At 38.7% G+C, this 60,948-nt stretch overlaps 3 protein-coding genes across 3 annotated transcripts in view; 1 reads left to right on the top strand and 2 right to left on the bottom strand.

Annotated features, from left to right (window-relative positions):
* Pgk1 (phosphoglycerate kinase 1) overlaps positions 1–3,768 on the top strand; it is a 19,359-nt gene extending 15,591 nt beyond the window's left edge. The window contains exons 7-11 of the mRNA XM_057760515.1: positions 583–697; positions 908–1,087; positions 2,563–2,740; positions 2,967–3,065; positions 3,325–3,768. Coding sequence (XP_057616498.1) covers positions 583–697; positions 908–1,087; positions 2,563–2,740; positions 2,967–3,065; positions 3,325–3,365 — 613 coding nt within the window. The 3' untranslated portion in view covers positions 3,366–3,768. The remainder of the gene's footprint in view (positions 1–582; positions 698–907; positions 1,088–2,562; positions 2,741–2,966; positions 3,066–3,324) is intronic.
* Positions 3,769–7,311: 3,543 nt separating this feature from the next.
* Positions 7,312–14,899, bottom strand: Taf9b (TATA-box binding protein associated factor 9b). Its single transcript, XM_057759560.1, has 7 exons — positions 14,801–14,899; positions 14,111–14,192; positions 13,637–13,773; positions 13,424–13,558; positions 12,365–12,434; positions 10,284–10,394; positions 7,312–9,264 (listed from the first exon to the last, which is right to left on the bottom strand). Exons 1-7 carry the CDS (start codon positions 14,849–14,851, stop codon positions 9,101–9,103), a joined length of 750 nt encoding a protein of 249 aa, XP_057615543.1. The 5' UTR covers positions 14,852–14,899; the 3' UTR covers positions 7,312–9,100.
* Positions 14,900–25,959: 11,060 nt separating this feature from the next.
* Positions 25,960–56,272, bottom strand: LOC130868490 (fibronectin type III domain containing protein 3C1-like). Its single transcript, XM_057760689.1, is given in 21 exon segments — positions 25,960–26,217; positions 26,991–27,112; positions 29,412–29,578; positions 30,038–30,250; positions 30,563–30,837; positions 36,039–36,188; positions 37,191–37,304; positions 37,516–37,619; positions 38,034–38,139; positions 38,262–38,380; positions 38,961–39,032; positions 39,651–39,789; positions 39,995–40,081; positions 41,111–41,285; positions 41,372–41,493; positions 42,222–42,275; positions 42,799–42,937; positions 43,366–43,425; positions 53,535–53,677; positions 53,995–54,050; positions 56,242–56,272. Coding segments are annotated over 21 exon segments (2,706 nt in total).
* Positions 56,273–60,948: the final 4,676 nt, after the last annotated feature.

Here is a 60,948-nt window from a genome sequence, read left to right on the forward strand (position 1 = left end):
GACACGTCTCCTCATACTGTCTAGTTAACTGGAGACTAAGTATGCAAATGTGAGTCTATGGAGACCATTTCCAAGCAGGCCATCAGTTACTAATCTGGTAATCTGGACTTTGAATTTTGGATGAGGGTGCGGTGATAAGGAAGGTCTTGTTTTTTTGTTTATGGTGCTGAGGATCAAATGCAGGGTTTTACTCATGGAAGACAGGTGTTTTTATATATTAGCTATACCCTTAACCCCAGAAAAATCTTTTTTTTTCAAGACAGGGTTTCTCTGTAACTTTAGATCCTGTCCTGGAACTAGCTCTTGTAGACCAGGCTGGTCTCGAACTCAGATCTGCCTGCCTTTGCCTCCCGAGTACTGGGATTAAAGGCGTGCACAACCACTGCCCAGCGAGAATATTATTTTCTAAGCCCTTGTTTTGGAGCTACCTTCAAAGGATTTATTCAAAGTATGGAATGTGGAGAAACGTGGCCAAGCTTTTGCTGTTTGCTGGTATTTTCTTGTCTCCTGCTGTGTCTCTGAGTTTAGCACTATACTCACCAATTGTGTGTTTATGATGATGAGTCTTGCTTTCCCTTCTAGAGCTAAAGTTGCAGACAAGATCCAGCTGATCAATAATATGTTGGACAAAGTCAATGAGATGATCATTGGTGGTGGAATGGCTTTTACCTTCCTTAAGGTGCTCAACAACATGGAGGTAGGAAACCAGTGACAAGTGGCTGGGAAATGGCTCTGTAGTGATAGCAGTTTATGGGAATTTAATGTGAGTCCTAAAACCGTTTTCATCTCATCTGAAGTTGCTTGTCTTTGGTTCCTGTATTACTATATAGTTAGGCTCCAGTCTGTTTTGGGTCAGTATGTTCTTAGTTCAGAGGCTGAACTTCATCTCCTTGACTCTCTTGTGTAGATCGGAACTTCTCTGTATGATGAAGAAGGAGCCAAGATTGTCAAAGATCTCATGGCTAAAGCTGAGAAAAACGGTGTGAAGATTACCTTGCCCGTTGACTTTGTCACTGCTGACAAATTTGATGAGAATGCCAAGACTGGCCAAGCTACTGTGGCCTCTGGTATACCTGCTGGCTGGATGGTGAGTCAGTCGTGTTTGGTTATGTAAGTGCTCAGAAACTTGGGAGCAGTCATTCATTTAGCAGATACTTTTTGTGGCACTGGAGATCCAGCTGAGTGTTTCACAGGTGTTAAGAAGTGTTCTGATACTGAGCTGTGCCCCTTCCTCTCAACAAATTATATTAATAATCTCCATGGAACTCAGTATGGGAAATGTTGCAATGGGCACTTGAGGGCAATTCCATCAGTATAAATGGTGCTATCAGATTGCTGCTGTTTTATCAATAATAGAGCAAACATACTTTTTGCATATTTTTCAGTATTTATTTAGCAGCACTATAATGCTGGAGGTAATATTCTACCCCTTCCTGATTTGAACTGTTCTGGATTACATGGCTGTGAGCCATTTAAAGCAAACTATCATGTTGGCAAGGCGGCTCCGTGGGTAAAAGTGGTTTGCTACACAAGCCGAATGGACCTGAGCTATATTTCTGAATCCTAAACTGAAGAGGAGAACAGATTTCCAAAAGTTGCTTTCTGACTTCTACATGGCATGTGTGTGTGTGTTCCCCACAATCCAATGCCCTGTGTGACCTCTGGGCCCCATATACATGTAGATATACACATACATGAAGATAAGCATAAATCATGTAGATATACACATACATGAAGATAAGTATAAATCATACAGACTAGGCAAGATGGCACTCACTCACCTTTAATCCTTCTGTTCTGGAGGGAGTGAGTACTAGGCATCTGAGTTTGAGGTGGGCCTGGTCTACATAACAAATTCCAGGCCAGAGTTCGAGACCAGCCTGGTCTACAAGAGCTAGTTCCAGGACAGGCTCCAAAACCACAGAGAAACCCTGTCTTGAAAAACAAAAACAAAAACAAAAACAAAAAACAAATTCCAGGCCAGTCAAGTGTATATAGTGAGATCCTATCTAAAAACAAACAAACCCAGTACAAAAATAAAGTTTTGAGCCCTATTTTAGAACCTACTAACTAAATCAGAAACCCTAGGAGTGGGATTCAACACATTGTTTTTGAGCAAGGCTTCCTGGAGATTATGATACATTGAAGGATTGAACGTGATTTATCTGATTCATTGTTTCTCAGTCTCTATTGACATCTCAAATAGTCTTAGCTGTGGCAAGGCCGTTGTTACATTGTGACACATGTAAAGAATCACTAGCTACAAGGCATCAGTTGTGCTGGCTCCATGTTGTGACAACCAATAATGTCTCCAGACATTGGCACATACTTGTTTGACAGGCAGAATCGATATAGGTTGAGAACCACCTATCTTGGCTGCCATTGAGCAACATGAGGTTTCCCCTTCTTTGATCCTAAAGTAGAATGGTTCTGTCAAAGGGTACATTTTGATTCTAGTAGAAACTCTGGATGTTTGCTCAGCCTTACATTATGGTTTTGGTGGAGGTGATATGGTCCTAGTAAGTTTTCTTAATGGTTCATCCTCTTGATTCTACTATCCAGGGCCTGGACTGTGGTCCTGAGAGCAGCAAGAAATATGCTGAGGCTGTGGCTCGAGCTAAGCAGATTGTTTGGAATGGACCTGTTGGGGTCTTTGAATGGGAAGCTTTTGCCAGGGGAACCAAGTCCCTCATGGATGAGGTGGTAAAAGCCACTTCTAGGGGTTGCATCACTATCATAGGTAAGGGGTCCTGTGCTAATCTCACACTAATGCAACAGTGGGAGAGCTCTATGCAGGGGAGGCAGAGGGGGAATGTGCTTAATATTTTCTAAATCTCTGATAGTTGATAGTCATTCTTAGGGAGTCTTCTTGAGATGCAGTGGGGTGTTCATTAGCTAGCAACCTTTTGGGTTGAACCTTTACAGTTCCAATGCCAAAACACTTTTTTCTGGTCTTCATTCAACAGGCGGTGGAGACACTGCCACTTGCTGTGCCAAATGGAATACAGAGGATAAAGTCAGCCATGTGAGCACTGGGGGTGGTGCCAGTCTAGAGCTCCTGGAAGGTGAGGTTATTCTCTGTTTTGGTTTATTTGAAGGCAGGGTGGGGAACAGTAGCAATCATATTAGATAGCACAAGCAAAGCACCTGCAATCCACTTGGTGGGAGGCATAGGTAGGAACACATTTTAATTCACCTGGGACCAAGAAAGAATGCAGGAGTGCTTGAACTCCTCCCCTATTTTATCAGTAAGAAAAATAGGGCAGCTGTAGCTTAGTGGGTCTTAAAGTAATGCTGTCTGTGTATGTGCTCTCTCAAAAACAGGTAAAGTCCTTCCTGGGGTGGATGCTCTCAGCAATGTTTAGTATTTTCCTGCCTTTTGGTTCCTGTGCACAACCCCTAAGTCAACTTAGTGTGTTTTCCGCATCTCCATTTGGTGTTAGTGCAAGATTCAGCTAGTGACCGAGATGCAGCACCAGGAACCCTTAAACAGTTGCACAGCATCTCAGCTCGTCCTTCCTTCATCGGGATTTGTCTACATTCTTCAAGATCCCATTTAAATTCCATAGTGACTAAAGCCATTGTGCATTCTAGAGTGCATCTATTTATATTCTGCCTGTAAAAGAAAGTCAGCTATACAAGCTTAGTCCTCTTTGAGTAGCCTCTGGTTGGCTTTGTCACTGTTCATGACTCAGCATGGAAATAAGATGAAATTCCAGCTGTAGATCTGGAGAAGTTGATGATCTATTAATAAAGATGTCCACCGAAACTGGAGTTTTCCTGTCATATTTTGTTAGGAAGGGTGAGAATAGAATCTTCATATGGGATCAAGTATCTATCTACATTTTGAATGGAAGGATTGGCTGTAGTAGGGGGGAGGTGGGACTAGACAGATGCCTATTACTTAGTGAAAGCTATAGATGTTTCACAACTGGATATAAACAAAACCAACCAAAACAAGCCTCACCTCATTACTCCCATTCTTGATTCACATTGCCTAGTGTGACCATTGCTTTTCTTGATTCCCATTTCATGGTTCTAAGTACTGAGGTTTTCAAACATGCCTATTAATTTCATACTTTGAAGAATGAAATCAACAGCCTCTGTTCCACATATACTTCATTCGCAGTATTGTTTTGCCATTGCTATAAATTAGATCAGAAATTTACATTATGAAGGGTCTGAGCATGGTGTTTGCTTATTACTCCTTCACATGGGTAGTGAAGACAGGAGGACAGAAGTTCAAGATCATCCTTGGCTATGTAGTGAGTTAGAGACCAGTCTTGATCCTGTCTTAAGCCTGAAGGTTTACACTATGATTATAAGTGTTGTATATGTATGTACTATGCTATATTTTTGCCATTTTTAAAATAATATATCATGTATGTAATGTTATGCCTACGTGTATGCCTGCAGGCCTGAAGAGGGCATCAGCTCTCATGAGTGGTTGTGAGCCACCATGTGAATGCTGGGAATTGAACACAGGACCTTTGGAAGAGAGGAACCTGTGCTATCTCTTCAGCCATGTTTTTTTTTTCCCCTGCTGGGCATGATACACAAGTCTTTGATCCTAGCACATAGGGAGTGATACAAAGTGAGACCCTATCTCAAAACAAAAACAATTTTCTCATTTTTTCCACTACTTCATTCCAACATACACTAAAAGTATGAACATGAAGTATATGGAAACACATGAGATAGGTTTTTTAAGTTTTGAAATTTGGAATCCTTGGTGCCTCTGTTCCAGTTTTCCTGGCTACCCTAGGTTTATTGTAGCCATACAGGGCTTTCCCGTATCCCTCTAGGGGTTCTTTCTACCTTTGAAACCTTGTTTCCCCTTCTATTTCTCAGTTTCTTTTTGGATAGTTAATTGTGTTTCTTTTTGACAGCCCTCACTGACCTGAAATTCAGCTAACTCAGGCTGCCCTTGAACTTCCAGTGATCTCTGCCTTTACCCCCTCCACCCCAGTAGTACTAATGGCAGGAGTGCATCACCATGCCTGGCTGATTTACTTTTTATGCAAATCTGGATTTAGTAATTTCCTGAGAAAGACTGCCAAGGAGGAAGTTCTGAGACTTGGTTTGAAATTAGCTGTTCAGCTCTTAAACCTGATTACTAATTTGGCCATGCTTTTATAAACTCTTTGTATCTACGGGGAACTGTATCTCAGACACCAAAATCTGCTGATGCTCATTCTTTCTATAGAATGTATTTCCCTAAAATCTGTGAATAATCTCATGCTTTAAGTCATCTATATTATTTAAAGTTCCTAACATTAGATCTCTTAAATACCAAAAAATTTACAAAGTCTGTTTAATACAGATACTTGTGTTTATCTTGGTTATGTAGACATAGTTAAGAGTCTGAATATCAGTTTATCAGAGTTGAAGGCATTGTTTCATTGTCACTGTCAAATCTATTTTGGCAGTTGCTTAAGCAGAAATTGTGAAAACTCCAGTTATTTTCTTAATTCTTTTGCATTCTAGTTTATATGCTTCTCCATATTTGTAGTTAATTGTACATTGTACCATTTTTCGGTACAGTATCAGACCTTGGTTTGAGCAGCAGGAATTTTGCAGATGAAGCTCAGATGCTGTAAGTGAATGTTACTGTTGGGCTAGAGGTTTACCTGAGTGCTGATCCCCCTTGTCTCCCCCCCACCCACAATCTTTCAATACTTAGTTCAAGTGCTGAGAGAAGCTGAAAGAACTGTAAATAGGCCTGGCAGTGGTGGCGCACGCCTTTAATCCCAGCACCTGGGATGCAGAGGCAGGCGGAGTTCAAGGCCAGCCTGGTCTGTAAGAGCTAGTTCCAGGACAGGCTCCAAAGATACAGAAAAAACAACAACAAAAACAAAAAACAAAACAAAAAAACACCCTGTAAATAGATATCCATGCATTTAGTACTAATTGACAGCATCATCTATCAGTTTTTTATTGTGTCTTTTAAGTATTTTATGAGATTATATTTCTAGGGTTTTCTATTTACAAAATTCCTTCAATTTTTTGACTATTTTTAATGTGTATGGGTCTTTTGCATACACGTACATCTGTCCACATGTGTGCAGTGCCTGTGGAGGCCAGAAGAGATTGTTGGAGTTACTAATGGTAGTGAGCTGTCAGGAGCCATTTTCCCAAAGATTATAGCAGGGACCATTGTCCTGGGGATGTTTGCGGAGAGCCCCACACCCCAACTGTATTGAGAACTGTTTGTTGGCGGAGCCCACCCAACACCCAACTATCTTGAGAGCTATCTGTTAGGAGAACCTGCCCCACATTCCAACTATCTAGAGAATTGTTTGTGGTTGGAATCACAAAAGGAACTATTCCACTTGCATAGAGAACACTAGGTGTGTCGACTTGTGACCATTGCTGCCCCGGCAAGATCCCTTCCTGCCCTTGCCATGCCCCTGCCCCCATCCCAAGCCAAATTCCTCATTCAAGGGCTATATAAGCCACAACCATTTCCCTAATAAAGTGAGACCTTGACAAATTGAGAACAGAACCTTGTTTGGCTCCTGCTTGGTCCCCATTTCTCCCTCCCGCCCAGGTCTCTTTCAGATAGCGCCTCTTTCGAACCCTGGAATAACTGACCCGCTAGGTGGGTTACAGTGAGATGCTATGTAGGTCTTGGGAATCTAACCAGAGTACTAGAAAAGCAGCCCAGTGCCTCTTAACTCCTGAGCCATCTCTCCAGCCCCCTATTTAGATGTTTAATACAGAGACTAAGTAGAAAAAATAAGTTTAACAGAAAAGGTAGCATGGCAAATAATTCAGTACAACTATGTACTTAGGACACAGTGGAGGGAGTAGAAGATAGGATTTTTACCCTGAAGGAATTTAAAACCTGATCAAATAAGATACCCAGGATCGAACTGTTCCTGTACATGTAAATTAGAATAGTGTAACTTGATAAATGTTGAAAGGCATAGATTTTAAATAGTAAAATCACATTCAATCCCCTAATATGCCCACAGAATCCCCATACTATAAATGAGGAACTCAAATTTTCGGGATTTTTTTTTTTTGGGTACAGTGAAGTTTTTTCCAACCTGTCTACTGGCTTTCCTCCCCAGAAGCACCCATCAGTTATAGTTCAGTACAGGGATCTCTCTATATACACATTCCCATCATACAGAGCATCTTCAGTTTGTAAGATTTTAAACCCATATTTGATTTTCATTTTTTTTTACTATGAATCAAATGCCAATTCCCAGCAAAAGCAAGCTGTCCCCTGATAATCTGAATTGCTCTACTGTTGCCTTATTTACTTACCTCAAATCCCTTCAGTCAAAAATAAAAGGTCACTGGTAAAGTTAAATTTTTATTAATAATCTTGCAACAAATACATTAATAATTACTTATAGATTTTACAATCTTGAACTTTCTCTCACACACACCAGCTAAACCCTCACAACATCCCTGTGAGGTAGGCAGGGTAGGGTAGTATTTCCCATTACTAGTGAACAAGGCTCAGAGGTAAAGTAAGGTCACGTTGTTGGTAATGAAACTAGTACTGGAAGCCAGGCCGCCGAGTATTCTGCCTCCCTGAGAACATTCAAGTAGTGATGTGAGTGCTGTAGAATGCACATTTCTCTTGTGATACTGATCAGATCAACCTTCCGTAACATTCCTAAACATACAAACCGGGACGAGTGACTGTACTATTCTTGTGTCAAACACCATCCTGTGCCAATACTTAGTAAGTTTGATGACCCATGGCTATAAAATTTAATAATTTGGAGGTTTTGGGAACTTCGCTTACATTTTTCCAGTATTGGCTAAATAGAACTTAAATCCCACCAAATCAAACAATGGTTTTTTTTTTTTTTTTTGGTTTTTCGAGACAGGGTTTCTCTGTGGCTTTGGAGCCTGTCCTGGAACTAGCTCTTGTAGACCAGGCTGGTCTCGAACTCACAGAGATCCGCCTACCTCTGCCTCCCAAGTGCTGGGATTAAAGGCGTGCGCCACCACCGCCCGGCTAAACAATGGTTTTTTATACTCAAAAAAGCTTTGCAGTCTTCCCCAGTTTGTCTTGTAGGTATGTATAAAAACAAAATAGAAAGTGTTTAGAAACACATGGTTGGGAAATTTCTGTAGGTCATGTGACACTAATCTGTTTTCCCTGTTGGCCTTAGGAGGAAGGAGAATGATTAGACTCTTTACTTTCAGGCTTGATCTTACGTGTGACGTTCTCAGCAGCAAGATGATCTTAATGAAACCAATTAGACAGGTTCAATCAGTAGTGATCATAGCATATATGCAGGTGGAAGAATAAGGAAACAACAAAAATACTAGATTTCAGTGGTTTTTATCTAGGTCCAGTGTAAATTACTTACTAAGGCAGCTTTTACAATATGTCTGCTAAAAAAATTATAAACATGAAAGATGGTGGTGAGGCTGTCAACTTGGAATGCAACTGAATGTAACTGATATCAGAGAGTAAAGCCTAGCAGGCATGACAGGTAAGGGCCGAGACCTCCCTGTGCTGTTATGGAGTGAACAAGCAAATGCAGACACCCAGGTTCAAGTGAACTACAAAATGTAAGGTGCTTTACAAATTCCAGTTACAGTCTTAAATTTAAGTGCAATGGCAAGTGACATAAGGCGATGAGAGGTGGGAACAGAAACTAAATGGCATCTAGATAGGTAGCTGAGGTGGGGACTAGAAAAGACCAAACCCAAATACATTCAAAATGGATTTAGGACCCTTCTAAATCCACTGTTTCAAAAAAGTTTACTAGATTGAGAGATTTGGCCACAAAGGTGACAATGTGAATAGTTGACCTAACAAGAAAGTCATGCTTAAATGTAAATGAGACTAGGAACTGGAATCCAAGTGCTGCTGTCAGTCATGGCACAAAACTGCTTCTAAAAATAGAATTGCCATAGTGAGACTAAAGCTGTCTAGAAACAAGGACTTGTATATCTAAAGCATACTGAGAAAACATTTGAACGCAATGAAACTTATCATGTGTAGCTAATGTGAAAAATACTGCTACTACATTTCTAAGATAAAACTTGAGACCTAGGCTGTTCAGTCCACCATGTGGGCCTAAACGCACTAAAATTTTAATGTCTGTAGAACAGACTTTATTCTTTACATAGTGTCACTGTCATCGTCATCGTCATGCTTCCTCTTCAGTGGCTTTGAGTCACTGGCTGTGTTCTGTGAGGAAACCATGTTGGTAGTAATGAGAATATTTTTGGACCCAATCATTGAAGGATTAATCAGAACATTTTGGACTGTAGTCGTTGCAGGAGCTATAAATAGAAGAAAACCCCATAGATGTCAGTTACCCACGATACAAAAATAGACAGCAAACCAGAATGTAATTTTTATACAAGTTCATTAGCACAGCATACAACTACATCATAGAGATACCTGGAATTACTAAGAGTAGGATTCAATCTTTAAACATGTTTATCTTAAATTTGCTAATAGTGATTTTTATCAGGCATAAGTATACTTTGATCTATGTATAGATAATTCTCCCTAAAATTATTGCAAAGTTAACAAAATTTGTTTTATTTTTAATTGTAATTAGCATTTAGTGTACTGGATTCATGTATGAGGCCAGAAGACATACTTCTTTCATAGGGTAGTTTCCAAAAGAATTGCATTTAGTTACTTATGTGTAGGTGTGTGCACCACGTAACACGGGAAGATCAGTGAACAACTTTTGGGGGTGGTTCTCTCTTTACACCATGTAGGTCTTAAGGGATTGAACCCAGGTCATCAGACTTGGTGACAAGTGCCCTTACCTACAAGACCATCTTGCTAGCCCAACTTTTAGATAAAAGTTGTTTCTTGTATGGTGATAATGTTTCAAAAGATGCAATTAGAACACACACATAAGCAAACTGTTATGCTAGCAGTCTATTAACCTTTCACTCATAGCTGCCACCTAGAGAATGAGTGAGGCACACCTCCATTCTAATTTACACACTCCTCACTAAATGGTATCATTTTCTTGGGTTTTTACTTGAAGTGCTTTCCCCTGAAGACACCTTAGATCTGTGAACCCCAATTTCTTTTAGTTTATAGTATTTTAGAATTTGAGAACAACTCAATATACCACCCTCCTCCTGAAATGTTATATATATATATATATATATATATGTATAATTTAACCTAACAGTAGAGACTTTGTTCAAAGATCCCTGATTTGCAGTTCTGTCAACCTGTTGTGACACTAAAGCCAGTCTTCCTACAGTAAAACAAACTGTTGTATAATTGAAAGTTATTCATGAATTCTGTCCCCGCACCCATATCATGTTACCTGGTTTGGTAGGTGCGGACTGAGAAGGTGGAATCTGCACTGCAAATCTTTGGCTTGTCACTGACACTGGAGTTGGAACTTTATTTGGGACAGATCCTGCTTGTGGGGGTGCTGTAGTTAAAATGAACAGATCATAGCAGTTAGATGACTTCTTATATATTTATATTCTCTACTCCAAAGCGTACAGAAATACACCTTCAAAGTCTAGAGGGCTCATGGGAGGTGCAAAAATATAAATGAAGGCAGAGTAATTAAAAAAGATTTTACAATAGGTATTCTTCCTCTGTAATCCCTCTCGGGTTTCTTCCCCTTACTTTTCCTTAGGAAGTATGTGCTAAAGAAGAAAAGTTTCCTTAATTTTAATGATTACATCTTTAAAAGAAATTATAGATTAAGATTTCTAGGTGTTACACTCTAAAGAATGTCTAACAAATGACTTGAAATGTAAAAAAGCAACTGGTAACTGAAGTTGGCTTACTTGCCTGCCACATGTACTTGCTCATTACACCCTGCTGTTTCTTGGGCAGTGGCACACACCTGTAGCCAGCTAGTCAGGAAGCAGAGACAGGCAGAACACTTGAGCTTAAGAGTTTGACACAAGCCTGGGCAATATAGTGAGGTAATTTTCACAAAAACAAAAAAGCAAAAATTTGATATTCACTTAATTTGAATACAGGTAAGTAGTATATGACTGAAAAGTTACACAGATTTTATATGTAACATTTTGTTCACTGGAGGTTTTATGTAGGTTATTGGAGATATATACCTCACTAATAACAGCTTTAAAATGCTGGCATGCAAATTCATATCCTGACAATATAGAGAGATGGTTCACACCTCAAAGGTCAAATCACAGCTGGTCAGCATTCCTCAACTGTAATCTGAATACTCAGAAGGCTAGTAAATTTATGGCTATCCTGGGGGGGCTGGAGAGATGGCTTAGTGGTTAGGAGTACTGGCTGCTCTTCCAGATGTCCTGAGTTCAATTCCCAGCAACCACATGGTGGCTCACAACCATCTGTAATGAGATCTGGCGCCTTCCTCTGGCGTGCGGGCATACATGGAGGCAGAATGTTGTATACATACTAAATAAATAAATCTTTTTTTAAAAAAGGCTATCCTGGGTTACAGATTAAGACTCAGTTTTAAAAAAATTAATTTTAGGGGCTGGAGAGATGGCTCAGCGGTTAAGAGCATTGCCTGCTCTTCCAAAGGTCCTGAGTTCAATTCCCAGCAACCACATGGTGGCTCACAACCATCTGTAATGGGGTCTAGTGCCCACTTCTGGCCTGCAGGCATATACACAGACAGAATATTGTATACATAATAAAATAAATCAATAAATATTTAAAAAAATTAATTTTATACTAGACATATAATGACACTGGTAAGACTCAAGTTAAAAGCAGCAAGAACCATGAAATTAATACAAGGGAAAAAGGATTTTTTCTTTTTGCAAAACATGAAAAAAAAATCAAAAAATATGAAAAAAATCAGAAAACTTGTTTTATTTTTTTTAAATCATTACATATAAGAGTTCCTAAATACCATTCACTAAATGAACTAAGGCTTAGTTGGAGAAGTGGTTGAGTCTAAAGTTTGGCGAATATAAGATAGTCTTGGAACATCATGTGTCAGAAATGTACGTAGCATGATGGAGACCCATGTCACCCATGCTGGTTCTTGTGCTGGTTTTAAAAGGTAAGTATTAAAACCTATTTTTAACATCCTTGAGCTTTCTTTAGGTTTTAAACTTCCTTGAACTTGTAGCCAGTTTATAGAGATATTTCTTTACATTCTCAGTAAGTAGGTTGCTGGCATGGGTGTATTTGGTGACTTGAAGCACAGAAGGTGGAAACACAAGGTGTTTCTGGAATCACAATTTATACCAACAAGAACTTTGCCAATCTCGTTTGGGATCAGTCTTTGTGTTTTTTTTTTTTGTTGTTGTTGATGATTAAAATTATTAATAGCAACACATTGGAGTTTCTGACTCCCATTTTGACTTGGTTATTGTTCAAAGGCACATGCTGAGACATTGTTCTTACTGTCCGGAAAGGCCATTTCCCTCTTTAACTTACCTACATTAGGAGTAGCAGGTCTGCTACTAACACCACTTAATCTAGGCACTAGTCTTCCTTGGTTAGGTCCCTGGGGGATTTAAACACAAGTTTTAATGTTAACATTTGACACCTAAACTTGATGAAAAGCGAAATTATAACTGCTGATGTGAGTTATTAGTGAATGATCAAATGAAAAAAATGTTTTTTTATTGTGTTTTTCTTTTTGTCATGCTACTGAAGATTGAACTCTTCTGTTGTAAATCCAATATTTAGAGTTTTTGCATACATACATAATCGTGACCCTATCTAATTCTGCACAAATGGAGACAAATACTAAGTTCCTTGTATTATAATATTGGATTTTAACTAGTCAGTGTTTTAACTGTGCCTAAATTAAAACTGTCTTACAGCAGAATTCCAGAAAACAAAGGTAGCCTAATATGGGGTGTCCTTTTTCAGTGCTGAGACAACCTTAGGTGATATGTCTGAAAAGGTCTAATTACTGATGGCATATCATTTACTTCATTATTGGATCTCACACACCAAAGAAGCTACTAGATGTGGGCATCAGCCCTAGCTTTGCCACTGACTCTATGAGTTCAGGTTCAGTTGTATGATGAGAAAAATTCCCACTGGGTTAGATGAAAATTAAAAAAAAAAAATCTAAGAATTATTTTAACCTTTACTGTGCTATCTATAAGAACTTTGCTTTTTATTAGTTTAGCTATTATTTCCACCTTTTAAAAATCATAAACTAAGCTGGGTAGTGGTGGCGCACTCCTTTAATTCCAGCACTCAGGAGGAAGAGACAGGTCTGAGTTCAAGGCCAGCCTGGTCTACAGAGTGAGTTCCAGGACAGGCTTCAAAGCTACAGAGAAACCCTGTCTCAAAAAACCAAACCAAAAAGCCAAACCAGTCTAACTACCCCCCCCCTAAAAAAAAACTTCCCTTTTTTTGAGATAAGGGATTGATGTAGCTCAGGATGGCCCTGAAGATCTAAGGATGGCCTTGAACTCCTGATCTTCCTGCCTCAGCATCCCTACTGCTGGGATTAAGGCATGAGCCAGAAATTCTTACCTTTTTAATTAAGGACTTCAGCCTATAGTTTGGAGCTGTTAGGCAGTATCTATCAGGTGGCAGTCTAGGTCCTGCATATGGCTTAATCAGTGGCAAAGGCGTTTGATTTTTCTGCCTTGCAATATCTAGTAAAAACTAAAAGAGAAAAATCCTCATTAGAAATATATTTTTTAAAGTGCAAGTAAAAATAACTGTAAATAAATGTTTGCTCACATCTCGTGGGGGAGGAGAGGTAAAGGACTGGTCAGCCCGGCACTGGATTGCCAGTCTCACATCGTCTGCATCAACAGTAGGTTTCTTAGCATGACTTGAATAAATTTTTGCATCATCCAGAATTGTAGTCACATATCCTTTAAGAGCAAAATAACTTTTATTACATGAAGACATACTTACATATATATGTAAATATATATACATATAATAAATATACACATATATAAATACTATATATATTTATGGCTCCTTTTAAAAGGTTCCACTAATTTCTGGAACCTTTTTGTCTTGGTTTTAATAATTGTCCTATTTGCATGGTACTTTAGTTAAGCATGCATGCTATATGTAAACACTGTTGTCCCTTGGGCTCCTTCTTAGTGCTTTACTCATTTCTAGACTGGTAACAGAATATGCTTTAAAGTGTTACAATTATTCATCTTTTCTAATTAACAAGGTCAAAAAATTTTAACTTACGGAAAGCAAATTCCAACATTTGATTTATGACCCTTGGCTCATACTCAGTGATCCCCATATCCTTCAGGATCTGTGCCATCACCTGTGGATTCAAATAGAAACAAAAAGCCAGATGCACAATGTAGATAAAAGAAATCAAAGCTGGACTGGAGGCATATTCCTATGTTTTTTTTACAAAGTCCCAAACTCAGCCTTGTGCCTCCTCCAGTGAGTGTCAGTGATCACACAAAATCAATCATATGCTTTTGGTGATAACTTTTATTTTAGCAAGGGTGGGAGCAAAGACACAAAAAAGGCCTGAACTGGCTTTCTAGGCAGAGGTAGGGGTGGGTCCAGCTGGCTGTCATTTTCAGATCTGACAGTGAGGAAAAGCTAGCATCAGAACCCATGTCGCAGTCAAGACTCAGACTGGGCGAACCGATGAGGCTGCAGACTTGGGCAGGGGCGGGTGGGGGGGGGGGCGGCCCGGCGCTAAGGAGACAAAAGCCCCAAAGCAGCCCGCGCCCCTCTGGAGGGGTTCCCGCAGTGCGGATGGCGCCCCAGGCACAGGGGATCCCTATTGCCCTTTTCCAGCTATGTCGCCCAGCTACACATGGCACGCGAACCCCCTGCCTCCCCGCCAGGCACTCAGTCAGGCTTGCCACACGGGGCGCCTCTAAGTGCGCCCCAGCCTCGCTGCCCTGCGCTTACCAAGGCATCTCTAGGAGCGTTCTTGGGAGGCGCCATCTTGCTGGGCTCCATTTTCTCCAGGGCGAGAGCTCGGCAGGCTGATTCCTCCTCGCTCGGGCTCCACCCCTGTGGGGAAGGAAAGGCGGGCCTAGCTTGCGGCTCGCCGGCTTGGGCGGGCTCCCAGCCGCCTGCCCCCACCTGCGTGGGCGTGGCTACCCAGAGCCCTGTTGGCCACTGGCGCCGAGACGGAGACGCAGAGAAGTTGCCCTAGTAACGCTGGGCTGCTGTGCCGCAGGCGTCCCCAGCTCTGCTCCCACCATCCTCACTCCCCTTAATGACAGCCTGTCCTTTGAATTTCCTGGAATTCCCGCAGAGGCCCTTCCTCCACCTGTCTCAGGGTGAACAGGGCCCTGGTGAACTCAACCTCCCCTTACATTTGAGAATCACATTAACAATGAATACAGTTTTGTAAGCGTTATTACCACATTTACAAGGGCCATATTGATACTACACAATTATGTGCTGCTTAGCTGACATTCAAATGTAACTAGCCATTCTGAATTCTTTTTTTCCTAAATCTGACAACCCTACCCAATAGACCAAAGGTTCTCAATCTGTGGTTCGAGACCCCTTGCAGTGGGTGGCAGGGTGGGCTGTTGCATATCAGACATTTACATTATGATTCATACCAGTAGCAAAATTACAGTTATTTTGAAGTAGCAATGAATAACTGTGGAGATTTAATTAATAATTCTATTTAATAATTTAAAATTAAAAAATCTTAACATTTTATATATTACATTTAATGTTTAAATCTATTATATGTATATATGAATAATTATATAATATACAATTAAAATTTAATAAGTTTAATAATTACCCCAATATGAGGAATTGTATTGAAGGGTCGTAGCCTTAGGAAGGTTGTGAACCACTGAAATAGGCACTATATGTGTAGGGCTTTGGTCAAGTCTGCATAAGCACCTTCTTCCCTCCATCCTTCTCATGGTCTGAACAGTTCATCCCACTAAGGTCCAAACTGGGCCCTTTCTTGCTTCCCAGATTGCCCAGTTCCATTTTTATTTTCAGAATATGTTAGGCATAGGGACCAGCAAAGAGAGAGCACGAGACAAGTTTGTAGACCTGTTCTCCTCTACGAAATGCCCCTGGGCTTGAGCACCATGTGACGGTCATGCCCTGGCATCTACTCTCCCGACCCCCCACCCATTAAAAAAACATCAGTTAACAGTTTCTGTCTTAAAAGGTGTGGGAGAATCCTGTTTCTACATGCATCAACTGTTCTACTATCTTCTGCCTTCAAAATGGCTGCCGTGACCCCTAGATTAGAAACGGCCAGGCAGTAATGTCTCTTTCCTTTAGTCCATTAATTAAGAACAAGTCCTATCACGGTGACCTCACAAAATTACATCACATCTCCTTGTGCCTCGGTATTTAGTTCTAGAGCTGTGATGGTAACATCTTCACAACCAACCGCTTACTAAGACTGAACTAGACCTGCCTAGTAAGGCCCCGTCACTTCCTCGCAACTGAAGGGATCTCTTAGTTACAACAAATACTGTTTTACTTAAAATTCTCCAATACTACCACCCACACATTAAACGTTAGGGGCTTAGAAAACCTTCCAGTTTGGGTAGAGCTGTTTACCTCATCGGATACCTCAACCATCTCGTCAGAATCGTCCGACTTCTCGGCAGCCGTTTTGAACTTTGACGGCTAGCCACGCACACTAGTGGCGCACGCCTCCCAGCCCCCCTTAGTCACGCATTATTCCCTGTGGGAACCTTCAGTCCGTAGCGTCTTTCTCCCACGCTTAAAGCAGTTGTCCAGTGTTCAAAACTAACAATGATTACCCCTTCCAAATAAGTAGAAACTAATAAATGAGTAGTTTGTACATAGTATATAGCACTTAAAAAAGAAAAGGCACTTATTTGACTTCCAGTTTTGATTTAAGAACTTGTCTATAATATACAAGCAGCCCCTTGTCTCTATCATCTTTTCCCTTTATTATATTTTATTAGACTGTTTAGCCTTTAAAAAGACAACCTGGAACACAACTCTACGGGGTATGAAATTCATAAGACAATATATAAAAAGTAATTATACACAGTGTTATTAGTTGAAAGTCAATGTTCATTTTAATTCTTTAATTTAGTCTTCTGTTGTACAACTGGTAACAAAGCAGTAAGGCTAAATAATTGAACAAGGAAATAAACAGGCTATGTCCAAAAATATAGGACTATTTTTCATTTTTGTCTTCTGTCAGCAAATAAATTTTTGGATTCTGTGAATCATACTATTGTATCTTCCTAATAGATGTATGTAAGTTTTTTTTTTGATGTATGTAAGTTTTAAAAGGGAAATGTAAACAAAGCAACAAACAACTATCACCTATATTCAAAATAAAATGAAATGTTCCTTTTGTTCCTGTAGTATAATAATATTTTAAAAATATTTATTTTCTTTTTCTGTGTATGCATGTATGCCTGAGTGCATATATATGCACCACATATATGCAGGAGTCCAAAGAGGTCAGAAAAACTGTCAGATCTCCTGAAACACACACACACATGCACACATACAAAGTTTTTTCCTCTCTATATGTATGATTATGATAAACTTTCATTTTTGTTTGTCTTTGTTACATCCAAATTTTCAGAATTACTTACTAATCTTGTGCCTTGGGGCCATTTTTAAGTAAAAAAAAAACCCAGTTATTTGCCCACATGCACTGCAGCAGTTGAGACAATGGCTGAAATAGTTACCGACTCATTCGTGAATCATGTGTGGTTGGGGTGCACTACCAAAGGAATGAATCACTGTAGGAGGGCATAAGAACTTTATACGCTACTGAGAACAGCTTGCAATTTATGATTCATGAATTGCCAATTTCTGGAATTTTTCATTTAATAAGTTTGGACCATGATTGACAACAGGCAACTGAAATTGTGGAAAGCAAAAACACAGCTTCAGAGAGATTTATTAAAAAGAAACGAGAGTCCTACTTCACTCTGGTGCTTTTTCTGATGACTTTGTATGTGCTTATGTATGCTCTGAAGCTATTTTATTTTCAAATACAGCTCCCTCTAGTTTTCTTTCTTGTATGAGAGTTGTTTCACAACCTACACATAACGTCTGTGCTGATTAATTTTTTGACAACTTGACACAAGCCAGGGTCATCAATTGAGAAAATACTTCTGTAAGACTGGCCTTAAGGCAAGTCTTTGGAGTATGTTCTTGATTAATGATTGATGTGTGAGGGCCCAGACCACTGTGGGTGGTCTACTGCTGGGCAGGCGGTCCTTGGTTGTATAAGAAAGCGGGCTGAACAAGAATAGGAAAATAAGCCAGCGAGCAGCATTCCTCCATGGTTTCTACTCCAGTTTCTGTGCTGACTTCCCTGCACAATAGACTACACCTGTAAGATGAAATGAATCCTTTCCTCCCAAGTTTGGTCATGATGTTTTATCATTTCTTCCAAAATCATGACGCTCTTTTGGAGAAACAGCATATAAATATCTGTTTGAATACTGTCTATTTTCATTCCTAGTGATTTTCCTAATTAAATGCATTTCCTTTTCCACATTAACAAAGTTTCAATTTATAGCAGACCAGCATTTTAGCATCTTTTCTATGGCCAATGACAAAGATAATCATTTGGCAGGCACATGTCTTAAATTATCACTTCCATTTCAGTAATTTAAAACATTTCAGGAACCTTTGTACATTTTCAGGAAACTGAAAGTACACAAAAGCTTCCACCATGGTTCCACGCTATTCTCAGTAGCGTATTAAGTTCTTGTGCCCTCCCACAGTGATTCATCCCTTGGTTCGTGCATCCCAACCACACACGGGTTCATCCAGGAGTTGGTAACTATTTCAGTTGTCATCTCAACTGCTGCAGTGCATGTAGGCAAATAACTGTTTTTTTTTTCTTAAAAATGGCCTGAGGCACAAGATTAGTAATTCTGAAAATTTGGATGTAACAAAGACAAACAAAAATGAAAGTTTATCATACATATGTATAGAGGAAAAACTGTGTGTATGTGTGTGTGTATTTGTATGTTTGTGTTTAATACCATCCCTAGATCTGCAATATCCTAGGCAAGAAAAACCACATCTCTCTTCATCAGAACTGTGTATCAGATTTGCATATAGTACATCTAGTTGGTTAATAATCTTGTAATTTTCTTTGCTTGTAGTTTATGGACTGACAGAGTAGAATATATTAAATTTTATAGCTATATGTTATTTGAATATGAATACAACTAAACAAAAATGCACTTTGTATTTGGAGAAAATAGCAATATTTTGTTTTATATTTTATAAAGTTTTATTAATATCTTTATTAATATAGTTAGTAGATTTGAAACTCTATTGTCTTCAAGTGCACATCCCTAAAAATGAGAAGGAACATTTGTAGAAAGTATGATTGGGTTCTGTACTGTGAGAGGCCAGTCCATCTACTGTCAAAAACTTTTTTCATTTGTTCATAAAATATTCCAGTTATATCTGAACCAAGAGCAGTAACTTAACTACAAAGAGCAACCAAAGGAGCTTTGTAATAATTTATATATTTTTGAATCTCTAATTCAACAACTGTTCTTTTCTTTATTTCTTTCCTTTTGACAGTTATTGGTTTGAGACAGGGTCTTGCTATGTAGCTCAGGCTGGCCTTGAACTCACCAATTATAGTACAGACAAGCTTTAAACTTGTGATTTTCATGTCTCGGCTTCCCAAGTGCTGCAATTACAGACATTGATCACAGTGTCTGTGTGGTAGCTGTGTTTTCAACTCAATACTGGAGTCTTATGAGAGGTGAGCAAACTGGATTTGGTCTCCATATGTCTTTCTACCACGCCCAATCTTATGTTTTTTTCCTGTATATTTTGGAGCATGCTTTATTTTGGTTATTGTTCTTTCTATTGTAATGTGTGTATCTTGAAAGAGATCAGAAGGACCCAAACTCTTACAAGAGCATTTGGCTAGGATTTAAGCACTACTAGATAAAATTCATTGAAGAAATATGTTATTTTCAAGTTTACATTTGTTGTCAGCAATTCTTAATTATTTTTTGTCTTTTATCCTTTTAAAGAATTGACTTATTATTTATGTGTGCCTGCTTGAGTATATGTACTGCCTTAGTGCAGGAGCTCTTGGAGGTCAGAGGACATTGGATCCCCTAGAATAGGAGTTGCAGGTGATTGAGAACCATTTGATGTGGCTGTTGGACACCAATAGCAGTTAAGTGCTCTCAACTGATGAGTCATCTCTCCAGATCTGTTCATTTCCCTAAAGACTGAAGACTTCAGGCACCTGCAGTTGGGTTATTGAATTGAATAGCTATCTGATCCAAAAAAAAAAAAAAAAAAAATGCCGGGCAGTGGTGGCGCACGCCTTTAATCCCAGCACTCGGGAGGCAGAGGCAGGCGGATCTCTTTGAGTTCGAGGCCAGCCTGGTCTACAAGAGCTAGTTTCAGGATAGGAACCAAAAGCTACGGAGAAACCCTGTCTCGGAAAAAAAAAAAAGAATAGCTATCTGACTCTCCCTTTCTGGCACCCTGTCTTAAGGGCAACTTCCAGGGAGTGGAATTGGGTGACTCAGGTTGAGGCCAAAATGGAGGTCAGATGGGAACTATAACTTTTTGTTCAGATTTTTCAAGACTGTCAGAACTAGACTTTCATTAATCATGGTGCCAAGCACATCTACAGTTTGGGCATTTTCTCAGAGGCTGCACAAACTATCAGTCAAACCCTTACTTCTTAGGTAATTGTTTCAACTCTCCTCCTAACAACTGTGACCACTTTAAACACTTCACGATTGCCTGAAAAACTCCTAGTCAATTCAGGCACCCAGAAGATCCTGATCTAGGTACCGATGACCTGAGATTTCCTTCCAGCCATTGGGACCATTGTGTTTGTCAAACCTTGGATTTGCTTCAGTAAAATTTGCTTCAATCCTGGCAACACCAGACCCTCGGAAACAGTTCTGGAAGACTTCCATTGGATCATGACAGCTTCAGGTAACCCTTATATGTGTGGGCAAAAGTAGTGACAGTCACTATGGAAAGCAGATCATTTGTGTTCTATTGATAGTAGAGACAGCGCTGTTTTTAACTTTTATTTATTTTTGGCCACTGTTTACAGCTCAGTTGTTTTCACCTATTATTTAAGATTTTCTTATGTCAAAACTATTTAGGAACAATGTTTCTCATGCTAAAATCATGACAATACATGCAGTGGGGTGATGACTCATCTGGGGTTGAGGAGATGACTGAGCAGGTTAAAACACTCATCCTGCAGGTAAGATAACCCGAGTTCCATCCCCGAACCCACATTTCAAAAGCGTTGGATGTGGTGGCGAACATCTGTAATCCCAGTCCTGGTATGATGACATGGGAAGTGAGACAAGGGAATTGCTAGGAAGTTTGTGAGCCAGCTAGCCTGGGTCATGAAACACAACAGCAGGAAAAGCAAGAGAGCCCCTCACCTTCCAGAACTCAGGAGGCAGAGGTAGGTAGATCTCCCTTGTGGAATATTATTTTAAGATGTGTTACATTTGTTTATGCTGTGGAACACTTGATTTAATGATGCAAAGATGTGTTGCATTTCAGGAGGCAGACATAGGCAGATCTCTGTTGTGGAATATTATTTTAAGATGGGTTATATTTGTTTATGCTGTGGAAAATTTGCTTCGCTGATGCCAAGATGTGTTGCATGTTTTTAATGTTGCAGTTGTTTAACTCTGTAAGGCTGTGTTACTTTGCCTGTCTAAAACACTTGATTAGTCTAATAAAGAGCTCAACAGCCAATAGCAAGGCAGGAGAAAGGATAGGCAGAATTGGCAGACAGAGAGAATAAATAGGAGGAGAGATCTGGGAGAAAAAGAAGAACAGAGAGAACGGAGAGGAGGTCATCGGGGGCAGTCACCCAGCTATATAGCAACCCATGAAGTAAGAAAGTAAGGTATACAGAAATAGAAAAAAGTTAAATCCTAGAGGCAAAAGATAGATGGGATAATTTAAGAAAAACTGGCTGGAAACAAGCCAAGCTAAGGTCAGGCATTTATAATTAAGAATAATTATAAATTCATGTGCAATTTATTTGGGAACTGGGTAGTGGACCCCACAAAGAACTAAAAGAGTAAAGAATATTAAAAAAACAAAACAAAACAAAAAAAACCCAGATCTCTGAGTTTGAGGCTAATCTGGTCTACAGAGAGATTTCCAGAACAGACATGGCCACACAGAGAAATCCTGTCTCAAAAATAAAGAGGGGGGTGGGATACAGACAGAAAGATTGATTTCACACATCACAAAACTCACCTATTTATAGATTCAATAGATTTTAGTCTAGTCAGAGAATTATGTGACCATTAAACTGTCAATTTTGGAACCTTTCCCTAATTCTACAAAGAAACCTTACTTTAGGAATTACCTGAATCAAAAATCTTGGAGTTTCAGTGTGGCTGGTAGTTACTACTCTTTTTTTTTTATTCTTTTCTTTTCTTTTCTTTTTTTTCCCCAAGACAGGGTTTCTCTATTTAGCTTTGGAGCTTGTCCTGGAACTAGCTCTTGTAGACCAGGCTGGCCTCGAACTCACAGAAATCTGTCTGCCTCTTCCTCCAGAGTGCTGGGATTAAAGGCATACACCACCACTACCCACTATTATTCTTAGAAGCCACCAGAGGTCTGAATAAAGAGTAACATCAGGGAGTCTACACGATTGGGTCTCTAAATAGTGGCTTTGCATTGCTCTTGGAGAATAGGCAAGGGGAGAGAAGAGAGGCAGGCAACTAGCACCGTATTATGGAAGAAGGTGTGTGTCAATTTAGCTTCATTGGCAAACAGGCGAGAAAGTTGGGAGCCCAGTCTACTAGGTGAATGCTTGCCTTTCAGTTTTGATCCTGCCCATTCCTGAAGCCATTTGGGTGTGGTACAGAGCTCGAAACTGTGACTGGGCTCTGTCTCTGGTACAGCAAAGCTAAACTTCCATTTAAAAATGGATGTCATGGCAACCCCAAATTATTATTAGTGTATATGTGCACTTGTGTGGATGTGGGCTCCTGCTTGTTCAATAACAAGCCAGAGGATGTTGGATGCCATGCTCTAAACATAACATTGCAAACATTCACTACAGGGACCCAAAAACAGATTTTTGTTGCATTAAATAGTACTTCCACTCCCAATACAGTCTGCCTCATTAGGACATTACTTATTGTAGTGACATCAGGCTTATCCTTGCCTACTACATGCTAACTTCTTTTGTGCTTTTGGAGATAGTTGTTAGAGTTTTTGGAGATACTAACAACTGTCATCCATTCAGTAGATCATGTTTTCTTGAGAATGCTACCCTGAAGCTCTTTTAAATGAGTCTAATACAGGTCATTTAACTTCAAGGAGCACAGACTGATTCCCTCTTCCTATAAGCTTTGTGAATTACAGTTTCTTCACTGAGAATAATACAACTAAAAAGTGGTTCCATGTTTCTCTCTACAACTAGCAGACGTCCTACATGGTACTGTTTTACTCTGGAAGCCATACAAGCTAGTCTAAATTCATGATCTATAATACTAAGAAGAACAATAGATAATAGTGTAACTCAGTAACCAGAGTTGTTATGATGGGTTTTCACAGAGCACCTGATTTCCCCTTGGATAGTCAAGAGAAAATTTGTACTACTGTAAATATTTCATATTGTACTTACACCAACACTATAGGACAAACAGAGTAGCCTGAGACTATCCAGAGAGAAAAACAAATTGGCTCTCTAAAAAATATCCAGCTGGATTTTGGGACATAATTTATATTATAAAACTCAAGTTTCAAAATATAAGGTCCTGGCTTTGAGATCTGTAATGAGAAGCAATAATTATTCTGTTTCTGGTAATAGCCTGTATTACGATTTGGTGCTGGACCATATCCAGGAGTGCTGCAAAACCATGGTTCATATTAGATAGCCCAGCAAGTTACCCCGCGTACTAGCTAGTTTAATGCCAACTTGACACAAGCTAGAGTTACTGAAAGGGGAACCTCAGTTGAGAAAATGCTTACATAAGATCCAGCTGTAAGGCATTTTAATTCTGGATTGATGGGGGAGTGCTCAGCATATTTGTGGGTGGTATCATCCCTGGGTTGGTGGTCCTGGGTTCTATAGAAAACAGACTGAGCAAGCCCTGGGAAGCAAATCAGTAAGCTGCACCCCTCCATGGCCTCTGCATCAGTTTCTGCATCTAGCCCTGCTTGATTTCCTGTCCTGACTTCTTTCAGTGATTGACTATGATATGGAAATGTAAGTCAAATAAACCCTTTCTTCTCCACTTGCTTTCGGCCATCGTGTTTCATCACAGAAAAAGAAACCCTAATTAGGACACCATGCAACAAGAGAATGGAAGATGAACCCACATCTAGGCTAGACTATGGTCACTTGACACTCTTCTGAGTTTGGCCAGAAAAATCTTGGCTATGGTGAAAATTTGATTATATTGGGTTGAGGTTCTGTGGTTTGATTTTAGCTAAAAGAAGGAACTGTCCTAGACAACCATCACTTGACATCGAGAGGCTTTTCTATTACAGTAAGTACTGAGTGTGGCTATGTGTTTGCCTGGTACATAGTGAGAGGTCATGTCATGCAACAATGTGAGTTTAGATTCTTACCATACACCAAAAGAATATAGATTTAAATATGAGAGCTAAAACTATAGAACTTTTAGAGGAAGCATTACAAGAGCTTTCAGACCTTCTACTACATAATTCATCTTTGTATATGCTACCAAATATATTTTAAGTGGCAAGTTAGATTCCTTCCAAGTTATTTTCTGAGCCTTAAGAGGCATGTGGATATTCAATTGTCCTAGTGCCATTTGTTAATAAAAGATAATTTCTTCCTTGAATTGTTTTGTGAGTCTTTACTGAAAGTCAACTGATCAAAATTTTAAGTTTTTTTTTTAAATTTTTTACTTTGTATCATCCATCTATATATCTATCCTTATGTCATTATTGAAATGTCCTGATCATTGTAGCTTTATAATCACTTTTGTTGGGACAAGATCTCACTACATAGCTATATATGGCCTTAAACTCATGGAAATCCCCCTGCCTCTGCTATCCAAGTGCTGTAATTAAAGCTTGTGCCACCACAACTGGAAGTGATCACGTTTGAAATTAAAAATGTGTAATCTTCAACTTTTTTATTATCTATATTCTTTATTCTGTGTGTTTTCATTATATTACTTGCAGGAGAATTGTCTGTATTCTGTCAATCATGTTTTAAATAAATGCTGATTGACCAGGCAGGAAGTATAGGTGGGAAAACCAAATAGGAAGTAGAAATGATGCAATGAGAACAGGAGAATTCTGGGAAGGAGGAAGTTGATTCCTCCTACTCCTGCCCAGGCCACCGAAGTAGCAGGATGTAATCTGCCCCACTGAATAAGGTACTGAGCCACATGGCTAATATAGATCAGAGAAATGGGTTAATATAAGCTACAAGAGCTAATAACCTGACCTAGTGGGCCAATCAGCTTTATAACTCATAGAGATCTCTGTGTGATTTTATTTGGGGCTTGCCGGCTGTGGGGTACTGGGCGGGACAGAAACCACAACAAGTAGGACCCTCCATGTTACAATTACTGAATCAGGTTACATCCAAAAGTGGCATGACGGTTATGGGGTTAACTAACTGCTTTTGGATTAAATATGAGGCTTGACCTAGGAGAGATTTTCTGCTTGTCACTTTAGACCTTGTCAAAAGCTCATGAGGGCTGGAGAGATGGCTCAGAGGTTAAGAGCATTGCCTGCCCTACCAAAGGTCCTGAGTTCAATTCCCAGCAACCACATGGTGGCTCACAACCATCTGTAATGGGGTCTGGTGCCCTCTTCTGGCCAGCAGGCATACACACAGACAGAATATTGTATACATAATAAATAAATAAATATATATATATTTTAAAAGCTCATGAGTAAGGAGGTCATAGGTCTTGTAAAAGAACCCATTGTTGTTAAATGACCACACTATCAATCTGTTTTCTAAATATCTTTTTAAAAAAATATTTACTTATTATGGGTTCAGTTTGCCAGTATTTTATTGAGTATTTTTGCATCTATGTTTATGAGTGAGATTGGTCTGCAATTTTCTTTCTTGGTTGAGTCTTCATGTGGTTTTAGTACTGATTACTTTTTTCATTCTTGTGCTTTTTATCTTTGCTATTGTGCTTGCTTCTTCTTTTCCCTCCACTCCCTTTGCTGCACCCAGACTGAAGCTTATAAGTTGACAAAAATGAGCTGGAGCTATATGGTCCCCATACCTCTTGCATGCCATCAGAATTTTCATATTGGCGTCCGGCACAGACTTTGAAGCGATATTTTGAATTTGCAAGATAGTTGGAAAAGGAAAAGGTGGTATTTGGTCCTTTGTAAATCTAAAGGAAAAGGGATCAAATGAAAATTACAGTTTTTTCCAATTAAAACTATATTGTATAGTTTTTTTACAACAAGAAAAACAAAATTCCTTATTTTAACGAACATGTTGACAACAAAAGTAAAATTTTACTCAGTGTTTCTAAAGTTTTGAGGGTATTCAGTATTTGTTGGATAATTATGTTTAATAAAGCATAAAAACCCTACAACTGTTGAGAATTAATTATTTCATGTCTGGACTTGAACATGGATTGTGGTCAGTTTAATCAAGAAATACTACATAATTCAATGGTGATGAGCTAATTAAATGAATAAGCTAGATTATGTACATAAATATTACAGATCAGATGAGACTTTGGAATAAGATTTAGTTACTTTAAACCCCTTTGAAAGTAACATACTACCCTCTAAAAGCTCTAACCTCAGCTGTACATAGAACTACAATATTTTTTTGAGACAGGGTTTCTCTGTGTAGTCTTTGTTGTCTTGGAACTTAATCTGTAGACCAAGCTGACCTAGAACTCAGAGATCTGCCTGCCTCTGCCTCCCAAGTGTTGGGATCAAAGAGGTGTGCCCATCCCCCAGTATACGTTTTTGTTTTTTTTTTTTTTTTTTGTCAACAATACAAGACCTTGTAGAGCCCAGGATACCCTCAGACTTGCTATGTAACCAAAGAGTACATTCATCCTCCTGTGTTTACCCATAAGTGCGGAGGCTACAGAGAGGTGCTATCGTGCCTGGCAGAATATTAGAGACTAAATGTGAAAGAATATACCTGTTCAGCTTTCTTTCCAGTGAAGACTTGAAGACAGTAAACAATGGGATCACCTTTAATTGGCTCCAAGGAATCCCATTTGATCTCACAAATGTTGCTATTTAGTGGATGTAATTTAGGGGCTGGAAAAGGAAAATTGCATTTTAGAACGATCTATTTTTTTCTAAATGATGCTGAATACATTAAAATGACTTAAACCACACAGCCATTACAAGCACATGTAGACCTAATATGAGAAACATGTAACCATATTTAAAAAAGATATTTATGTTGTATTTTGAGAGATGGTTTCTCTGTGTAGCTGTGGCTGGCCTGGAACTTACTATGAAGATTGGACTTAACTGTTCTGATTGTAACATGCCCCAGACCTTAGGACAACTGACTCCAAAGTCTCTAAATATCCTAACTTTGTTTTATGGCTTCTATAGTTCTACTTCTGGCTAACTGTTCTTGTTAACTAAAGTATGTCATCCCAGTACATGGTTTTTGTGCTTAAAAGCCCACCCTAAGAAAGGCTCAGTGCTACAGTAAGTTCCCAAACACCTAGTGTAGTTTTGGGTTTGAAAAGTCTTCATAACAAACCATTTTAGAAAATATAATGTGTAGCAATGAATGGATATGACAATGTGTGCAGCCCACCATTATGGAAACCAGGAGCCTGTGTTTTGCATGTGTATAGGTATGGGTACCAGTGTGTGTTCTGGGTGATCACAGAGACAGGGCATTGGATTCCATGAAACCAGAGTTGTGGATATTTTTGAACCACTAAGTGGACGCTGGGAGCATAACCTGAGTCCTATACAAGAGCAATCAGTGCTCTTAAGCATTGAGGTCTCTCTTCAGCTCCATGTCTTACACTTAAAACTTACAGTGCTTGAATTAGATGATCTCTAAGATATTTGAAAAATACTGATGGCAGGAGTTTTATTAACCCTTTTTTATTTTTTTTTTTTTTGGAGACAGAGCTTCTCTGTGCAACAGTCCTGGCTGTCTTGGAACTCACTCTTTAGACCACGTTGGCCTTGAACGTAAAGACCCGCATGGCTCTACCTCACAAGTGCTGAGATTAAAGATGTGTGCCCCCACCACCAGGATTGAAGTCTTGATAAATCTTTTCTTGCTCCTGAAGTACACCATTAAGCACTACTTTTCTGATATTTTATTAGTGAATTTTAAAAATTACTGCTGCTAATTTTAAGATTTAATTTAATTTAAATTTTAAATTATTTATCTATTTTATGTGTGTGGGTGTTTTGCTTGCATATATTATGTCTGCACTATGTGTGCCTGGTGTCTGTGGAGGACAGAAATAGGCACTAGATCCCCTGGAACTGTAGCTACAGATGGCTGTGAGATGCCATGTAGGCACTGGGAATTGATCCTGGGTTCTCTGCAAGAGCATCTAGTGCTCCCAACTACTGAACCATCTCTCTAGACCCAAGATTTAATTTAATTTAATTTCTACATTTTTTTTTTCTGTTTTTTTTGAGACCGGGTTTCTCTGTGTAGGTTTGGAACCTGTCCTGGAACTTGCTCTGTTGCCCAGGCTGGCCTCGAACTCACAGTGATCTGCATGCTTCTGTCCCACTGAGTGTTGCTATTAAAGGCGTTTATTTATTATTATTATGTGCATTTATGTTTTGCCTTCAGGTATTACCATACAAGGGAGCCAGATACCCTGAATGGAGTTACAGACAGTTGTGAGCTGTCATGTGGGTGCTGGGAATTGAACCCAGGTGCTTAGCAAGTGGAGCCAGGGCTCTTAATTTAATTTTTAAATCAGCAAAGAAAGTAAGAGACTTACTTTCTTTTTTATTGTGCAGGCATTCTTTTTTTATTCATATTTATTTATTTATTATGTATACAATATTCTGTCTGTTTGTATGCCTGCAGACCAGAAGGGGGCAGCAGATCCCATAACAGATGGTTGTGAGCTACCATGTGGTTCATGGGAATTGAACTCAGGACCTTTGGAAGGACAGGCAGTGTTCTTAACCTCTGAGCCATCTCTCCAGCCCAGTAAGAGACTTTGTTATGGCGTTTTCAAACATTTTGAGTTTGTTTAGGTTCCCCATTGGCTGTGCATCTCAGTTTCCTGCTCTGTCTTACTACTTGTACTCCTCAACCTCCTGAATCCCCTTCTACTTTAATGTCATATGTGTTCCATGCCCTTTCTACCTCTTTCCTTAGAGTCTCCCCTAGTCTTATAATTTCTACTTTCCTCACCTCTACCGATACTGACTCTCACCTAAATACATTTATATAAGATTTAGAAGTCAGAATTTCCATGAGAGAGAACATGTGGCATTTGTCCTTCTGAGCCTTGCTGCCTCTCTTGACTTAGCATTTTCTAATTACTGCTTATATATGTGTGCTGAGGAAGCTCTAAGAAAATGTTCAGTGTCTGCATGCATCATTTACCTTTAAGAGCACCAGGTGGGGTTTTTGTTGTAGTGAAAGTGTAGACATCAGACTGTGGTCCCTCACCAGCTTCATTACATGCCTGGATTTTAAACTTGTATTGTGTATATTCACTCAATTTTTGCACGTTGTGAGTCAGATCAGGCCCATGGTAAATGACAGAAAATCTGAGAGGAAAAAGATAAAGATTAGGAAGCAATGTTATAATCAGCAGTTGAACCCAAGAAAGTCAAAATAAACCAGAAAGGGTAAACAAAGAAAAAGGCAAAAAGAAATCAAGTCACAAGATCAATACTGTCAGGGTGGCAGGATTTCTCTCTTTCTTCCAAAACTTCTGTTCTCTGGTACTTACATTGCACTAGGTAAAGGAAAAGTGGTTAGGAAGAAGGGAAAATACACAGTTTATCCATGGACAAGGATAAACTGTTATTGTTTTCATGTCGACTTCGTTCACTGAAACTACAGATTAAGATATGTGTGTGTGTGTGAGAGAGAGAGAGAGAGAGAGTGAGAGAGAGAGAGAGAGAGAGAGAGAGAGAGAGAGAGAGAGAGAGAGAATGGATGGAAAGATATAATAATTTAAAGTGTTCTAATTACAGTAGACATTAAATGGTAAAAGTGGTTACCTGCCAGATCGATCTTCCATTAGTAAGTTGTAGCTTATAAAGTTGGCACGTGATTTTTTCCTTGATGTATTGCCCCATTTGAGTCTGAGACTCTGGTGTCCTTGGACCACACAATCAAGCTGTGGAGGCGCGGGTAGTATTGGTTTGGTTTTGCTTCTTATTGATGGGCTAAAAGGACTTAGTCCGTAATGATTAATAGCTTGAATTCTGATTCTAGTGGTAAAAATAAGTTAAAATTTATAAATTTATGTTTAGTAGAGTAAATACTTTTCTTCATATAAGCCAACCCACTCTATCTCTATATAGAATGACTATTGTACTGATTACAAGACAGGTTTCCAAGACAGAACTACTATTGAAAACTACTGATGAGAGGCAGAAATGATTCTTACTAATATGAAATTTCGCCAATGAGCCAGAACTTTTTTCAAAAGAAATCTGAAGTGTATTAAATACACAAAACAGATCTGCTCAAAATTCCCAACATTCTTTCCACCTTCCCAAAATAAGATATGAGTGACTTACCGGTATGTAGTATTAGGCTGTAGATTTTTCAGAACATACTCTGTTACTCTATCAACAGTCAAGATTTTTTTATTTTCATACTCAATGTTATATCCAGTGATGGGAGAGCCATGGCAGTCTGGCTCCTCCCATTGGATAGCTATGCAAGATGAGGACAGTTTGGCAGGAACTTTGTCTTCAACTTCTTGTAACATTGGAACTTTGGCGGGTACAGTTCCCGGTGTAGTTACTTTTCCAGTTCCTCCAAACATTCCAACCCCAACTGTATTGACAGCCTGAAAAACACATGCAACATTTGTTAGCAATTCATTTTGATGATTTTCTGTGCATGAGCCATTTTGTTGCATAACGAAACAGTGCATCATAAACTCATATTCTAACAATTTGATTCTACATTGGAGAAATACATTCTGAGACTTGCAGTCTGCGTCTTTAGGAAGGTAAAGAGTGCACACAAGGGAAGGAAAGTCAGGAATGTTATACAGACATTTTAGATAATTAACCCCCACAAGACTCATCAACTATGACACTAAGCCTTTCTCCATTCTTCATGCTAGAGTTTTTATCTCTGTTACATTCCTATCCAGTCAATCAGTTTCACTGATATTGGGAAAGCATATAATATATGATCCCAAACTGAACAATAATATATACATATATCCTGTACCTACTTTTCTCTGGAGACAATTATTTTCAATAGTTACAGCTCAATACTATGACCAGGAAATCACCATTGATAAAACCCACGGATGTTACTTGGAACTGTGTGCAGTTATTTGTGTGTGTACTTAACTTTTATTCAGTGACCATAGCCACTTCAATACAAAGAAGTTTTATTAAAGGATTCTATGTGCTCCTGTTCCAGCCACAGTATGTTCCTACTCTGCCCAGCTTCTAACTCATGGAAACCACTAACTGCTAGCTATTAATCATTACTACAAATTTCTTGTTTTCAGAATATAATATAACACAACATATAACTTTGCCGGCTCAGCTTTTAGTTACTGTAATAATCTGCAGAGCTTTCATCTATCCTATATATTAGTAATTTGTTCAAATTCATTACTGAACCATGTGCCACATTATAGATGTACCTAGATGGGTGGATGTTTATTTAACCACACACATGTTGAAAGATATTGAGCCAATTTTAGTTTTTGACTCCTACAAATAAATGTAAGATGCTACTGTGCTCTTTTCTGGAAAGGCTATGATCCTCATCAGCAAAGTGTGAGTGACCAGTTTCCTTAGGACTTTGACATCCTTAACTTATGCATTCTGAAAGATCGGAATGGAATTTCCTTGTGCATTTCCCTAATAGTAAATGACTCTGAACATCTTTGCATGTGCTCACTTGCCCTGGTACGTTATCTTCAGTCACCAATCTTTATTCATTTTCTTCTATCTATGTTTTTTGAGTCAAGATTTCTCTGTGTATCTCTACTGTCCTGGAAGTCACCCTGCAGATGAGGCTGGCCTCAAACTCATAGAGATTTACCTGCCTCTGCCTCCCTGAGTGCTGAGATTAAAGGTGTGTGCTATCATTGCTCAGCCTGTATGCATTTTCTAACTGAGCTGCCTGAAATAACTCCTGAGTTTTGAGAGTCTTTATGTATTTTAGGTTCTAGTCCTTTTCAAGATATGAGAATGGCAAATATTATCTCCCAGCCAGTAGGTTCAATTTCATGCATTTTAGAACATAGAAAAGTAAAAATTTTAAACATTTAATAGCTCAAACTTACCACTATTCCTTTTGTGGGTCTCTACTTTTGATATCAAGTGTTTGCCTAGACATAGATCACGTAGATTTTCTCTTACATTTTTATGTTTTTTTTTTTTTTTTAGTTTTGTTCTTGTTTATAAATTTAGGACTTTATTTATTTTTAAGAGCCAGATTCTTGCTATGTTGCTGAGGTTGGACTGAAACCTCTGGACTTAAGGGATCCTAGCATTTCAGTCTCGAGTAGTTGATACTACATGTATGTGCTTTCTGGTTTATACTTTTATTTAGTATTAAGGTTTCATTCTGGAAAGGAAGATGTAAACTCACTGCTAATTTGTCTTTAAACTCTTTGGAGAGTTCTCCTGTGAAACCATTTAGGACTGGAAATTTCTAAGTGTCTTTATTATATAGGCACAAATTCTTTTATGACTACACTGCCACATACCACCTAGGCTGAGCTTCACAGCTTTGTGATTTTTGAGGACTAGTTTCACTTCTTGTGCTCATGTGTAAAAGTGAGTTTGTAAAAATAATGCTGTTGTATTCTGGAAATCAGTGATTTGTGTCCATCCCTTTTTTTTTTTTTTTTTTTTAAAATGTATTTATTTATTTATTTATTTAGTATACAATATTCTGTCTGCTTGTATGCCTGAGGGCCAGAAGAGGGTGCCAGACCTCATTACAGATGGTTGTGAGCCACCATGTGGTTGCTGGGAATTGAACTCAGGACCTTTGGAAGAGCAGGCAATGCTCTTAACCACTGAGCCATCTCTCCAGCCCGTGTCCATCCCTTTTTAGTGCAGATGAACCCATGGCCTCGCATACTGATCACACCAGCTGCTCTATTCTTTTCATCCTTGTCAGTTTATAAGAAGTTTTTTCAACTTTCTTGGTTTTTTTTCTAGTGAACCAATCATAATGTTTTATTGAATTTTACTATTGTTTTCCATTGTCACTTCCCTTCTTCTTGCTTTTCGTTTATTTTGTCATTCTGTTCATTACCTGATATAGAAACTTAGATTACTGAATCGAGTTCTGTAGTAATATAAGCATCTAATATTCTGAGTTCTTTTCCTCAGTACTGTTTTAGTTCATCCCCCTCATTTTGTTATGGTGCATTTCGATTTTTATCCAGTTATGTTCATTTAATATTTTTCTTTGAGATTTCAGCTTTGATCATGGAAAATCTGAAACTGTATTATTTAATTTCTCTCTGATAAACATTTAAGATATCTTTTGTATTGGTTGATAATTTGATTTTACTATGGACAAAGAACACTCAGTATTAAACTTCTCAAATTAAATCCCATAGAGTGCCAGGCATAGTGGCACATACCTACAATTCCAGTACTTGTTTGGTGGAGGCAGAAAGATCAATAATTCAAGGCCAATCTAGGATACATAGAAAAACTGGCCCCCCACCTTTTTTTTTAAAAGAAAAAGACAAATGGGTGGTAAGTGGCACATGCCTTTAGTCCCAGGACTTGGGAGGTAGAGACAGGCGGATCTCTTCGAGTTCGAAGGCAGCCTGGTCTACAGAGCTATCCTGACTTTCCTTCCTCATGACCTACTTTCCTACCGCTATTCCTCCTCTGCCCTTCTCCAACTCCATCTCCATTTGATATTTGAGTCTTACCTACAGTTTCTCTGAAATCCTAAAATTCTAAAATCCAACCTTTCAACTATGTCTTGGAAGGGTCTCCTCCAGGCTATCCTTGCTCCCTTATCTATCCTGTCACATCCCTAGTCTCTGGAGCCTCCTTCTCCCTCTGGCACACTCAATCTTAAGACTAAACGTGGACACTCAGGAGAGCTCTTCCAGATGTCATGATTTGACCCTTCCTTTGCCTGGTTTGTACCATGGGCCTATTCTTAAATTGCGCCTTCTTCACCCACATGTGTCTCCTCTTAATTGGATAGGAAAAAGTACTCTTTCCTTTTTCTGTCCCCCGCCATGTCATTTCTCTCCTCTGATGTACCTATCCAGGTCTCAGCCTCCATCAGGGTCTCTAAACAACCTTGGGAGTCATGATGGAGTTAGATACAAGGACCCCCATCCTATGAGAAACCTTTCACCAGTTAACTCGTCTTTCTCTCTAAACAAGTGTTAGAGAGAGCATCAGCAATGTTACACATTGGCTCCTCACAATCCAAGACCAGATGTTACCTAGCTGTTTTTGTCATGCAGACCTTCTGGACCTTCCCTGTATTTTAGAGGTCACCTATGGGGGCAATGTGTGCACTTTTGAATAAACAGCGCTATTTGCTTACCAGTAAGTTGGTTCTGGTAGAAATGGAGAACAAGGTTTACAGGCTAGTGGCCTGGAAAAATGGCTTGACGATTAAGAACACTTGTTGCTCTTACAGTGGTCCTGGGTTCAGTTTCCAGCATCCTCAGTGTGGCTCACAATCATATGTAACTCTGTTCCAAGGGACCTGAAGCTTTCTATTCTGACCTCTGTGGCTGCCAGGCATCTTTATAAAATTAAATTAAAATTATTAAAGAACAGAGCCATTGTTCTTCAGTCCTCCATCTCATGATTAACCCTTTCACATACTTAATTGCTCCTTTGGCTGCTCCTTTAGTTGCTCCTGCTTATCGTGATCATTCTGGGATTGCTCTATCCATGATCTGTTAACCTTTTCCAGAAGATTTTGGCTGACAGGATCACCTCAGTTTTCCTAGCACAGTCAACTCACAAGAAGGCCTTAAAGTTTTTCTCCTCCAGTCCCTTCGTTCCTAGGACTGTCGCCCCTCTCTAACAGGAAGTATCATTAGAGCATAGTTCCTGAATTGAGAGAACAGAAGCACAGCCATCTTGTCTTGAAGGCAGCTCCATTCTGGCCTGAATAGTATCCCTTTCCATGAAACTAAGAGTTTCAGTTTGCTGAAGGCAGACTTTAATTGAATGTATCATTCCCGTAATGTTAGTTAAATCAGTAACATCATCTCATCTAACCCACAAGACCATTCTGATCATTCAGGAAAATTCACAGCACCCCCAGTAAGGCCTTTCCAAGAACTACCCCTATAAGAAACCTAGCCAGTAAATGAAGTTGATCGTCTTACTCTCTTGATTTCTGATAAGTGCCTGTCCCAAGTTTTTCTCAAAGTCAACCTATCTTTGCATTGCGGAAGCAGAGGCTGTTGGATTTCTGAGTTTGAGGCCAGCCTGTTCTCCAGTGAGAATTCCAGGACAACCAGAGCTACACAGAAAATCCCTGTTTTTTCTTGAAATGCCAAAAGCAAAACCAACCCCCACCAAAAAAAAAAAAAAGAAAGAAAAAGAAAAGGAAAGAATGAAACTGATTGTATAGAACTGAATGTGTGTATTTGTTTGTTTAAGACAAACTTACTATGTATCCCAGGCTTACCTCAAACCTGTGGCAATCCTCCTCATTATCTAAAATTGTGGGAATATATGCATGTATGACAGGCTGACTCAAGTCAGTGTTTTAATAAGCATTTTAGATAATTGCTAAGTTCAGAGAGATCTGAAAACCACAGAAATATAATGGAAATATGGCAGATCAAGTGGGACTGGAAAGTACATGTGAGATCATTTGGGGTTTTAAATAATATGAGAAGGAACTCCAAGTGCTGTAGTCAAAGATAAGCAATATTCTTAGAAATCCTTCCCTTCTTGACTTTACTCTGGTCTTTACATTGGGAATGACACTAGTATTCTATATATGGGAAGTGCAGTTTAATAGCTATTGCCTTCTTTATAGTGAAGGAAATGCCATCTCTACCTGGACTCTGCAAAAATACGTGGTTGCTGGAATAAGGCCTTTGACTTCGTACTGCAAACAAGGGCCAGTGTAAATCAAGTGCATGGAATCTTCAACTTGTCCCCACTGCAGTCGGTAAGCAGTGATTTCAGCACCATTGCATTTAGGAATCTGAAAGACAAAATACACACAGAAATTAAATCCTTTTTCTAAGTGGTCACTATATTAGATACTGTGGAGCAGAAGAACACATGAAGCTTGTAATCCATCAAGTGAAACAGGATAGAGATGGATGGAAACAAACACAGACTGGACACTAGAACCACATTCAAAGGCACAAGTTAGAGTAAGAAAAAGGACGTGCTGATTTCACAACTGAGATGAATGAAAACAAATATATTAATATTGTTTAACATTGCCATTGGTTAGTATGATAAACCACTGATCACATACCCTGGTGAATTGGCCTACATAAGTTAAAAATCAGCGTTGTCATACATTATTAACAGACTAAGCCTTTCTGTCAATGTTAAAAAATAAACCAATGCTTGAGACTGGGGAAAAAAGAACAACCCAAATGAACCTATTCGCCTAAATAATTAGGCTAATCTTTATTTTTAAGAACGTAAGTGGTTTGGTAAGACATTCACATGGGTTGTTAAAAACATATTTTTACATCTCTGATATACCTTATGTACCAGCTTGCAGTTACAGGTTAGAAATGGTACCAGAAGATTTTTCAATGACGTTCTTCAAAGAATAGCAAGTTCTGGGCTGGGGATATTGTTCAGAAGTAGAGCGCTTGCCTAGCATGCATAAATCAGCCCCAGCTTCAGTCCTCATCAGCACAGAAAGTTAAACTTTTATAAAATGATTTACCTTAGCTATCTCTTGCATTAGCTTTAAAACCTCAATTAGTAACCCATTGATAGTCCATTTTGATCCCTGCTTTTATAGTTGATACCTGAAGAGCAGAATATTAGTTTTGTGGTCTTCATGATATTATGGGTATCAAGTCCTAGGTATGTTCTTGAAACCAAGGTGTGAGGGTTATGGTATCCTAATTCTAATCTATGATTCATGAGAGGTTTCAAGTTTTCCCCAGAAATGTTCTAACCCATTAACATGTTTGTGTATCAGCACAATTAATAAGAAGTTGAATTAGTGAAATACCTCCCAACTGACAGCAACACAGGTTGGACCCTTGCAGGTTAGCACAGGTGTACCACACTGAGAAGGAGGGTGCCGAGCTGGTACAGTTTCACACTTCATTGAAGGAGATCCAAGCTACAAATTAAACAAACATACAAATAAACAAACCCATGCATGACTTTGCAGACGCGGTCACTCCTTACCTGGACGGCAAGTACAGTGCAAGCATGTATTCACTCAAAGTGAACTGAAGTTCAGGCGGGTCACCTGGGCAGTGCAACTTCTCTTCTCCTATTTTATGCTTTTATCCAGAAACTGTGGGTTCTTCAGGAAGTCATTTACTTACTGTACATTTCTTTACAGAGCCTGGATACTTTCTGTCATTCCAGGGACCTTTTGCTTTTTTGCCACGCATAACTGTTTCCAAGTTCCGATTAATGGATCGGTTGTCTATAAAATATGTAAAATGTGTCAGTTCCCCTCTTTCCAAATTAGTTATTTTTGTACTAGTGTTTGAACCCACTTTTGTTTATACTAAACACATACACTATCCTTTAGCTCCATTCCAAGTCTCTAGTATATAGGAATGGTTCTTTAAAACAATACAATATACTGTGGAGTGAGTTAAGACTCCTCTCTTAAAATGCTTAGAGACGCCAAGCTTATTATATCTATTAACCTCATAATTTGACTTACACATTAAAAAGCTAGGTTTCTGTTACCAAGCAGTGGCTTGCTAAGAATTATTCAATTCAGACTAAAAGGAAACTTTGCCTGATGATATTAACACAGGCACTCAAAATAAAAGTCACAGGACAAGAAATTTAGGTACAGTTGTCAATCACGTAAGGAAACCTTACTTACCAAGGAGAAGGTTTCTGTCCTTGCACTTGGTTTTGCTGTTTAAGGGTAGTGAGCGATAAGACGCAGGAGGTAGAGTAGGTGTCTGAATTTTCAATACATCAGAAGGCTAAGAGATAGAAAATATTTTACTATTTAACTAAATTGGAGATCAGCTTTAGAAAACATTCAGTAATATGACAGTTTATTTCAACCCTCAGTTTGAGAACTCTCCCTTTTCTGATTTCTTACCTGGCTTTTGCCTACAGGTGAAGTGCAAAAGACTCTCAGTTTATATGTGGTGCCTGGTTGGAGGTCATCGTACAGAAATTCCTGAAGAGTGCCATTGTAGATTATCTTCCAGAGATTTGCTGCAGGAAGAAGAGCAAATTGGCTCAATTTGTTCATAGGTCACTTCTAACTTTCAAGTCCCCATAATTAATATATGCATGATATTTGCAAAGAAACAACCATCTTAGAACGTAAGTGGTTCCAATAATCTTTTTGTGGGGGAGTTTTCAAAACAGGGTTTCTTCTGCAACTCACTCTGTAGATCAGGCTGGTCTCCAACTCACAGAACTCTGCCTGCCTCTCCCTCCTGAGTGCTGGGATTACACATGTGTGCCACTACTACCTAGAGAAATGCAGTATTCTTTTTATAATAAATTATTCTGTTCCCAGTAGAATTAAACAAAAGTATAAGGGATTAGTAAGTAAAGATTTCTTGTCAAAACTCAAAGGACTCCAATTACATTCTGTGGTTTGGCTTTACAGCTGTGTATTTCTATTGGTTTCTGGTTCTTTCAATTGTACTATGGCTACATAACACACTACTATTAGGTGAAGCTAAGTCAACGTTTTTCTAGGGAACTCTGTGCTATTTTTTCATAGCTTCTAGATGAGTGTAAGATTATTTCAAAATACAATCTTTTAAAATTTGTATTGCCTTACCACCATCTGAATTTTCACTGACTTCTAAACTGTAACTTGAAATGTGCATCACACCATTGTCTCTGGGGGAATCTAAAAAGAAAAACATATTGTAAGTGATTCTAGAAAAAGCTTGCAAGTCTTTCACTAAAATTTTATCTCATAAATTGTAACTTTTCAAAGAGAAAAATAAAAACATGTCTCATTGTTGTATTTATATCTGTATACTAGTAACAATCTACAAACCGAGTACAAGTTACACACATTTGATATCACTCATGAAATATTTAGATAGTATTTCAAAGTTCTTGATAAGGAACTAAATGACAAGAATATGGGAATAACTTTAATTTATGTAGTTGAGGCAATAAATGTGTTTAAATATAATTTTGGTTAAGCTGATATTTATCTGTGACACAGAATTCTTTCTATGGTAATTATGTTATCTAAGATTTTACTTGGAAGATGGTTATTTAAGGATCCATATGTAGTTCAAAAGTTAGTTCATGTGTGAATAATTAAACTAGCTATAGGAAATTCAATAGCAAATTAGGAAAAAATTATAGGGTTATAATTTATAACTTATTTATACGGGAGAATATTTCACAAGCAAATGGGAACATTTTATTAAGCTTAGAGCAATTGTAGAAAGATTTCTTTTCAACAGTTATTATGGGGAGAACAAATTTTAGACATAGACGAATTATTTACCCCATCCAATTTTTACTTGGCGTGCTTGAATTTCTCCCACTACATATGGTTTCTTTGGGTATCTAGGCTTGACTGGACGAGTAAAATATTTTACTTCTCTGCTGGGGTTGCTTCTTCCTTCTAGATTGCAGGCAAAAATCTGTTTGTGTAAAAGAAAATATTTTGTTGGGCATTGGAAATAAACGTCTGCTTTGATAATGTGTAATGTGCAGCTGGGTGAGCATTTTCAAGAATTAAATGTAAAGCAAAGTTTCATTTCAAAGAAAAAAATCAAGCATTTATTCCACCGAATAGTTTAGTCTTATATGAAAATGCAACACCAATAATTATATTATTACACATACCCGAAACTTGTATGCAGTATTTCTCTGAAGATGTCTTACAATGCAGGAGAGATTTACTCCATTGTATTTAGGTTTAAAACCGAATCTCTGAAAATGGAGGACAGGGAATTTAGGAACGAAGCTTAGGTTCAAGCTCTAACTTCAACTCACTATCTACCTTAATGGTCTTGAGAAAGTACCTTAGACTTTCTGAACCCCAAAGGGTCTGCACCAGTTCCTCTGCATATATGTTACAGCTGTTAGCTTGATGCTTTCTTGGGACTCCTAACAGTGGGAGTGGGTGTATCTCTGACTCTTTTGCCTGTGTTTGAGAGTTTTCCCCTCCTATTGGGTTGCCTTGTCCAGCTCTGATATGAGGGCTTTTGCCTTGTCATATTATATATATCTTGTTTGACTGTGTTCGCTTGTTGTCTCTTGGAGGCCTGCTCATTTTTGAAGGGAAACGAAGGAGTAGCAGATCTGGGAGGTGTGTGTGTGTGTGCGTGTGTTGGGGGTGGATCTAGGAGGAGTGGTGTTGTAAAGGGATGTATTGTGTGAGAGAAGTTAGTTTTAATAGACAATGGAGATAATTTTTAATTTTAAATGGTCCATTTTTCACAACATAGTGAGATAGCACATGTAAGTCGCCTATTAGTTACGACCCAGAACACGCCTCAATGTTATCTCCTCCATTTAACATTTTGTGGCTTGTACATAGTAATTTGTGGCTGCTGTTTAAATCGACCAGCTCTTTGACACAGATTTGAAAGCTCCAAATGGAATGAGATAGTTGCCCACCCACACGAGAAAACTGAGATGAAGGTAGACAGCTTGGCAGATTTGTGTAAAGGTGCTGAAAGATATCTGTGACCACAGAGTCAGCCAGAAGAGGGCTGGAGCTGAAAATGCTAGCAGACGTCTTTGAACAGAACGAGCAGAGTGCAGAGATGCTGCTGTTGCCTTGAGCTGGTTGAGGATGAGGGGCCTATGCAGACTTGCCCAACAGTTAGTTGCTCTGCATTGAGCCCATTCAGAACCCAGGGACTCAAGGTTGTTCCTCCCTCCAAGTGAGAAGTGAGTATAAAACAGCATTGAGAGATGAGGCTAAAGATCATAGCCCCCAAACCGGAAACTTACAGATCTTGGTTCCTCCATCTCGAGGACATAAGTAAGAGTTTCATTTGGGTTTGGGTTTGTTGGGGCACACCATTCCAGCCACAAACGATAGACTCCTGCTTCTTTCAACTTAGGAGGCAGCGGTGCTGGAGGTGTGTTTCCTGATGTGTAGAAGACGGCTATTTCACTGTAATTACTAAAAGGATATGTTAAAGTGGAAACACCAGTTTCAGGATCTCATGGCACTGTAGACTTTTCAATAGTGAAAGTAATTCAGTGTACCTGGAGCCGAAGTGATTTTTGGCAGCTAATCTGAACGCATACTTCGTAGAAGCGGTCAGTTTAAATATCTCGTGCTGTTTCATGGGACCACTGTAGCAAATTTTGAACTCTTCACCTTTACCCTTGACAATGTACACAAAATATTAGAATATTTTAAAATAGTGCACTTAATAGCACATACTCGTCATCACCTTAATCATTCACAATCAGGTGAATGATTTTTCCATGATATCTGTGCATGAGGTTTAAGCCCGATGGGGTCCCTGCACTGAGAGGGGAAAACGGACACAAGCTCTCATCCTTTATCTGGAAGTTATCTCCAGTTGAAAAGCGCTTGCAAAGGAAAAATTTATTTTCTCCCATGGAGTCTCACTGGTTATCCAAACCACACTTAAGGGCAGGATCCATTCCTAACAGTAGTTGACCAATGCAAAATGAACTCAATAGAATTTTTTTGAAGATTTTTTAGTGACTCATAATGCTTTGTCTGGGCATTTAAAAATATCTATAAGTCTTTTCCTTAGATATTATGGTATTTGATCCTTATGAGATTTCTTGGTGTGCAAACATGGGTCTCTATGTCTATATGTGTTTATATGCCTTTTCTCTGGCTCTTTTTTCCTGTTCATGTTTGTTTTGTCCTATTCAGGTTTCCTTGTTTTTATATAGCTTATTATTATTTTCTTCTTTCTTGTTTTACATGCCTATTTTCTAAGGAGAATGACAAAGTCTGTGGATTTGAATGGGGGATGGGCAGGGGACCTGGAGTTGAGGGAGGAAAAACTGTAATCTGCATATATTATATGAAAAGGTATTTTAATAAAAATAAAATCAAAATTAATGTGCATACCTCATCCCATTCCAAAACAAAGCTGCTTATTTTGGATCCATTGTCTTTGGAACCCTGTAAAGATCAGAATGATAAAATTATGTTGAGTTATTTTTACATAATAAATATTTAAATGTGTTGCATATTATATACATAGGTGTATGCATTTAAGGTGGTATAAACTACTGTAAAATTTTTGTATTTTTTATGACAATTCAAATTTATGGTTAAAGCACATGTTTTACAGTCTACAAGACACACAGTGATTCTGTACTTTGTGTTTTCAAACTACACAAAAGGAAAGAAATTAAAAATGATACCTAAGAAAATGGAGAGATAGATTTATTAGCAATTGTGATGACTAATACCAAAATTTAAGTGCTGGAAAGGGGAAGTTCACTTTTTATTAATTATCTAAATTCTATTGACATTTCTCAATTTGCTTGGCAGGACCTCTCAGAGTGAAGAGAAAGAGCATTGTGAAGAGAAGCATTAGAGAAGTAAGTTTGATTAAGCATGCATAATCCATTTTAAAGTTCAGGATTCCAGAGAGTGTTTTAAAGTCATACTGAGATACTTTTGTCAGTAAAATCCTTACTTTCCACTGCAGGTTCAGGCTGTTCATGGTTCTGCTAATTAGTTTGGGTGCAAATGGAGGGTCCGGTTCACAGCCACGTGTTGTGAAACTAACCACTTCAGACACATTTCTGTGCTGTGCATCTCTTATGGTTGTAACTCTGAAAGGGTAACAGCAATTGTCATAAGCTTTCAAGTACTGAGTTGCAGGATTGTGTTTCTAGACACATGTTTTGTTGTTCTGTTGTTAGCATATACTGTTTATACATAGTAATGGCTCACATTATGGCATTTTCATAGAAGATCATACCCCGTCCTTTCCCATTATGCTGTTTTGTTCCCTTCTCATTCCCAATAGTCCGCCACTCTTTACCTTCATGGCCTTTCTTTTCTGGGTAACCTAATGAGTTAAACTAGGGTTGTTTATATGCATATGGAGATAAGGTTGTTTGAAGGTGGAAGGAAAGGGCATTTTGCTGGTAAATAAACAGTCTGACTTCAGAAATTCTAAGTACTAAAACTCTCATAGGTTGAGGAATCTTGGCTGGCTTGCAGTCTGGTGGCAGGTTATATAGGACAGACTTCTTACCTTAAAAAGTAGACTGTGTAGGGCTGGAGATGATGTAGGGCCACAGTACCCTCATTACCACTGAAAAGATAATCTTTGTTTACATGGGATCTCATATATATTTAATAGCTAATAAGCATTCCTAGTCTCGTAATACCTGAATAACTGATAAAGAACCACATATTTCCTTGACGTTCGGATAAATTTAAACCACTTTATATGTGTGCAAAATATTACTAGTAGGCTCCAGCTTGCATTGAGGAGCAGCAGTGCCTCACCAAGCATACCAAATTGATGAGGGGTATGATTTGGGAGGTGAGTGGTTGTCACAAGCTGGAGGACACACCACAGAACAGCTCTAAATTTCTATGTCAGGAGCTCAAGTTCAGAAACTGGGATGCCCAAGGCTAGAGATGCTGAGAAAGGTATTGCTTGCCATCAGGGAAGAGGCCACTAAGAAGTACTGAGTTTGTCCTGTCATTTACATCAATAAATCTTTATACCACTCACCAAGAATCATAACAGTAATTCAAATCAGTCAATTTGCATTTTAGTGCCACATACATTTAACAAAAATAGTTTAGATTTTCTTTTGATTAGCCCATTTAAAAGAGTGTAGACATCAAAACTTCAAAGAACACCATGTCTCAAGTAATTCATTCAATCAGTTTCAGAAGGATGTTTCTGTGGTGGAACCCTAGCTGGCCACACAATCAGAGGGATTATAATCCCCAACTTATGTCTTCCTGAGCAAAACCTTAAAAACACCTAAGTGTATTTCACCACACTAAGGAATTCCTTAAAAGACCCCTCTAGAGATTGAAGGGATTGATACTTTTAAGCAAAGCCTACTTAAAAGCCTTTAAGTGTGATCAGAAATGTAAGAAAACAGGCAGCTTCATCCTCTTTCCCTGCCTTTTCTTCCAAACATTGAAAGCTAAGTTCTTTTTCTTTATCTGTTTTTGTTTTTAGTTTATTTCTGTTTTTACTGAGCTAATTATTTTTCTCTGCTCACCTCCCTTCCTCCCCTCACCCTTCTACCCTTTTCTATGATCCCTATGCTCCCAGATTACTCAGGAGATCTTGTCTTTTTCTACTTCATGTATAGATCCATGTATGTGTCTCTTAGGGTCCTCTTTGCTGTCTAGGTTCTTTGGGGTTGTGAATTGTAGGCTGTTTTTTGTTTCCTTTATGTATAAAAGCCACTTATGAGTGAGTACATATTATATTTGTCTCTCTGGGTCTGGGTTACCTCACTCAATACAATGTTTTTTAGCTCCATTCATTTGCCTACAAATTTCAACGTGTCATTTTTTTCTGCTGTGTAGTACTCCATGTGTAAATGTACCATATTTTCTTTATTCATTTTTTTTGGTTGAGGGACATTTAGATTGTTTCCAGGTTCTGGCTACTACAAGTAATGCTGCTATGAACACCGTTGAGCTCGTGTCCCTGTCTGTGGTATGACTGAGCATCCTTTGGGTATATTCCCAAAAGCGGTATTGCTGGGTCTTGAGTAAGTTGTTTTCTGATTTTCTGAGAAATCGCCATGCGGATTTCCAAAATGGCTGAACCAGTTTGCACTCCCACCAGCAATGGAGGAGTGTTTTCTTTACCCCATGTCCTCTCCAGTATAAGCTGTCATTGGTGTTTTTGATCTTGGCCATTCTGAGAGGTTTAAGATAGAATTGCAGAGTTGTGTTGATTTGAATTTCTCTGATGACTAAGGATGTTGACCATTTCCTTAAGTGTCTTTCAGCCATTTATATTTGTTTGTTAAGAGTTCTCTGCTTAGGTCTGTACCCCATTTTTTTAAATTGGATTTTTTGTTCTTTTGATGACCAGTTTCTTGAGTTCTTTGTATATTTTGGAGATCAGTCCTCTCTCCGATTTGGAGTTGTTAAAGATCTTTTCTTTTTTGTAGGCTGTCATTTTGACTTGTAGAATGTGTCTTTTGCTTTACAGAAGCTTCTCAGGCCCAGGAGGTCTCATTTATTAATTGTTGTTTTCAGTGTTTGTACTACTGGGTTTATATTATTTAGGAAGTGGTCTCCTGTGCATTCAAGTATACTTCCCACTTTCTTTTCTATGAGGTTCAGTGTGGTTAGTTTTATCTTGAGATCTTTGAACCATTTGAACTTGAGTTTTGTGCATGGTGATAGATATGAATCTCTTTTAATTCTTCTATATGTTGATATCTGCTTATGCCACCACCTTTTGTTGAATATGCTTTCTTTTTTCCAGTTTATATTTTTTGCTTTTTTGTCAAAACTCAGATGTTTATAGGTGTGTGGATTTATATCCGGGTCTTCAATTCAATTCCATTGTTCCTCCCGTCTGTTTTTATGCCAACACCAAGCTGTTTTCATTACTGTAACTCTGTATTAGAGCTTGAAGTCAGGGATTGTGATGCCTCACCGAAGTTCCTTTATTGTACAGGATTGCTTTGGATATTCTGGGTTTTTTGCTTTTTCATATGAATTTGAGTATTATTCTTTTGAATTCTGTGAAGAATTTTGCTGAGATTTTGATGGGAATCCTATTGAATCTATAGATTGCTTTTGGTAAGATTGACATTTTTATGGTGTTATTTCTACCTACTCAAGAGCATGAGAGCTCTTTACATTTTCTGGTGTCTTCAATTTCCTTCTTCAAAGATTTCAAGTTATTGTCATGCATTTCTTCACTTGTTTGGTTAGAGTTACTCTGAGATATTTTGTTATTTTTGGCTATTGTAAAGGGTAATGTTTCTCTGATTTCTTTCTCAGTCCATTTATTATCAGTTTAAAGGATGGCTACTGGTGTTTTGAGTTCATCTTGCATCCTGCTAAATTACTGAAGGTGTTTATGAGTTGTATGAGTTCCTTGGTAAAAGTTTTGGGGTCACTTATGTAAACTATCATATCATCAACAAATAGTGAGCGTTTGACTTCTTTGTTTCTGATTTGTTTCCCCTCGATCTCCTTTTGTTGTCTTATTCTCTAGGTAGAACCTTAAGTACTATATTGAATAGATATGCAGAGAGTGGACAACCTTGTCTTGTTCTCAATTTCAGCCATATTGCTTTGAGCTTCTGTCTGTTTAGTGGTGCGTGATTCTCTTCTATATGCTGTGCATATGTTTTATACTATTGGTTAATAAAAAATCAGCTTTGGGCCTATTGTAGTGAAGAATAAAGCAAGGTGGGAATAGAAGAGAAAAGAAGGCAGAGTCAGAGAGATGCCATGTAGGTGCTGAAGGAGGCAGAGTCCCTGGAACCTTACCAGTAAACCATGAGCCTCATGTTAAAATATAAAATAATTGAAATGGATTAATTTAAGATATAAGAGCTAACTGGCAATACACCTAAGTGATTGGCCAAGCAGTGTTAATTAATAGAGTTTCTGTGTTATTATTTTGGGTCTGGGTGGCTGGGAATGAACGAGCATCTTACACCTATGAAATGGTGCCCAATGTGGGGCACAAATTCATGACCCTGAGAGTAAGAGTCTCATGTTTTAAAAATACGTAGGCAGCCCTGCCCCAAAACCTCCTATCCCCTTCTACCTCAGAGGAACTCTTTGAAACATAGCCTGGTGGTACACCTCACTCTCTAGGCCCTCCCTACCAGGGCAAAACCCTGGGCCTCTCCCTTACTTGTCTTGGCTTCTCTAGCCAGCCAGCAGGAGAATTTCCTGCAGGTAGGCTGCTCCAATATACCCCCACACCAGCCATCAAACTCCGCAATCTACAAATCCCGCCCTGCCCACAAGTCCTCCTATCCCTTTGAAACCTCAGTGGGACTCTGAAACACTGCCTGCTACTACACAGAGAGGTCCAAGAGGTGAGTGATCAGTCATCCAGCAGGACACCCCACTCACTAGGCCTTCCATACCTAGACAAAACCCCAGACCCCACCTTTCTCAGCTTCTATAACCAGCCAGTAGGTGAGTTTCCTGCAGGTAGGTGGCTCAAAAACCTCTGAGACACAGACAGTGACAATACAGAGCAGACCAAGAACAGTTACCAAGACAAAGATTGGCACTTCAAGGATTGGACCAAGATTCAAAGATACTGCTGGCATCAATTGAAGGAAGAGATGGGTAGGTGCCAATGCAAGAGTTCATCCAACAACCTAAAAAGCAGCATGGTAACACCAGAACCCAGTGGTCATACATCAGGAAGACTTGATCATCCTAACCCAGAAGAAGCAGAAGAATATGATTTTAAACATAACTTTATGAAGATGTTGGAGACCGTTAAAGAGGAAATGAAAAACTCCCTTCAAAAATGGTGGAAAAGACAAACAAAAAGTAGAAGAAATTAATAAATCTTTCAAACCTAAAAAATAAAGCAAAAAGAGTCAAACAAGTGAAGCAAACAGTTCAAGTCTTGAAGTCTGAAACAGTGACAGTAAATAAACCAAAGGAATTCTGAATATTAAAAATCTGGGTAAATAAATGGAAACTATAGAGGCAAGTATAATGAACAGAATATGAGAGATAGAAGAGAGAATCTCAGGTGTTGAAAATACTATAGAAGAAATTGATTCAGTGGTCAAATAAAACATTAAATCTAACAAATTCTTAACACAATACATCCAGGAAATCTGGGACATTATGAAAACATCAAACCTAAGAATAATAGGGATAAAAGGAGAAGAACTCCAGTCAAAGACACAGAAAATATATTCAACAAAGTCATAGAAGAAAATTTTCCCAACCTAAGGAAGGATATCCCTATGAAAGTACGAGAAGCTTACAGAACAGCAAATAGCCTGAATCAAAAAAAAAAAAAAATCCCCTCGCCATATAATAATCAAAACACAAAACATATAAAATAAAGAAATAATATTAAGAGCTGCATAAGAAAAAAGATCAAATAACATATAAGGTAGACCTATCAGAATTACACCCAACTTCTCAATGGAAACTATGAACTCCAGAAAGTCCTGGGCAGATGTGCTGCAGACACTAAGAGACCACAGATGCAAGCCCAGACTACTATACCCAGCAAAACTTTCAATCATCATCGATGGAGAAAACAAGATATTCCATGACAAAACCAGATTTAAACAATATCCTTCTATAAATCCAGCTCTACAGAAAGTACTAGAAGGAAAACCTCAGCCCATGGAAGCTAACTGAACCCACAAAAAAGACAGTAAACAGATAACCTCACACCAACAAAACTCTAGGAAGGGAAACACACACGCTATCACTGAAAAATCGTAGCAATTAACAATCATTGGTCCTTGAATTCTCAATATCAAAAGACTCAATTCACCTATAAAAAGGCAGAGGATAAGAGAATGGACACAAAAGCAGGATCCAGCTTTCTGCTGTATACAAGAAACACACCTCAACCTCAAAGATAGACATTACCTCAGAGTAAAGGCTAGGGGAAAAGATTTTCCAATCAAATGGACTAATAATGAAGCGGGTGTAGCTATCCTAATATGTAACAAAATAGACTTCAAACTAAAATCAATCAAAAGATATGGAGAAGGACACTTTATACTCATAACAGGAACAATCCATCAAGATGAAGTCTCAATCCTGAATGTATGTCCTAGATACAAGAGCACCCACTAATGTAAAACAAACATTTAAATGGCACATCAAACCCCACACACTATTAGTAGGAGACTTCAATACCCTACTCGCCTGGATGGACAGGTCAACCAGATAGAAACCTATTAGAGAATCAGAGAACTAACAGATATCATGATTCAAATGGAATTAACAGATATCTACAGAACATTCTACCCAAGTGCTAAAGAATATACTTTCTCAGCACCTCATGGGTTCTTCTATAATATAGATCACATACTTGGTAACAAAGCAAATCTCAACAGATACCAAAAAAGTGGACTAACACCCTGTATCCTATCGGATCACCGTGGTTTAAAATTAGAATTCAACAGCAACACTAATTTCAGAAAACCCACAAACACATGTAAATTAAACAGTGCTCTATTGAACCACCCCTGGTTTAAGGAAGAAATAAAGAAAGAAATTAAAGACTGATGTGGGATTTCCCTATGTACCATTGATTAATAAAGAAACTGCTTTGGACCTATTGCAAGGCAGAACGTAGGTAGGCTAAGCTGAATGTTGGGAGAAAGGAGGTGGAATCAGGGAGAAGCCATGGAGCCGCCAGAGACAGAGCTAGGAACTTTATCCAGTAAGCCACAGCCATGTGACAATATATAGAATAATACAAATGGGTTAAAATAATATAAGAGTTAGCAAATAAGAAGCTAAAGCTAATGGGCCAAGCAATGATTTAATTAATATAATTTCTGTGAGATTATTTTGGGTCTATTGTAGACGGGCAGCTGGGAACTAACAAGTGACACTTCTACTACAAAAGACTTCCTAGAATTCAATGAAAATTAAGGTTCAACATACCCAAAGCTATGGTACACTCTGAAAGCAGTGCTAAAAGAAAAGTTCATCGAATTAAGTGCCTACATAAATAAAATGGAGAAAGCTCACAGTACTGACTTAACAACACAACTGAAAGTTCTAGAACAAAAAGGCAGACTCACCCAAGGAGTAGAAGATAGGAAATAATCAAACTGAGGGCTGAAATCAACAAAATAGAGACAAAAGCAATACAAATAATCAATAAAACAAGTAGCTGTTTTTTTTTTTTTGGAAAAATCAACAAGATAGACATACCCTTATCTAAAACAACTAAAAGATAGAAAGAGAACATCCAAATTAACAAAATAAGAAATAAAAAGGTGGACATAATAACAGATATTGAGGAAATTCAGAGAACCATTAGGTCACAGTATATAAACATGTACTCTACAAAATTGAAAAATTTAAAAGAAATGGACAATTTCATGGATAAGTACCATATACCAAAATTAAATGAAGACCAGGTGTACAATTTTAATAGACCTATAACCTGCAAGGAAATAGAAGTTGTCATCAAAAGCCCCTCAACCAAAAAGTCCCAGGGCCGAATGGTTTCAGTGTAGAATTCTAACAGAACTTCAAAGAAGAGCTGATCCCTATTCTCCTCAAAGTGTTCCACATAATAGAAACAGAAAGAACATTGCCAAACTCGTTTTATGGGCCTACAGTTACCCTGATATCAATATCATACAAAGACTCAATCAAGAAAGAAAATTACAGACCAATCTCACTCATAAACATAGATGTAAAAATACTCAATAAAATAATAACAAGCCAAATGCAAGGACACATCAAAAAATCATCCACTGTGATCAAATCAGCTTCATTCCAGAGATGCAGGGATGGTTCAACATAGAAAAATCTATCAATGTAATTAATCATATAAATAAACAGAAATAAAAAAATGATCATCTCTTTAGATGCTGAAAAAGCACTTGACAAAATCCAACACCCTTTTATGATAAAGGTCTTGGAGAGATCAGGGATACAAGAAACATCTAAACATAATAAAAGCAATATACAGTAAGCTGACAGCCAACATCAAATTAAATGGAGAGAAATTCCAAGCGATCCCACTAAAATCAGGAACAAGATGAGACTGCTCACTCTCTCCATATCTATTCAATATAGTTTTTGAAGTTCTGGCTATAGCAATAAGAAAACAAAAGGAGAACAAGGGGCTACAAATTGGAAATGAGGAAGTGAAACTTTAATTATTTACAGGTGATATGATAGTATGCATATGTGACCCCAATAACTCTACTAGGGGACTTCTACCACTGAGAAATACCATCAGTAATGTGGCAGGATACAAGATCAACTAAGAAAAATCAGTAGCCCTCCTATATACAAATTATAAAAAAGCTGAGAAAGAAATCAGAGAATCATCACCCTTTACAATAGCCACAAATAACTTAAACTATATTAACCCTATATATATGTATACACACATACACATATGTGTATGTGTGTATACATATAGGCAACCCTAACCAAAGACGTGAAAGAGCTTTTTGAGAAAAATTTTAAGTCTTTGAAGAAAGAAATTGAAGAATATACCAGAAAATGGAAAGATCTCTCATTCTCTTGGATATGTGGAATCAACATAATAAAAGTGGCAATCCTACAAAAAGCCATCTATAGAGTCAATGCAATCCCCATCAGAATCCCAACACAATTTTTTCACAGACTTTGAAAGAATAATAACCAACTTTATATGGAAAAATAAAAAACCCAGAATAGCCAAAACAATCCCATACAATAATGTAACATGTGGAAGCATCACCATCCCTGACATCAAGCTCTATTACAGAACTACAGTAATGAAAACAGCTTGGTGTTGGCATTAAAAACAGAGGTTGACAAATGGAATTGAATTGAAGTCCTGGATGTTAATCCACACACCAATGAACACCTGATTTTTTGACAAAGAAGTTAAAAATATACAATGGAAAAAAGAAAGCATCTTCAACAAATGGTTCTGGCATAACAGGATATCAACATGTAGAAGCATGAAAATTGATCCATATCTATCATCATGCACAAAACTTAAGTCCAAATGTATTAAAGTCCTCCGTATAAATCCTGCCACACTGAACCTAATAGAAGAGGAAGTGGGAAGTAGCCTTCAATTCATGGGCACAGGAGACCACTTTCTGAATATAACCCCAAGAGGACAGACACTGAGAGCAGCAGTAAATAAATAGGATATCCTGAAACTGAGAAGCTTTTGTAAAGCAAAAATACAGTCAATAAGACAAAAAGGAAGCCAACTGAATTGGAAAAGATCTTCAACAAACCCATATCAGACAGAGGACTGATCTCCAAAATATATAAAGAACTCAAGAAATTAGACATCAAAATTCCAAATAACCCAATTAAAAAAAGGAGAGGTGATGTGGGATTCCCCTCTGTATGCTGTGAATATGTTTTATTATCATTGGCTAATAAAGAATCTGATTTGTGGCTTTTGCAGTGCAGAATAATGTGGGATTTGTAAGCCGAGCTAGAGGAGAAAAGAATGTGGAGTCTGAGAGATGCCATGGAGGTGCCGAAGGAGACAGAGGCCCCAGAACCTTACTGGTAAACCATGAGCCTTGTGGTAAAGTATAAAACAATGGAAACTTTGGGTTAATTTAACATGTAAGAGTTAACTAGCAATATGCCTAAGTCATTGGCCAAGACATGTTGTAATTAATATAGTTTCTGTGTTATTATTTTGGGTCTGGGCATCCAGGAACAAACAAGCAACTGCCACATATATTTGGTGTTAGCTGCTGGCTTGCAGTATATTGCCTTTATTATGTTTAGGTATGTTCCTTGTGTCCCTGCTCTCTTCAAGACCTTTATCATGAAGGGATGTTGTACTGAACTAGTGATGTGTGTAAAGTGCATGACATGCCAGAAATAGATTTCCATGCAAGTTAATTTTGCATTTCCCTGTCTCTTACCCAGTATAGAGGATTGTGGGTTGTGATTCTTAAATCTCATAATTTTGCATGATAATTATCAAATTAATGAAACTACATAAATTCCTATTTTTACCTTGAGTATCTGGCCAAACAGAGTTTTAGAAAATAAAATTATCTAATATGATTTTCAAAGTATTGTACACCATCTCTGGCTTATTTACTACCAAAGCTAAACAGTGGGTATAAGATTGTCCCTTTCTCTCTATCTGAATGTCTTTCCTTCCTTGCTTCTGTCTGTTGCATCTTCATTCAGGCTGACTGCTGTTTAGAACATCTGGTTGTGCACATGTTATCTTCTAATGTATTCTCTATAGTCCTGGATCAATCTTCTGAGCCACACCCCTCAATTTATCTTGCTATTTTAACAGACTCCTTTTTATAACCAGCTCCCAGAGCTTAATTAAGAATCCAGGGCTTGAATTTTCACTGCTATGTAAACTATTTCACTCATTTACCCAACGACAGCATCACGTGGAGCTCTTTCTCTCTAAATTGTACCAATTGAAAAATGAGGAGGAATTGGAGGTTCACTTTTTTATTCTCCTAAAGTTCAAATTTGTATACCAGGAAGCCTGTAGATGAAAATTGATGATCTGATATTTAAATAAGATCTTCAATCTAATGAGCTTTTTTGATTTTTTTTGAAAACGAACTTTTAGAAAAAAACTAAGCTAAAAACTAACCCTGTCTAATGGAAGAATCAAGGAAAAAACAAAGAATTTAGCCTAGGGATAAGTTGGGGCACAATGATTATATGCTTATACAATATACTTGAAGTGAATAACACAAAGTAATTAAAAAGACTTACTTATACATGCTTTTGTAGATTTCATTTTTACCATCGCTAGATAGTGCCAGTTCAAATGTCACAGGAGAATTAATATGATCACATTTTTCAGTACTGTTCAGATTCCATGAAACAGTAGCAGATCTTGTTTGGATATTAGATATCTAAAATGATAGAAATGCAAGGAATATACTTAAAAATCATAATGTGTAATTTTGAATACAGTCTTTTTCTTCAGTCTTAATTGATATTAGGTGTATCACTCATATTAGGTGTTGAAATACTGTGATTAAATATTTAGCTATTAATTTTATGTTTAATGGTGCTGCATTGGTTATTATTGCTTGCTGAAGGAGATTATAGAAATTTTAACACAGTAAATGCTTCCAATGAATATTCTTTTAAAGAAAACATCACCGTGATTGCATGGATTAAGAGTGAAAAGGTAAAAGAGCACGAACTCTTCAGTTTAGTTACTTACCACAGGCTTTTCAAGGTTGGAGCAGCAGGGCTGTGCTCTGCATTCTGTATTGTTTTCTAAAAGTAAGAAAAAATTCACATCAAACATTAATAATAATATATTGGCAAAAACAAACCAAAAATTAGATCTATTATCACCCTTCAAATATATCAGTACAATGAAAAATATGAAGACTTAATTACAACTTACATTAAATATTAAATCAAGGATCTGATAAAAATATGTATTGAACTCTAGCAGGATATTTACAACATTCCTCAATTTAAGTAAAATCACACAGACTAAGTAGGATTGAAATTTGCAATGGTTCATTAGAATACAACCAGAAAAGCATTCAAGGACATGCAAATTTTACAAGATGACACATTTTTTTACTATGTGTATTTGCGTGTGTGTGTTCCTTGGAATTTTATCCAGGCCCATTCACATACTAAACAAACTCTCTATCACTCAGATGCATTCTTACATTTTCCATGATTTTTTTAAAGGCAGCCTAATTACGATTTTGCATACACTAATTGGTCATCAAAAGAAGAATGAGAGTTCTGTCATTTGCTACAACATATACAAACCCAAAAGATATTTAATAAATGAAATAAGTCAAGCCCAGAAATTAAATACATCATGATCTCAGTTATATGAGGAATTTTGTAGAATTGAAGGAAACATTACCAGGAGTCAGGTGGAAGTTAGAGAATGGGTAGTTTCTGAAGAAAGGAAAGAAAATTTTGTATGGGAGAAATAGATTTTTGAGAGCTATTGCATTGGCAGGGTGACTCTAGGTAATATAATGTCTATTTCAGTATACTGTATATGCATTTCAGATGTTGCAACATAAAAATTTCCAATCCAAATTCTCTTGAAAGAGTCTACCCCCTTCATTCTCCCTTGGAGGTTCCACCTTTAGAGCTTCTGCTGATTCTTCTTCCCAAACCATCTCCCATTTGGTAGCTCAACTTGTTGCTCTTGAGCCCAGTGGCTTGCTCTCTGAGGGTTGGCACAAGGTAATAAAGTGGAGAATGCTTCTGTTGTCTAACTCCTCTACACTGCCCTCCTAGCCACAAGAGCATACTTTCTGTCACTAGCATGAAAGCCCAAGCCGAGATTCCACATTTCATACCCCATTCATTTTTTCCTTCTATAACCTAAGTCTTATGCACTCATTTCTCATCTTACTCCACTGTCCATTTCCTCTATTAGGAGGGGGCTTGCTTCATAAACTTGCATCAGTACTATGTATTTCTTGACTATCAAATTATCTTCAATTTATCCTTCTGTGTTAGACGGCACCTGAGGGTGACTCCCTCACATCCCTCAATCCTGTTTTTGTCTCTAAAATCAGCCCAATTATATAGGACACAGGCCACGTGATATTTGCCCAACACCATCACCTGGAGCTCATTTCTCTCAGACTTCCTTCTTGATTTATCTCAATTCTGAAGCATCCATTTTCCTCTGCCAGGCAGCAGGGACTTAAACCCATCACTTCTTACCTCTTAGTGAATATCTTAATGCCCACAAACTCCCCCAACAATATCATGCCTGTCCTCCACGTTCGAAAGCTCAATGTCCCTATCACCTTATACAAGACCTTTAGACAGTTCCCAATCTACACACGTATACCCAACCTTCTACTATTTACTTTTTAAAAAGTTTTTTAAATTTATTTTTTGTGTTTTTGAGACAGGGTTTTTCTATGAAACAGTCTTGCCTGATCTGGAACTTGCTCTGTAGACCAGGCTGGCCTCAAACTCAGAGATCCACCTGCCCCTGCCTTCCGAATGCTAGAATGAAGAGCATGTGCCCCCACCACCTGGCCCTTCTACTCACAGATTCCCAGGCATCATTCTCTTTTCAGTCCTGGGCTCAAAGTTGCCTTCTTCACCATTATCCTCTAGCAAATCTTGGAACTTTCTCCTTTCACTTTGACCATCCCTGAGTCTAACTTCTCTCAGAGACTTACCTGGATTGTTCTCCACGGAGATTTGGTGATGGCTCCTATCACTTGGGAAAAGTTCTTCAAGGGCACTCTGTTCCTGTTCTGTCGTCTCTCTTCTCTCTTGCTTCCATTTTCCCTTTTTCTCCTCCCAAATATTCTTGTCTTCTGACAACATTCTACTGTATGACATAGTTCAACTGTTGTGAACTCGATACCAGTTCCTAAGACTGTGAGAGCCCTTGTTGCAGTCTGAAGTCTCAGAGACTACTTCCTGCTACAGGTCTCCAGCGTTGTGCGCCTCTCCCAACCTTTTTATGCGGCATTCAAAGATGATCTCATGGTCATCTGGTTTCCACTCCAGACACACTCAGAAGTTCCATCACCCTGAAACAGGCCCTCAGGAACTTCTGCCCTTGGGCTCCCCACCCCTCCTGACCTTTCTTTACCTTTACCTCTATAGTGACCATAACCAGGTCTTAGTTCTTCAAGCCCAACCAGTATTTCTCTAAACAAATTGAAGTATATATCAACGTGGTCCCTTATGCCACAATGTTCTAGAAACTGCCATCCTGCTTATCCCTAGAGTCTTCAAAGTTACTTTCCCCTCAACATCTTTTTTTCTCCTCTTACGCGTGTGCAACATGAGTAGCCATCTTTTACTCTCCTGCACTTCCTCCTTTTGCTCCCAGTCTTGTTACACCACCCTTTTCTAACCTGCAGTTTCTCTCCAGCCCTGCCCTCCACTCAACCCTAGCTACTCTGCTCTCAAATACAGATAACTTCTTTCTTGTAGCCCAATACTTCACAATTACTCTAGGACAATGGAGGGCTCATTAACGTTTTTTACCACTTCCCATTCCTAGATCTTTGGATTGGTTCATTGAGGGTAGTTTTCTCAGGGAAGGCCCTTATTATGCTAGCTATGATAATAATTTGAGATTGTTATCTTAACTGGTACCACGGGGTACCATGATGATCTTGACTGCTTCCCTCAGCTGTTGGTAGAGGCAGGTTCTCTGTTTTATCTAATTTTCAACAGGCAGAATTCTTTGCAGTCACTATGGTCCTAAACCTAGGTAGATATACCACAATTAGCATCTACACTCATTCTCGGTATACCTATGATATCATTCATTCAAGCACCCCAACTTGGAGAATGTAGTGTTTTCTCACTTCAAAGAATACCTTGTTATTACCAGGAAACTCATCCCTGTCTCCTTGAAGCAGCCCCATTGCCAAATGTTCCACTTTGGGGAAAAGACTGCCTAATCCTGGGCCTGGTGGCTGGCCAAGAGCTAGGATGTGCCCCACTGTCTTTCCCCTTTGACTCCTCTTCTCTCCTTTTCAAACTTATGATAGCATTGAAACAACTCAGATGGTGTGGGAGGTCCTTTCCTCTATGTGTTGCTTTTATTGGTTAATGAATAAAGAACTGCTTTGAGCCTATGGCAGGGGCAGACAGAACTAGGCTGGAAAAACTAAGCTGAATGCTGGGAGGAAGAAGGGCAGAGTCAGAGAGATGACACGGAGTCTCCAGTAGAGTTAGATGCTGAGAACTTTACCTGGTAAGCCACAGCCACATGGTGATACACAGATTAATAGAAATGGGTTAAATTAATATACGAGTTAGCCAATAACAAACTAGAGCTAATGGGACAAGCAGTGATTTAATTAATACAGTTTCTGTGGGATTATTTTGGTTCTGGGTGGCTGGGACAAACAAGCGGCTTCCTTCAACACTCAGATCCCTAAAGACAACCTTTGAGAAGCTTACTAGTATCTTAACAATGTAGTATCTCTTCAACTGAAAAACCTTTTCTTCCTCCAAGAAAGTCACTTTCCCCTCTGAAATGTCCTTAGTAAATGTGCTCATTTCACCCTTTTATGGAAGAGTACTTACAGGATCTCTATAAACAGTGTAACATCTGTCATAGGGTCTCTTCATGAGCTACTATTAGGTTCTCACCTTTCTCAATTCATCTATGTATGGTTCAACTCATACATCCCAAAAGCCACGTCAATTACTTCCTGGTAGTAGTGGGAATTGACACTTTCACAGGTTTGGTAGAGGCTTTCCCCACTACTAAAAAATTTACTTCCAGTGTGGCCTCTAGGCTACTAAGCAAAATCCTTTCTCACTTATGGGTATAGGCCTTCCATTTAATTTGAAAATGGTTCTGAATTTATTTTTCAAATAACTCAATGGATCAACAGTGCCCTAAGAATTTCTATAGTCCTTATCATTCCCAGTCCTTTGGAAAAGGAACGAGCGTGTGTGTGTGTGTGTGTGTGTGTGTGTGTGAAAGAGAGAGAGAGAGAGAGAGAGAGAGAGAGAGAGAGAGAGAGAATGGCATCTTCAAAACAATCTAGCTTGCTTCTCCAGCTACACAAGGACTAGATCTTTTCCTACCTTTAGCATTACTCAAATTTCCTGATGTTATGTATAACCCCCTCATTCCCAGTCCTTCTGAGTTAATGTATAGGCACTCCCTTTTTCCCACACCTCCTTCTAATTTGAACCCATCAAAAGATCCTCCTTCTTCACTGAGTACCTCTATTTTACTTTCTTAAGACCCTCCTGTAGTCCTTTACTAATTCTCACACCCCCAATCCAATCCCTAACCCACTAGACTACTCCTTGCTTTTTGTATCTTGGGATGTTGTTTTCATTCTTGTTTTGGTGAGCCCTCTAAAGCCCATATGTGAGAGTCCACACTGGCTCCTTCTAACCACCCCTATCTCATCCAGATGTTAAGATTGCTCCCATTGGTACCAGTTGTCCTCCATAAAGAAAGTCTGCTCTGCCCCTGGGAACCTGAATACAGTAGTTACTAAATAATCTTCCACCTGCACAGGACCTACCTTGATCTGCCTCATCTGCATCCTAGAGGATATGGAGTGATGCATCCACTCCTGTCTACTCCCTAACCCTGTCGCTGACCTTTCTCATGTCCCTCCCTCGTAGACAAGATTCTGGGTTCTGACCTAAACCTGACTGTTTCACTGCAGATTTCCTGAAAACCTTTAATGATGCCATCCACTCATCTCATTGGTTCTGCCATCACTTGCCTCCAGTAACCAAGGCTTTTCTGAGACCTATCACTGCCTAGCTCTCTTCAGAATTGTGATTCCACCATGCCCGACAGGAAGCTGATGAATCTGAATAGATGCATGAGGATGGCTGGAATGGAGATGAAGATTTCTGCAAATAGGTCACTAAAATTAGTTTCCAGAGATTTACCTGTCCATAGCTTCCTCAGTGTCTCTTCATTGACAGCAATAAAAAGGCCTTTGCCTGACCTACCAAGGCTGCCTATGCTTAGAACAGCTGAACCACCCACCACTAACCATATCTGTTGATTGCCAAGGAAGAGATTAGCTTTCTGGTGTCTTCTTGTGTCTTACTTTTCCCCAGCCTCTAGTTCTCTTCTATCCCTTTCTCCCCTGAAAACTTCTGCACTTCTTTTTAAACTCTTATACATAATTTTTCTGAAATTCTTTTCTTAAAATATTTTCAACTTATCCTTGGATTTGTCCCCTCCAGACTGTCCTGCCACCCATATGCTGTCTCTCACAGCCCTAGCCTTTGGACCTTCCATCTCCCTCTGCACACTCACTCTTAACACCAAATATGGGCACTCAGGGAAGCTCTTCCATATACACTGCTATGCATTTTCCACTGCCTGGCATATACCACTGGAATCTTTAAGATTTGTAGCTCCCAAGGACACATGTGTCTTTCTGTTAACTGTACAAGGGTCTGTACTCTTAACTTCCTTGTGCTCCCAATCTCAACCTTCCCTCCTGACATACAAACCTCAGTCCATGTCTTGAACTCTGTCAGTACAGAGTGAACTATAAAATTTCACTAGTGAACACTTCTTTTCTAACAAGTATTAGGGTCTCAAACAGCTCCTGCCATTTCAAGACCATATCTGTTCCCTAGCTGCTGCTCCTGTGCAGTGTATCAGTATCCTGGAGTCCACCCATAGGCCTGTATATGGACTTCTGAAAGAACAGTGCTACTTCTTTATCAGCAAGTCAGCTCTGGTAGAGATGGATCATAAAGGATAAGGAATAGAGCCACTGCCTTTCTGTAGGTCCCCACTCAGTGTTAGCATCTTCATTGTCCTGGATATTTCCTTTTACTGTCTCTTTCATACACATCATCCTGTGTTCCTCTGCCTCTCTTGCTTATGAACCTCTTCCATAAGTTTTGGTTTACAGAACCACTTTAGTTCCTTTCAGGACAGTGAACCTTCAAGAACACCCAAAACTGTGTTTTTCTTTGAGACCCTTCTTTCTAGGACTAATGGCCCTTGCTAGTAGGAGGTACCATTAGAGACTTGGTTTCCCTTACTTCCCCCTGAGACTAAATTGAGTGACAAGTCTCATGATCAACTTATCTTGAAACCAGTCCCATTTCTTCTCTGCTGAGGCTGTCAACTGATGAATGAAGGTAACCAGGTTTCTTTGCCCCCACAACATCCGAGTCTACAGAAGACAGGGTGATTGATGGTATATGACAAGACAATGTCCCTTCTTTTGGATTCAGTTGAAATTGACTAATCCTGTTGTAATTCAGTATCAGGAAAGAACTACAGGAGTTTCCTTCCTTTTGAAGTCAGTAAAGGACAATGCGAAATTCCCCCAATCACACTCTTATTTACCGTTTTCTTCCAGGACCTTATCCGTATAGACTCATTTCTTGTCTTACCCTCCTCTCCCTTTTGCTTACTAGGGAGGGCAGTACACTATTAACTTGGGGCATTTCAAATTGTCCTCTCATGCTAGGCTGTAATGATGGAGACTCCTATTCATTCCTTGATCTTAGCTGAGACTCCTAACATGACACCCTTGTATGAGACATAAATATGTTCATAATTACCCGTCATTACCACTCGTCTCTCATCTCTCAAGGACACTTCTGAACACATTTTGTTAACAAAATACTCATTTTTCCCCTTGGAGCTCTATGTACCAACACCATCATGTTTCATTACCTTTTTTTTTCT

This window comes from Chionomys nivalis, chromosome X, assembly GCF_950005125.1.
Source record: "Chionomys nivalis chromosome X, mChiNiv1.1, whole genome shotgun sequence".
In the NCBI taxonomy this organism is placed as follows: domain Eukaryota; kingdom Metazoa; phylum Chordata; class Mammalia; order Rodentia; family Cricetidae; genus Chionomys; species Chionomys nivalis.

Coding starts and splice junctions, on each gene's coding strand:
- Taf9b (XM_057759560.1), bottom strand. CDS start 14,851: ATGGAGCCCAGCAAGATGGCGCCTCCCAAGAACGCTCCTAGAGATGCC. Junction 13,774..14,110: donor AATGTTGGAATTTGCTTTCC/GTAAGTTAAAAT, acceptor TTGCTCTTAAAG/GATATGTGACTACAATTCTG. Junction 13,559..13,636: donor CCTCTCCTCCCCCACGAGAT/GTGAGCAAACAT, acceptor TTTCTCTTTTAG/TTTTTACTAGATATTGCAAG.